Source organism: Parambassis ranga, unplaced genomic scaffold (genome assembly GCF_900634625.1).
Source record: "Parambassis ranga unplaced genomic scaffold, fParRan2.1 scaffold_24_arrow_ctg1, whole genome shotgun sequence".
In the NCBI taxonomy this organism is placed as follows: domain Eukaryota; kingdom Metazoa; phylum Chordata; class Actinopteri; family Ambassidae; genus Parambassis; species Parambassis ranga.
In genome coordinates, this window is record NW_021144797.1 from 984991 (window position 1) to 1057079 (window position 72089).

Below are 72089 nucleotides of genomic sequence, written 5' to 3' on the forward strand. Positions count from 1 at the left end.
CAATTTTAGAGGTTTGGCCATTCTGTGTCTGAATGGCACAGGCTTGAATGTGGAAAAGCCAAACCTGATTTACCGTATTTCCAGCAATTTCTCAGCAATACTTTGACACACAGGCACCAAATTCACAGGACTCAATCGCAGGAATATACATGTACATACAGTACAATATACATACAGCCTTATACATGTGTGCCAAGTTTGAAGGATTTTTTTAGGCCTGAATATCTATATATGTTGTGTGCTGGGGCAGCAGACTGAAAGCAGTGGACACAAACAGACTCAATAAACTGATCAGAAGGGCATGATGGTCTGCTGTGGGTCATGTCTTTGTTCTGCACATGTACAGCTAACATCTCCAGTGTTACACAAACACATCATGTGCTGCTTGACTTGTTCCATTCATGGTAGGAAAGCATGTGGAAGTCACACATGTCAAATCTGTGCTAGTCTCCCTTCATTCAGCCCATATGAAGACAAAGAGTCTGCAGGTCCAGGAAGTTATAATTAACTATCATTAAATAACAAGAACTTATGATGCAGCCAGCACATTTATACCATGAAGACCCCTTTAAAATAATAAACCTCAAAAACTGGTGTTTTCATCAAAAAGTGACTGTGGCCCCACAGTGAGTCCAGGGGCTTATTTCTGCCTCAAAAGGACTTGATTTCACTCTGGTCTGTGATATTAAACAGATTATTGTTGATCCAGGAACACTTCAAACAGACCGGTGCTGTAGGTGGACTGACTTGCAGCCACCCTTTGAAATATCTTAGAAATAAAGGTGAGGTTGAAGATCACAGCAGTTTAAAAGCCTGTGGTACTTAATCTGTTGCCAGAGACAGGTTGATCTGGCCACAGTTGTGTGAAATCAGCCTGTCTAGTGTAGGGTGAAAGAATTGATTCTGCAGTGTGTGTTCAGATATATAGGAGTGTGCCCCTAACATGAAGTATTCATGTTTAAATGTGTTTATCACTTAATAATGTGATTTTCATAAGTGTTTATGTGTTAGGAAGTTTTATAGAAAATCAAAGTAATTTGGGGATACTGAATGTATTAAGAAGTAATTTCATAGTGTGTCATATAACTTTGTTTTCTGCAGTTCAGGCTGTGGCAGATGAGATCAGTTGTTTTTCTGCTCTCTGGAGCTCCGGTTGGTACGAGATGGTCATAAATTCAGACTAAGGACAGCAGCACCTCTGACCTGATAAAAGCCAGATTCTAAAGGAATGTGTTTTTCTCCTGAGTACCCCATGTTATGGTCATCCCTAGATCGGACTCACAACCTATGAGATTTGAGGAATTGGAGCTTTACCTTATTAGGGAATAAACACTAATAGTCTATTCGCTGTATGACCCAGGGTCTGCAGGGGGGATAGTAGATGCCCCTGTGGGCCGGCAGGCAGGAACGCCCATGTGGTATATCAATGTGTGAATTCCATGTCCAGTTGTTGTTGCGTTGCTCGTTGTTGCTGTGTGGTTGTTTGTTTTTGTTGGTTGTCCTGTTCTTGTGTTGTTCTTCTTTGGTTCTTTGTGGTCAACAACCCAGAGCTCTGTGACTCAGAATCTGCCTCATTGTTCAATAAATTGTAATCTTGAGACCAGAATTTATCCGCTCCTTCCTCATAAACCAACTCGGGAGGGGATCAGAAGAAACAAGGGGAATTGACCGTTTTTGACCTCCCCATTTTTTCCAGAGTTTCTCACTAATATTGCTTTTTTTTTTTACAGACCAGACTGGAGCTCTGCCAAGCAATTACTGGGAGATTTCAATTTCCTTAGGCGTCTGACAGACTATGACAAGGATAATAGCAAACCTCAGATCCTGCTGAAGCTGCAAAAATGCATCAACAACTCTGAGTTCCTACCTGAGAAGGTCTGTTTGAATTTCATGTCCAACATTCGGACATGATCTATCGGATCTATCAACAGAACTTCTCTTATCGTTTCTTTTACTTAAAGTAAAAAAAGATTAGAGTTCAGACACTTGGGCAGTTTTGTAGTAAATGTCATAATGTCAGTATTGGAATGGCAATGTAATTTATATCCTTTATCCACTGTACTGTAGGCTATGTAGATTAATGATATATATTCTGAAAAAATAGATGGAATTTGACACAGTTTGTTTCAGTGTGCTGGGTGTAATACTTTATCATGTGCTGCTTTTAGGTGGAGAAGGCGTCCAAAGCTTACGGGTCGTTGTGCATGTGGGTCATAGCTATGGATCTTTACTCCAAAGAAAGAGAAAACGTGGTTAAAGCACAGGTCAGTCATAAAGAGTGCAGTTTATTATTACTGATACACATGCACATTTGCAATATTTCTTCACAGTCTTTCTGCTGTCTGTTCCTTTGTCACTTTGGCTATTCATCTGCCATGCACCGCTCTGTGTGACTGGTCTGCATACTCTTCTCCCGCTACCCTTACCTACGCAGGCAGAGCTGGATACAACCAAGAAAACACTAAGGGAAAAGCAACAACAACTTAAGGAGGTGGAGGATCAGATGAAGGACCTACAAAATGGCTCTGACACAGGCTCGACTGGACAGAGCAGGGAAACTGACTTCTGCTCTGGGGGACAGCAGATACGCTGGGAAAAAAATGTTGCAAATCTTGAGCAGGACATCAACAGTGTTGTGGGAAATGTATGCATTGCAGCTGCCTGCATTGCCTACTATGGAGCCTTCACTTCCCACCATAGACAGCTGGTAGGTACAGTGTGATGGGATGGTTTAAAACCTTTAGGGCCTCTGTGATAAAGTGTGCAGCTGGTATGGCCAATGTGAGCCTGGTCTAGAGTTTTTTTTTTTAGAAACATATTGTGAAAAAGCAGTAACAGCTAATACCATATACCCTGTTTACTCTTGTTCCCCAGTGGATTAAGCAGTATCAGAAGCTAAACATACCCATCAGTTCCCCCTTCAGCCTGATCGACTTTCTGAGTGATCCATATGACATCCTCCAGTGGAACACTGAAGGGTTGCCCTGTGACACTGTATCTACAGAGAATGGAATCCTGGTAACCAAAGACCGTCGCTGGCCTCTTATGATCGACCCACAGGATCAGGTGGTGTAAATTAATTCAGAGGACATATGTATTCTATGAAAATAGAACCTCCTTTCAGACACAGTCAGAGACAAAGTCACAGACTGGCCTCCGCCCCAGCATACCTAACGCAACAATACCAAGCTTCCCTTCATACAGTAGAAAGGACACCAACCAGCTCGTTCAGCATTGCAAATTTGCACTAAATTAAGATATTTTCACTGCTTCTTTATTGTGTTTCCATGTCTGATCATGTTTCCTTGAATGCTGTAGGTAATACACTTGGCATCAGCAAGTGTGCACCAGAGACAGTTAGGTCACTATGGAGTCTTGGAATTCACAAAATCCCAAACGGCTATCAACTATAATAGGTATTTATGTGCTTTCCAAGAAGCACATGTTTGGAATAAAAACAGTATCGCACACAAGAACCTTTGTGAATCCTTCTGCCATTGAAGCTACATATTGGGCAGTATAATGAACGCCTGGCATCAAACCATGTTTCTGCAGACATTAAATCACCTGCCAGCTACACCTGTGTGCAATGCCCTTTTGTTCAACACCAGCCAGGAGAGCAGAAGGACCCTGTGAATGCAAGGGTTTACTCCAGTGTTTATTCAACCAGGGGTTGCATGGTGACTGTAACGGCCGAATAAGTCTGAGGAGCGTTTTTGTTAGACAGAAAAAACAAAGGCACTGATGATGCAGAGTGACATGACAGTTAAATCTTCATAAATTAATGAGTGTTTCATTAGAATTGTAGTGTGTGTGATCCTGGCTTCGATTGATGTAAAATGTGTCTTTTGGCATGTACATTTTTTTCTGTTTTCCAGAAATGTATTTAAGTTACAATCATCAATTTCACTGTGACTGAGTCTGGCCTGGAGGACCAACTGCTCAGGTAGACACAAGACAGATATTGAATTCTGACCAAACTTTAAGACTCTCACAACCTTACCCAAGCAGCTTCATCAGAACTGATGAAGCTGCTTGGATGAGCAGCGAAACGTCTTCTAGAAAACTCTACAAGTCCAGACGCCTTGCTTCAACCTTCTCTATCGTTTTCCTAATTGTAATTGAAACTTTTTGTTGTTCTTGTTCTAGTTGTCATGCTCCTCTTTCACTTCTTTTGTCTGTTTTTTCTCCACTATCTCCAGGTGACATCAGAGGCCATAAAGCATCACCTGAAGGAGGCAGAGGGGGACTCCTTCCTTGTGTATCTTGGGGAGTCCATACAGGCGTGGAGTGGCTTCCCCAGGATACAGTCGGAAGTAGAGCTTGCGGTTGATGATTTGGTCTCAGTTCTACAATGATTGCTGCTGGGAGTTTGAGCAGACAGCTGTTTACAGGGTCTAAGTTGGAATAAAGATTAATCCTGTAAATGCAAACATCCAATCTACTGAAGTTCAAAGATGTGGGCTCGTCCGGGATTTGAAAACAGGACCTGTGAGGAACTGGAACCACTTCTTCATCTGAACCATGGGGATGCCAATTTATAACACCTGAAACCACCTCCACTGTCTGCACACACAGGAAGTTCACCCTGAATCAATGCTCTCTGTTTCAGTTAACCTGTCTGCACAGAATTATTCTCTGTAACAACATGTAGAGCCCGGATAGTTCAGGCTAATTTTCATATCTGTCCAATGAGAGACAATTATCAGAGGAGAGGTTCTGCTTCTCAGGAGGGTCACACCCTAATACAAGACCACTTCCTGTTATGCAACAAATAAACTTTATGATTCAATGTTGAGCTAATGCCACAGCCACAAAAAGACATTTCTCCCAGCTGCTAGACAGCAAGCCTTATCTAGACATGGAGGACAGTGATATGCAAAGTGTTCAGTCTTTGTTGACACAAAGAAATCTTTGCACGTATCTTTACCAATGTCAAACTGCTGACAGTCGGCCGGGTAGAGGAGGAGAAGAAGACCCATGAGAAGCAGGTTCCATGGTGTAATGGTTAGCTCTCTGGACTTTGACTCCAGCGATCTGAGTTCAAATCTCAGTGGAACCTTTAGTTTAGTTTGGACAGTAATACTGGTGTCCTTTCTACTTTCTCTAAAAATTCAGGGCTCATTTTGCAGATTTCCAGTCAGCATGTTGTAACTGAATAACAGAGTGTATCAGAAGGAGAAGTTACATAAAGATATAATTTAAATCTCTCTCCTAAATGACACCTTAATCTGGGATTAATAATGAGTATAAAAGTAGCTGAAGACATAATTTAGTATTATAACACATACCTCCTTTATAGGGCTGTCTTGATAACTGCCTCTCATTTCCACCTGTTGTCTGTTCCATTTGCACAACAGCAGCTGAAACTGATCCACAATCAGTGTTGATCCTAACTGGACAGGCTGGTTTCACACAAGTGTGACTGACTTTTTGGGGCAATATTATAACAAATACTTATGAGACAAGATATATAAAAAGAAAGGTCAGTGCATCATGACTTCAGCTCCATTCAAAGCTTTAGGAGGCTTCATGGCCTCCATCACTCCATAAGACTGTTCCATCTGTTCTGCATCTCTGATATGTGCTGGGAGGTGGTGGCTTGGATGTTTCACTGCAGCTCATCTAGTAATAATGTGTAACACATATACACTCAACAAAAATATAAACGCAACACTTTTGTTTTTGCTCCCATGTTTCATGAGATGGACTTGAAGATCTAAACTTCATTCCAGATACACAATATTACCATTCCTCTCAAACAGTGTTCACAAATCTGTCTAAATGTGTGATAGTGAGCACTTCTGCTTTGCTGAGATAATCCATCCCACCTCACAGGTGTGCCACATCAAGATGCTGATCTGACATCATGATTAGTGCACAGGTGTACCTCAAACTGCCCACAATAAAAGGCCACCCTGAGCTGTGACAGAAACAAGTTCTTCTTCAAAGATACACAACTCCAACATCTTTGTGAAGTTTGTGGACGACACAACTGTGGTGGGTCTCATCTCCGGTGGAGATGAAACAAACTACAGGAAGATGTTGATGAAGATTCTCAGTCATCCAGGTCATCATACGTAGAAGACGCAAGGCGTCTACAGGAATGAGGTGCACCTTCTGGCCGAGTGGTGCAGAGACCACAACCTCTCCCTGAATGTGGAGAAGACAAAGGAGATGGTTGTGGACTACAGGAGAGCACACAGTCAGCACACCCCTCTGACCATCGACGGGGTTCTTGGGTGTGCACATCACTGAGGACCTCTCCTGGACTAACAACACTGCATCCCTGACCAAGAAGGCACAGCAGCGCCTCTACTTCCTCCGCAAGCTCAAAAGAGCCAGAGCCCCTCCCTCCATCCTGTGCACCTTCTACAGAGGGGCTGTTGAGAGCATCCTGTCCAGCTGCATCACTGTGGTACGGAGCCTGCACCACCACCTGCAGGAAGACGCTTCATCGCATAGTGAGAGCAGCTGAGAGGATCATCAGCGTCCCTCTCCCCTCCCTCCAAGACCTCTACGACAGCCGTCTCATCCGAAAGGCCCTCCGCATCACAGGAGACCCCACCCACCCTTTACACCGCTTCTTTAGTCTGCTGCCATCAGGAAAGAGACTGCGCAGCCTCCGGGCCAGGACCAGCAGACTGAGGGACAGCTTCATCCACCAGGCTGTCAGGAAGCTGAACTCTCTCCCGGCTGTGCCCCACTTTCTCCCCCTTCCCTCTACAAAAGAACCCCCCCAAGTTAGGAACTCTGTGCACCAGCCACTTTACCCTGTGCATTCTCTTGCACCCTAGTCATGTCATCCAGTCTCATATAAGCTGCTTAAACCATTCCTGGACTGTTTACATTATGCCAACTGCACTGTCTTGCACTATACATCTTCTGCACTCTTACTGCATTGTGCCTTCATTTTGTGCCTTGTATTTTGTGTGTGCCTCATTGTAGGTACATTTTTTTACACTTACACAAGTTTTTAGTTATATGTTATATATGGAGTGAAGAGTAACACAATTTCGATTCTCTGTATGTCCAGCACATATAGCAGATTTGACAATAAAGCTGACTTTGAATTAAAACAAGTGAGTTGTAAAAAAAAATTCACCCCCCCCATACAATTGACACTAGAAGAGAACCTATCATTTGAGACCAGAATGTTTTTTTGTACCAGGCTGTAAACATGTTCATTTCTGCTGTGAAGTTGGACATTTTAACATGGGAGTCTATGGGAAATAACACACGTGAATTACAATTTTTCACACATGTCGTAAACATTCCAGACTAGTGGTTAAGACCTTCAAAACTCAGTGTGTAACATTGTTGGTAAAAACTGTTTGCTTTGGCATGTTTGTAGAGAAGATTGAAGCAAGGTGTCTGGACTTGTAGAGTTTTCCTGAAGAGGTTTCGCTGCTCATCCAAGCAGCTTCATCAGTTGTTGATCTGTTGGTGGGGAAACATGGTTTATATGTGGTTGCAGACCTCAGTGGGTGGTCTGGATAAAACTCACAAACAATAGCACTAAATGTTTCCATAGTTACCTGTGATGATCTGGCTGCCTGTGCCAGGTGTGTCTAATGACTGGCTAACGACTATGAGACTGCTGGTAGACAGCCCATTGTTCTTGCTGTTAGCATGTGACTTGGAGTGAAACTTCCTGGGAATGGATGAAATAACTGCTTTGTATGTGGTAAAAAGATGAGGCCACCACCTCGAGAAGGTTTTACCAGCTTAACATAGATGGCTTCCTTGACTTCCTCTCTGTCTAAAATGTGAACATTGTTGTCCTCAAAGGAGTGTCCTTTGTCTTTGAGGTGGAGGTGAACAGCTGAGTCTTGTCCTGAGGAGGTGGCTCTCCTGTGCTGAGCCATTCTTCTGTGGAGTGGTTGTTTAGTTTCTCCAATGTACAGATCAGAGCATTCCTCACTGCACTGGACTGCATATATGATATTGCTGTGTTTCTCCCTGGGAGTTTTATCCTTTGGGTGTACCAGTTTCTGTCTCAGGATTGTCCTCCAGTGGAGACTGCAACTTTAACACAGCGCCTTGGACGAAAAGCAGACTTGCAGAATGAAAGGCAGCATTTCGGAATGAAAAGCATTCCAGAATGAAATTCAAATTTCCGGAATGAAAGGCAGTAATCCAGAATAAGTGGCAGCATTCCAGAATAGACATCAGTATTCTGGAATGATAGGCAGAATTCCCGAATAACACTCTGGATAGTGGAACAGAAGTCAGCAAGACATCATTCTGGAATGAAAAGCATCCCAGAATGGAAGAAAGCATTCCCAAATGAAAGGCAGAAATCTAGAATGAGAGCATCCTGGAATAGACATCCATCCACCCACTCCAGAATGATAGGCAGGATTCTGGAATGGTAGACAAAATTCTGGGATTAAACCCCTAACCCAACAGCGGCCTGTGATGTCATGGAAGCGTGCGTTCCAAAATGGAAGGCAACATTCCAGGACAAAAGTCAGCATAACAGAATGAAAAGCAGATTTGCGGAATGAAAGACACCATTCCAGAATGAAAAGCAGTCCATAATGAAAGACAAAATTTTGGAATGAAATGCAGAAATCGAGAATAAACAGTAGCATTCCAGTATAGACATCAGTATTCCGGAATGATAGGCAGAATTCCCGAATAACATCATAACATCATTTAATCAATAGGGCTCGACCGATTAGCTCGATCCCCATACGGCCAATCTGTGTTTTCATTGTTGAAGCGTGGACATGCCTGTTTCACTTACTGTGTGCTGGTTGGTACATTGGACTCAAGGATTGGTTTTTGAAGACACTCCTCCAAGTGGTGTCTTCAGTTCTGCTACTATTCTGGTTGGGAATCTGAGTTTTATGTGTTCAGGATCTCTGTGGGTGGATCTTGCAGGAAATCAGACTTTTAATCTGAGGGCCCAGGGTTCAAGTCCCTCTTCAGGAGCAACACTATATATTCCTAACCAGAAATCTTTGTACATATCTTTACCAATGTCAAACTAAGAAAAACATGTGCTTTGTGTTGTTATTCCACCAACTGAAACATAAAAAGCAAGAAGTCACATGTGGCTCGTTGGTCTAGGGGTATGATTCTTGCTTTGGGTGCGAGAGGTCCCGGGTTCAAATCCCGGATGAGCCCTTCTCTTTGAAATTCAGTAGATTAGATACTGAAAATGTTTACATTTACAGGAATAATCTTCAACCCAAATAGGTTCATATTCCAATTTAGACCCTGTAAACAGCAGTCTGCTCAAACTCCTAGAAGCAATCATTCTAGAACTGATATTGTTTCTTCAATTCAATTCAATTCAATTCAGTTTTATTTATATAGCGCATATTACAATCAGACATTGTCTCAAAGCGCTTCACAGGAACCCCCCTAAGAGCACTGTGGCAAGGAAAAACTCCCTTTAAGAGGAAGAAACCTTGAGCAGGACCCGTCAACTTAAGGGGGAACCAGTCCTGCTGCTAGTCAGAGAGGATGAGGGAGAGAGAGAGAGAGAGAGAGAGAGAGAGGATGAAGGAGAAAGAGAGAGAGAGAGAGAGAGAGAGAGAGAGAGGAGCAAACATGATACAAACATGATACAGTACAGAGCAAACATGACAGCAAGATGAAACAGTGATTATATTGCAATAGATATCTATATATATCGTCGGTCCATAAGTAGGAATAGTAATTTGATAGTAAAGATGAGCAGCAGGGGCTAGTGAAGTCGATGAGCACAGGAGAGACTGCAGGTCAGTATGCAGGTCTTGAGACCTGCAAAGAGAGAGAGCGAGAGCGAGGCACAGAACTACAAGGAAGACAGTTAACACAGATTATGAGACGATATTACCCAGTATGATCCAGACTAAGGAGAGTGGAGGAGAGGTCAGAGGGTGTTCAGAGGATCGTGTTTGTGCCCCCCCGACAATGTAGAGCAAGAGAGACTTCACGGGCCGGACTGCAGGTCATCATCCAGGTCTTGAGACCAGTGTGAGCCCGACTAAGGAGAGAAAAGGAGAGGTTAGAGGGTGAGAGGGAAACTGCTCAGTGGATCATGTTTGTGCCCCCCGACAACGTAGGCCTAGAGCAGCATAGCTGTGCTACACACTAGGTCTAAGGCTAACTGTACGCCTTACTAAACAGAAAAGTTTTAAGTCTAGTCTTAAAGGTGGAGGCAGTGTCTGCCTCTCGGACCCAGATTGGTAACTGGTTCCATAATAGCGGTGCCTGATAGCTGAAAGCTCGTCCTCCCATTCTACTTCTATGAATCCTAGGAACTACTAGTAAACCTGCACTCAGAGATCTGAGTGTCCTATTAGGAACATATGGTACAATCAGGTCCTGCAGATACAATGGAGCAAGTCCATGAAGAGCCTTGTAGGTTAGAAGAAGGATCTTGAAGTGTATTCTTGAGTCCACTGGGAGCCAGTGAAGAGACGCTAGGACAGGAGAGATATGATCCCTTTGGCTGCTTCCTGTCAGAACTCTAGCTGCTGCGTTCTGGATCAGCTGCAGACTGTTGATGGAGTAATGTGGACATCCTGACAATAAAGAGTTGCAGTAGTCCAGTCTTGAAGTGACAAAAGCATGGATGAGCTTTTCAGCATCACTCTGAGAGAGGATGCTCCTGATCTTAGTAATATTACGCAGGTGAAAGAAAGCGGTCCTGGAGACCTGCTTAATATGAGAGACAAACGACATGTCTTGATCAAAGATAACTCCAAGGTTCCTCACAGTCGTACTGGAGGCCAGAGTAATTCCATCCAGGGAGAAAGTATTATCTGATAAACTAGTTCTGAGATGTTTCGGTCCAAAAACAATGACCTCAGTCTTGTCCGAGTTTAATAGTAAAAAGTTGGAGGACATCCAGTCCTTTATGTCCTTTAGACACGCCTGTAGTCTGACTAGCGGCTCCGTTTCTTCAGGCTTCATGGATAAATACAGCTGGGTATCATCAGCATAACAATGAAAGTTTATGCCGTGCTTCTGGATGATGTTTCCTAGAGGGAGCATGTAGAGGGTGAACAGGATCGGTCCGAGCACAGAACCCTGTGGAACACCGTGGTTAACCCTTGTACCTGTGGAAGACACATCGTTAGTGTGAACAAAATGAAATCTGTCAGCTAAATATGATTTAAACCAGCGCAGTGCTGTTCCTGTAATCCTGATCTCGTGTTCCAATCTGTGTAGCAGGATGCGATGGTCTACGGTGTCGAAGGCAGCACTGAGATCCAGTAAAACGAGTACAGAGACGAGACCCCGGTCCGATGCCATGAGGAGGTCATTGGTGACTTTAAGCAGTGCTGTTTCTGTGCTGTGATGGGCTCTGAAACCAGACTGGAAAGCATCAAACAGACTGTTACTACACAGGTGGTCGTTTAGCTGACTTACAACAGCTCTTTCGAGTAGTTTGGAGATAAAGGTGAGGTTGGAGATCGGTCTGTAGTTTCCTAGGACGTCCGGGTCCAGTGAAGGTTTTTTAAGTATCGGAATGATCACAGCAGTTTTAAAAGCCTGTGGTACATATCCTGTTCCCAGAGACAAGTTGATCTGTCCTAATATAGAGTCTCCGATCAGAGGAATAGCATCCTTGAGGAGCTGTGAAGGGATCGGATCCAGAAGACAGGTAGTAGGTTTAGACTTGCAGATGCTGGTGGTCAGCTCAGGGAGGCCGATGGGCGCGAAGCAGTCCAGAGTTAGATCAGGATCCGTTTCCAGAAGTGGCGGTGTATCCTCAGCGGTCACAGAGAGATTGTGGTTGATTTGTCCTCTAATAGTGGTGATTTTATCAGTGAAGAAGCTCATGAAGTCTTCACTACTAAGAGCTGCAGGAATGCGAGGCTCCACAGAGCTGTGGCTCTTTGTCAGCCTGGCCACGACGTTAAAGAGAAAGCGCGGGTTGTTCTTGTTTTCTTCTATTAGTGATGAATAGTAGGCTGTCCTGGCTTTACGAAGGGCCTTCTTATACGTCAGCAGACTGTCTCTCCAGGCCCTCCGGGAGTCATCTGATTTAGAGGACTGCCACATCCTCTCCATCCTACGTGTAATCCGTTTCAGTGATCGGATGTTTGAGTTGTACAACGGAGCTAGCCTCTTCTGGTTTGTAGTTTTCTTCTTCTTCAGTGGAGCAATCCTGTTTAAGACTGAGTGTAGTGTGTCTGCAGTGTTGTTGACAAAGCGGTCCAGCTCTGCAGGAGTAACATTTAAGTTGGTACCCCCATCAGTACTTGGGACTGTGGGGAGTACTGGTAGGATTGCTGTCCTAAACTGATTTATGGCGTCTTCAGACAGACATCTGCTGTAGTAGACCTTTTCCTTAGGTGCTGGTAGGTCTGAAAGAGAGAAGTCAAAAGTTATTAATGAGTGATCTGAAAGAACAGGATTTTGAGACCACACTAGCAGGTTCTCAGCTTCCAGGCCGTAGGTGAGAACCAGGTCGAGGGTGTGACTGTGACAGTGTGTGGGTTCATTTACTAACTGAGAGAACCCAACTGAATCCAAGAGTGAGTTGAAGGCAATCTTCAGACTGTCGGAGTCGACGTCCATATGAATGTTAAAGTCACCCACTATAATGACTTTATCTGTGCTAAGCACTAAACTTGATAAGAAGTCTGAAAACTCCAGCAGGAACTCTGAATAAGCAGCAGCAGGTGGACGATACACTACGACGAGTAAAACAAATTCTGACTTCTTCCAGCTTCCGTGAGACAGGCTGAGAGTGAGACTCTCAAAAGAAGTATGAGTAGACTTAGGTTTAGGATTCATCTGAAGACTGGAGCGGTAGATTGCTGCCACTCCTCCTCCGCGACCTGTAACTCTAGGAACATGACAGTTAATATAACAGGACGGAGTTGATTCATTTAAAGCAACATATTCTTCACCCTGTAACCAAGTCTCAGTGAGACAAAGTATATCAGTGTGATGATCAATAATTAGATCATTAACTAAGAGCGACTTAGAGTGTAGGGATCGTATGTTAAACAATCCACACCTGAGTGTTCTGTTACCTTGTTCTATGTGTTTGTGTGTGTTAGTGTGTATTTTTATGAGGTTATTATGATTAATATATCTTAACTTGTGTGCTTGATGAACTGTGGGAGGACGTGTGACCGTCACCACTTCTATAACATTATTAAGCATAGTGTTTCTATGTGTATTTGTGTTTAATGTGTTTCTAACTGAGGGCGGCAGTCCTCCAGAAGCAGCAGAGAGGTGTGTAGGACAGCAACTCTGCCTCCTGGCCTCGACCCTGGGTTGTCAGGTTGGTCTAATAAACTTGGCTATGTTGCTAGAAATCAGAGCTGCACCACCCTGGGTGGGATGGATGCCGTCTCTCCTAATAAGGCCAGGTTTCCCCCAGAAAGTTTCCCAGTTATCTATAAAGGCCACGTTATTTTCTGGACACCACCATGACAGCCAGCGACAGAGCGAGGACATGCGGCTAAACATGTCATCACTGGTCAGATTTGGGAGGGGACCAGAGAACGCTACGGAGTCCGACATGGTTTTAGCTAAATTACACACCGACTCAATATTAACTTTAGTGACCTCTGACTGGCGAAGCCGGGTGTCATTAACACCGACGTGAATTATAATCCTACTGTATTTATGCTTATCTCTCGCCAGCAGCTTCAGGCTACCCTCTATGTCGCCCGCTCTGGCCCCCGGGATGCACTTAACTATAGCCGCTGGTGTCGGCTTTACATGCCACAGAACAGAGTCGCCAATAACCAGGGTCGGCTTCTCAGCGGGTGTGTCGCCGAGTGGGGAAAAACGGTTCGATATATCAAGCGGCTGGTGGTGAACCACGGGCCTTTGTTTCGGGCTACGCTTCCTTCGAACCGCCACCCAACCTCTCTGACTTCCCGGCTGCTCAGGGGCTGCCGGGGTGCGGATAACATCAGCTAAGGCAGGCTGGTCCGCACAGGCTAACTGCTGCTGGCTAGCTGCTGTGGCTACAGGTCTATTATCTAACATGCGGAGCCGACCCTCTAACTCGCTTAGCCTCGCCTCCAAGACTGTGAATAAGCTACACTTTGTGCACACCTCACGCTCACTAAAGGAGGCAGAGGAGTAGCTGAATATGTCACACACCGTGCAGTGAGCAGGAGAGGGAGATGCAGAGCGAGTGGAAGAAGCCATGCTAAGCGCTAATGCTAACCGCTAAATTACGGTAAGCTTCGCTACAGTGGTAAACGAGAAGGGAACCCAGAAACTGGTGCACTTAACTCTAACACTACGGTGCTTGTGTATTACCACAATAAAAGCAAACACAATATGTCTAATGCAGAAAGTCCGTAGCACCAACAGCGCACACCAAGTGAACAAACAGGACAGTGTCGAAACAGGAAGTGACGCAATACGTTACCCACTGACGCAATACGTTACCACTCCACCAAGAGAAAAAGTCTTTGCACTGAGGACTAATGTCGGAAGTAAAGGCTGCAGGTAGACATTTTAAGCCAATGATCCCCTCGGCAATAATAAGGAATGTCAACTCACTACTGAATAAGATGGATGAGCTGTTTGCGCTGAACAATCAACAGAGTTACCGTGAGTGCAGCTTATACATCTTCACAGAGACGTGGCTCACTGATATGAGACTGGATGCTAACGTGGATCTACCAGGCTTTACTGCTGTGAGAGCCGACAGAGACATGAACGCTTGTGGGAAGAGCAGAGGTTCATCATATATGTGAATGAACGCCCAGGACATGTCTCAGTGAAAAAGGTACTGTGTTGTCAGGACTTGGAACTGTTAGCCTGCGGCCATATTACTTGCCGAGGGAGCTAAGTCACGTGATCGTGCTCTGTGTTTACGCCCCACCGAGCGCGGACGCATCAGCTGCCTATGAGAAGATACACACAGTAACAGCAAGACTGCAGACAAAGCACCCCGAGGCGTTTATGGTTCTGGTTCACCTGCAGCCACAGTACACCCCCTGGTCAAAAGGATGTCTAAAACCACACGTTCAATCAGGAAGTGGTCACCTGAGGCAGAGGATGGTCTGAGGGACTGCTTTGACACCACTGACTGGGATGTAATGCTAAAAACACATGTTGAGGACATAGGGGAGCAGACTCACTGCACTCAAAAAACTGATTCAAGCCCCTCTTAGAGGTGAAACATTATTATTTTGTTTGTCTTATGAAAATGTTATTAATTCCAACAATACCCAAATATGTTTAGCAGATGTAACATAAATATATATTTGCTTTGACTCCCGTGGCCCTCTCAAACCGAATGAGTTCAACTAGCAGAGCAAGAGCATGAGCAGGAGATCAGCCTCTGTCCTACCCGCCATCTGCCTCTGCTTGAAACTACTGTTGGTAAGTTTTCTGTCTTCTATTCAATAAGTTTATTATCTTTATGTGAAACAATGTGCATGCCTTAAGATAAATGGACCTTGAGTTTAGGAAGAAATGTCAGTCATTGTTCATGTGAGCTACCCAAGGTCCCCACTGTCTCATGTTTGTATATTTGACTCATTTTCACAGCACTTCATTAGTTTGTTATCATAATCAGCCACCATGTACAGGTGCACCATGTACAGGTGCAGGGAGCTTGGAAATTGGTTAAAACCGAGGGGTCTAGGCCTTTCTTTTTTTTAAAGAGGCTGCACCGTGGCATGTTTAAAAGAGGATGGAACAGATCCAGAGCTCAGACACAGATTTATAAATTGTAAGCTAAAAGTGTCAACTGTGCAGAAGACCTCTTTAAAAAGACGGGATGGAATGCTGTCAGATTGGCAAGTGGCAGGCCGTAAATTTTTAACAATCTCAGTGAGGTGAGATAGTGAGACAGGCTCAAATTTGTCAAAGACAGCAGAGCTGGGAGAAGAGCTGAGGGGTCCTGGGCAGACTGCGAGAGCGGGTGTCTAAATGCTAAAATTTTACCAATACAAAATTCATTAAAAGCCTTGCACAGAGTAGGAGACGGCTCAATACAGACAGTATCACATGGATTCACCAGAGAATCAAACACATTAAAAAGAACCTGAGGCTTATGAGCATTTGCAGGCACCAATGCGGAGAAATATTCTGTCTTTGCAGCTTTAACAGCCTGCTGGTATGATGTGAGATCGTTTTGGAGGAGATCCCACAAAATTTTAGGTTTGTCCTTTTTCCATCTCCTCTCTGCCTGCCTAGATGCGCGTCTGAGCGCACGAGTGGACTCGTTGAGCCAAGGCTCTTTCTGCAGCCTTACAGGCTTGAGAGTCATGGACGCGATTGAATCCAAAATCACGTCCCCACTGTCTCATGTTTGTATATTTTACTCTTTTTCACAGCACTTCATTCAGTTTGTTATCGTAATCAGCCACCATGTACAGGTGCATCTCCATAAATGAGAATATTGTGGAAAAGTTCAATATTATAAACTAATGATGTCACACTGTGATCAGATGATGAACTCAAAACACCTGCAAAGCAGACACAATCATGGGGAAGACTGCTGACTGGACAGATGTTGAATAAATAAAAAATAGTCAGCATGGTTATCCTTAGGAGCAATAATGGGAATATGACTCCCATCCATCCCCCCTGCACACTGAGGGAACCCATCAAGACAGACAGTTATCAGGACCGTTACCTGGATCAGAGCCTCAATCTCACAGGTGACTGTGCCAAAGAAAAGAGAAGGAGGAAGATGGTCTCAGGTTCTGAGGGCGACTCCAAACTGGCGTAGTAGTGTAGTAGTAGACCCACTAAAGGTTCTAGCAGTGGAAGTGAGTTGTAGATAAACTACAGATACAGGTTGGTGAAGAGGTTTCATACCTGTATAAAACCTCAACCACGAAAGGACTCGAACCCTTAATCTTCTGATCCGAAGTCAGACGCCTTATCCATTAGGCCACGTGGTCTAGCATGTCACATAAAATTTTCCTGTAGAAACCGTTGTCTCTTCAAATTAAATGTACTGAATGTCGATCTATAGGAGCCAACTACCAAAGTCTTTATGTGTGGAGACATTTACAGACAGCAAAGGATAAGTTAGGAAAGATATATTCATGATTGTGACGGCCACAGGGCCTAGTGCTTGTTGTGTTTGTTCCACTCTGGTTGCAGGGTTCCATCAGGGTGGAGCTGTGTTGATTGCAGAGGCAGAACCCCTGGCCAGTGTTCTGAATGAAGTATTTAGCTCCACCTGATCCTGCACTGCAGTCTCTTCTCTTCTCCTGCATTCACCACCTGCCTCCTGTGTGCTCGGCCGTCTCAGTGTTCGTTTTGGTTGTTTTGCTTTGGTCAAATAAATGAATTGCTTTATTTAATTTAATAGCATGTGTCCGACTATTATTGTGATCAGAACGAGCGGGTCATAACACTGATAAAATAAATTCAGCTTCGATTCAGCTCAGTGTCTGGATCTAGCCCAGATCCCCCCCCCCATTGCCTACACACGTTTGACTTCAATTATTTTTTGGGATTTTCCTTCCTGTTTGTTTCCTGTGCACCTAGCATCAGGGCCACCAGTGTGTTTACAAGCATGGACAATTGAAACAGTGTTTATTATTGAACTGCAGTATGATCATGATGGATATGAACGGCCATTTATAATAGTGGGGTTTTGTTAACTGTTTGTCTTTTGTCTGTGTCATTTAACCCTCCTGTTGTCCTCGGGTCAAAATGACCCGCTACTGTGTTTAAAAACCCCAAAAAATGACCTTAATGATAATTTTTGTACTTGAAATTTTATGACTTTTCCTAGATTGACCCAAACTTTAAAAAAAGTGAATTGATGCCTTTGTTCACACTATCATGTATGCTGTACAAAAAAAGGTACAAAGGTGGTCTTCGGGTCAAAATGACCCAACAGTGAAATTCAACTAAAATCACAGTCACAGAGTTATTTACACACAACAGAATGTGAGAATGTTTTAGTTCTGCCTCAGATCAATCAGTAGCAGACGTAAACAATCAGTAGCAGACGTAAATAAGACAAGAGTTCTCGTGGACAGTGCCTTTGATCTGTGGATTTCCAGAAGTTATAAAGGTGCTGCAGATGACATTACCCCCATATCTCTCTGTGCTGAAGCCATGAGTGCACGTTATAACGTCCAAAAGGCTCTGGAGCTGATTTTTTCAGATGTCCAGCAAGACAACTCTGATTCAGAGGAGGAAGTGGTATCAGAAGAAGAAGATGGGGAGGAATACAACCCAGAGCATGATGAATCATCTTCAGAAGAAGAAGAAAATGCTGAAGCTGAAAGAGAGACTTTCCTTTCAAAAAACAGCAAAATAACATGGTTCTCGGAAGCATATGACCAACATGGCAGGGAGGCAGAACAAAATGTCATAAAGATGACCCCAGGACCCACAAGATATGCTGTTTCTCATGCCCATGACATTGTCTCTACATTCTACCTGTTCATCACACCAGCAATAGAAAAAATAATCCTGGAGATGACAAATCTGGAGGGTTTTCGCAAAAATGGAGACAGCTGGAAAAAGATGGATGAGACTGATCTGCGGGCCTACTTAGGGCTGCTCATCTTAGCAGGTGTTTACAGGTCCCGAGGTGAGGCTGCAGCCAGTCTATGGGATGCAGAGAGTGGAAGGCCAATTTTCCGAGCTACAATGCCACTCAAACTCTTTCACACCTATTCAAGACTGCTACGTTTTGATAACCGCGAGTCAAGACCAGCGAGACGTGTGACAGACAAACTTGCAGCCATAAGAGAGGTCTGGGATAAGTGGGTGGAGCGGCTGCCCTACCTCTACAACCCAGGGCCTGATGTAACAGTGGATGAGCAACTGGTTCCATTTAGAGGTAATTTATTTTCATATTTCTAATAAAAGTGATTTTCACTATTGAATTATATGACTGTTTTCTGTGACTCAGATACAAATTATTGATGCTAATCTCTGTCCAAAGGTCGTTGTCCTTTCCGCCAGTATATGCCCAGCAAGCCAGCAAAATATGGGATCAAGTCATGGGTGGCTTGCGATGCCAAATCAAGCTACGCTTGGAAGATGCAAGTCTACACTGGGAAGCTGACCAGTGGAGGTCCAGAGAAGAACCAGGGGATGAGAGTAGTGCTTGATGTGACAGAGGGACTGAGGGGTCACAATGTGACATGTGACAATTTTTTCACCTCTTATGAACTCGGACAGCAGCTCCTGAAGAGGAAGATAACCATGGTTGGCACAGTTCGAAAGAACAAGCCTGAGCTCCCACCTGCACTGCTTGCAACAAAGGAGAGAGAGGTCTTCTCATCCAAGTTTGCCTTCACACCCACCACCACCCTAGTGTCCTACATCCCAAAGAAAAATAAGAATGTAGTACTTCTGAGCACACTACACACAGATGCTGGCATTAGTGATCGTGAGGACAGGAAGCCATCCATCATCCTAGACTACAACTGTAACAAAGGGGGTGTGGACAATCTAGATAAGGTGATTGGAACCTACAGCTGCAGAAGGATGACTGCCCGCTGGCCCCTGGTCATCTTCCACAACATCATTGATGTTTCCTCTTACAATGCCTTTGTGATTTGGAGAGAGATCAACCCAACCTGGATGCCTCGTAAGCAGAACAAGAGGAGGGTGTTCCTGGAGCAGTTAGGAAAGGCACTTGTAACACCACTTATTGAAAGGAGGAAGCATTTCCCCCGCACAGAAGCCTCTGCAGCAGTTGTCAAAGCTATACAGAGTGCAGGAACCCCTGATCAACCTGAGGATCCAGCTGCCACAGCCACTGCCCCAGCCGGGGCAAGTAAAAGAAAGAGATGTCAGTTCTGCCCGCCAAAGAAGGACTGTAAAACACATACTGTGTGCAGTAGGTGTAAGAAATATATCTGCAAGAGCTGTGCATTTGCATACTGCCCTACATGTGCTAATTAGTTGAATTATTGTTGTTTAGTTGGGTTATATTGTTTTTTGGATTGTATATTTTCTTACATTGTTCACTGGCAAAAAAAATCAGAAGAATCTAACTCATTGCGATGAATTAAGAGGCATTCGATATTCCTTTTTGAATATTTGTTTTGTTTCTAAAACTATAGAAATGCAGGTGAAAAGGGAAAACTCAAGTATTTACATGTTTTGTGGTTAATGTTTCTTCAAGCAAAATAAAATTTGGTGTTTAAAAATCGAATAAACTGCTTATATTATTGTGGATTTAGTGAAGACGGGTCATTTTGACCGGGAGGACACGGGGTGTATAGAGGATATGAGGACAACAGGAGGGTTAAATATATATGGTACTTCAGCAAATCTTCATCTCCCTGTCTCTATTTGACTCACTCCCAGAGCTGCTCCTACACTTCTGAGCCACTAGTCCAACTCAATACTTCCAGATTTGTAGAGATCATATACATGCTACACAACTCAATGTGTGAGTAATCCAAGTATTCATTTTTCCAGCCTCATAATGTGTTTTTTTAAGCACATTTTTGTTCAGGCTGTGGGTCATGTTTCCTGTTGATGAAGATTCTCAGTCATCCAGGTCATCATACGTAGAGAAGATTGAAGCAAGGACTTGTAGAGTTTTCGTTCAAAGTCCGCACTGCAAAGTCCACACTGCAGAGTCCGCACTGCAGAGTCCGCACTGCAAAGTCCGCACTGCGCACTGCAAAGTCCGCACTCAAAGTCCGCACTGCGCACTGCAAAGTCCGCACTGCAAAGTCCGCACTGCACACTGCAAAGGCTGCACTGGTCCGCACTGCGCAGTGCAAAGTCCGCACTGCGCACTGCAGAGGCCGTACTGCGCACTGCAAAGTCCGCACTGCACACTGCAAAGGCTGCACTGGTCCGCACTGAGCACTGCAAAGGCAGCACTGCGCACTGCAGAGGCCCCACCAGGGCACACAGTGCAGAGCTGGAGGAGGTGTGTGTAAGAAGGCCACCCCTTCACCCCGAACAAGGGTGTGTAAAAACTGCTCTGGATTGGGATGAGTCTGAATAGAACTTTGTTAGCTTTGTAAAGCTATGCAAAGTCCGCACTGCGCACTGCAAAGTCCGCACTGCGCACTGCAAAGTCCGCACTGCGCACTGCAAAGGGTGCACTGCAAAGGCCGCACTGCACACTGCAAAGGCTGCACTGCAAAGTTAGTGCAGCCTTTGCAGTGTGCAGTGAATTTTCCTCCTTAGTCTTTGAAGGAGATCTTGTTTCTGTCACAGCATTTGCCTTAAACATAAGCATCTTGTTTGAAGACAAACTTTGACAAACATTGAAGGCCAGTTTTTGGAGTAGTTGTTTGGTTTCTCCATTGTACAGAACAGAGCATGCCTCACTGCACTGGACTGCATATATCCAGGGGTGGCAGTAAAAAAAAAGCAGCTTCCCTGAGGGGAAACACAGTGATGCTGTAACCTCTGTTATGCTGACTTTAAGAAAAAAAAAAAAAAATACTTTAAAGCCACTGCTTTGTGGCTTTGGTGCACAATGGATAGCGCATTGGACTTCTAGTTAAACACAGGAGAAGTGATTCAAAGGTTGTCGGTTTTGAGTCCCACCAGAAGTGCTTTTTAACTTCCTGTGGCGCCGTCCTTCAGGGTGGATACCTGTTGAAGCAGCTCTCGTCCTGAGAGCTAGAAAAAAAATGAAATGTTCCTTTCAGTTGGATGAATCGACAGAGCAGAGCATCTCCAGTGCTGCTCAGTTTATAGTTTTGGTGTGCTATCCCTGGAAAGGCGATATTTTGGAAGACTTTCTGTTCTGCAAGTTATTGCGCAGATAAAGTCTGTCAATCCAGAGATTAAAGCTGCTCACTGTATGCTGCTGAACATGAGGCACTGCTGGATCACTCTGAGGTGCGATAGGTGTTGCAATGGCTGCAGCACAGCGCTCAATCAGAGGGGAAGAAGAAGGAGCAACATCACTGGAGAGCAGACTGGAGAAGAAGGCAGCGTGGTCAGAGCAGTCAGAAACAGGTGCTGCAGGGTTTCAGCCTTTCTCTGACACACAGGACACAACCTGGTTCAGACCATGTGCTTCATCCGGTGCAGAATGATACAGCTGTAAATCCCTCTGTGCCTCATCTTGAAATCTGTGTCAACACATGCTGTCTCAACAAGTCTTTAGACCGAGGTGACATTCATGATCAGTATTGAGTATTGTGGTGTATGAGATGAGGGTAATATGTTAAGCTAGTTGTGTAACGACTGTTTAGAAGCTGTGTTCAGCAGTGTCCTCAATCAGCTGTGGATCAGCCATGGTCACAGACATTCACATGTTGTCATCAACTAAATTAGCTGTCAGTGTTCCAGCAGCTCTTTGATGCTAAGTGAGTGCTCTACCATTTGAGCTAATCCCCCTTGCTGGCACGTGCCAATGCCAAACATTGCGCCTTGTCCTGCTGCAATATGGAGCCAAATCTGGGTCATACATTGTCAGCCATGCTGCTACAGTCCTTGTGTGGTGCACCCAAATATGTGCAACCACATTTGGTATTTTGAGAATCAAAAAGCAGGTAAAAACTTGATTTTGTTGATACTTTAACAGTGCTGTAATACTTTAATAAGTAATAAGATCATTATTTTGCATTTATAAAAGGTATGCCTGTGCGAATATGAGTGAATTAAGTGTTATAATGGTAAGTGGAACCTTTGGCATTGTCATTGTCACTCCTCAGTTGTCTACTGCGGACCAACTTCCTGTTTCCTGTTAGAAGCAACCCGGAGAACGAAGCGAGTGCTACAGTGTTTCTTTTGCTAACATTCTATTATTCTCAGGTCAGTGTTTGGTTAAAAATGGTCACGAATGAAAGCCTTAAGCTTCGTATTGATTCTGTATTCGCTGACAGTGATTTCATAATGATTTGGGTAACTTTGAGTAACTTTAAAAATAGTTTGTAGAAGCTAACGATGCAGCTAATTGGAAGGTAGTAGTGGTATAGCCGAGCTGTGGGTAATCTCGCGCTACTTCGAGTAATTATCGCGCTGAAATGCTCCGCTGTAATTTGTATCAAGTATATGTATATAGGACACTTACGTCGCTCCAATTGAATGTATAAGTCTCCTGATGTGTTGATGTGTGATTATAAGATAGAGCTGCATTATTTGTTCAGTGTTAAATGTAATGTTTGATGAAAGAATGAAATATTATTGGGTTTATTTTGGTGCAATGTCCAAGTCTGTATAAACTTGTATGTTTATTTAGTGAGAAATACTGTTATACTGTTTGGTGGGGAAACATGGTTTATATGTGGTTACAGACCTGCTGGAAAAACGGAGGTGGTGGCCTCAGACATCATCTTTCTACCACATACAATGCAGTGATTTCATCCATTCCAGGAAGTTTGCACATACTCACAGCAAGAACAAAGGGCTGTCACCAGTCCCCCTCCGGCAGTCTCACAGTCGTTAGCCAGTCGTTAGACACACCTGGCCCAGGCAGCCAGAACATCACAGGTAACTATGGAAACATTTAGTGCTATTGTTTTTTTTAAGTTTTACCCAGACCCACCCACTGAGGTCCTCCATCACATATAAACCATGTTTCCCACCAACAGGTAGAACTGATGAAGCTGCTTGGATGAGCAGCGAAACGTCTTCACGAAAACTCTACAAGTCCAGACGCCTTGCTTCAATCTTCTCTACGTATGATGACCTGGATGACTGAGAATCTTCATCAACAGGAAACATGACCCACAGCCTGAACAAAATGTGCTTAAAAATACACATTATGAGGCTGGAAAAAGAGAAAGACTTCATGAGGATGTTTTAATGGAGATGTATCTCACCCAGTCTCTCATGAAGGAATGTGATTTTAAGTTTCACAAGGTGCCTGGATATATACAGCATTACCAGGTTGATCCATTTGGAGTACATATGTACACAGAGACTGGAGTAAGCATCCTCATGCGGGAAAAAAATGTGGCTGTATATCTAGATGCTACAGGGAATGTGGTATCTAAGGTCCCTAATCAAAGTAAACGACTGCTATACTATGCCGTAACCCTTCCAGGATGTGGTCAAAATGCACCCCCCTCCCAGTCTGTGAAATGATGACCAATGAACACTCCGTCCTACTTTCTGGCTACAGTAGGATGGAGTGAAAAGTATCACAATACACTCAGAAAAGTATCACAATACACAACCCTGAACGTAAAACAGGTTGAAACAGATAACAGTTGGGCACTACTGCAGAGTGTGCTGTTATCATTCAATGGGGAGAGCATTGACAGCTATTTAGACAGAGCTTTTGCAATGTGTTCTGAATGGAAGACAGAGAAGGACATACAAACATTCACAGTCTTGTGCATATGCTCTGCACATGTGATTAAAGCTGTCAGTAAGGCAATTGGGAAAAAAAACTGCAGATAAGAACTTGAAAAGTTTTGCCACAATTGCATTTGCTAGGTTGCAAAACAGTACTTAAATGGCTGCAGCACTCACCATCTTCCGTTCTCTCTGCCGTGTGTTAAAAGCCAAACACAAGAGCAGTTGTGTCCAGAAACATCTTGAGACATTGCATGACTTGATTAAAACAAACATCATTCCAGACATGGAACAAACAGGAAATGCTGACACACCCCTAGCTCTGGAAGATGACAAACAAAGAAGAAATGTCAACACCATTGTTGGAGGATCTCCCTTTACACATGTGTTTAAGAGCATCTTGGAGGAAGTACAGACAGAAATGGAAGAGGATTCAGAGACCTCACTTCCTGAAGACATTCCCTACTTCTGTCCTGCCGTCCTTGATGTTCTCTTTGACAACTGCCTTGGCATATTTCCCCTTTGGAGTGGTCTCATGTTGAGACATGTGAAAAGGGATGCATGTGACCAAACAACAAATCACAACCAAAACCAGAGACACAAACTGCCACATGGAGAGATGGTTTGGAATAGTTAAACACTGTATTTTGAAAAAGCAGAGGTGCCTGAGGCCAGCAGCATTTGTTAGAATAATGTATGGGTCCTTACAGGGAAGATACAGAGAGCATATCATGTATCATAACTCTGAAAACCTGCTCATTGAAACTATGCTCAATTATGCTATGCTTATATATCATAGCATAAAACACAGGACAGGAGAAGAGCAAGCAGAGAGCAGAGCAGCAACAGAGAATTTGGGTGTAGCTGTTTTTCCTCTGTCCCCTTGGAGCTGTGACTTGTGCAATATGTCACACTAAATAAAGACATTTTTGTGACTGTATTTATGTATTTGTTTCTATTTGTTGTATAAATGTTGTACATTATATACATAAGCTGCATATACACAATACACCCAGTAGGCATATTATGTCAGATTTGGACAAACTTACGTTTGTATTTAAACATCTTTGTTTTCTAACCAGTCCAGTGTACATGAGCACCTCACCTATGGATACAGGGATAGGCTCCAGCCCCCAGTGACCCTGACGAAGCAGGTTCAGATGATGGATAGATGGATGTTGTCCACCAGGAATTAATCGTGGAAGGATGCTGGTGAAATTATTAATAGTCTGACACACTCACACCAATAATAATAATAATAATTGAAACCTTTATTAGTCCCACAATGGGGAAATTGCTCAAGGCAGCCCAGCAAAGAGCGCCATACACCAGTGAGTACACTGGAGGCTATGCAGGTAAGTGTCTTGCCCAAGGACACACAACAGTGACTAGGGAGGAGTTGGGATCGAACCACCAACCTTCTGGTTACAGGACAACCCTGCTATACCGCTGCGCCACTGCTGCCCACAATAATTCAGACTATTAGATATAAAACGAGTCCAGTGTTACCATATATTGCTTTGCAGCAATCAAACTAATAAGATAATGATGTCACGTTGATACAAAGTCAGGCACAAGATTCAAAGGTAAGTAAAGGATCCTATGGAGAGGCTCCCTCCATGCCAACTGTCAGCAGCCAAGCTAGTCGGCCTATAGGCTGCTTGTTTCTGAGTCTCTTCTGCCACCTGCTGGTCATATAGAATAACAGCATCATTTCTTTAGTTTAATCATCACAATTTAGTGCATGTATTTGTAAAATGTTTAAGACACTTCAGGTTATTACTTTGATGATTATAAAAAGAAGAAGCAAACATGGTGTGTCCGTTAGGACAGCATGTGTAAAGACTGACTTGATGTTTCTATAGTTTAGCCTAATTAAAGTTACAGTACACGGTATTATTTGGCTGATGATACATTGTTGTCAAATCTGCAGATCAGATCTGATGCCAGGTGTCACACAGGTGTCTTAATTAGGGCTTAATTAGGCAGCCAGGGCTGTTACCATGGTGACAAGCTGACACACAGAGGCATACAAACTATATACTACTAAACTACTACTACTACTTTTCCACATTCAAATCACACAGTCTGTGTTTTTTATAGTCTTATGGTTTTATTCCAGCCTCTGACCTTTCATATGGTGTATTCACAGACTATTCTTTAAGGTCATGACTTCATACTGCTCTTGTCATTCAGCTGTTTGTTTTTCATTAGTGGGCCAATGCACTAGAGCCGTGTCGCACTGTTCTAGTGCATTGTTCCACTATTGTTATTGCTCATACTTCTTTATTATTCTCCTTCTTCCAGACACAATTTGGCGCGTAACTAGCCCCACAGCTTTGACGTGAGCGACCTGAAACTTTTACAGGACGTCCGGCTATATCGGGACACCTGTGCTATTTTTCCCAATTCGACGTACGGTTTTCGCATAATTTGCAAAAAACACATGGGCGAATGACATAGACGGTGACTGGGAGAGAGAGAGAGAAATGCAAAAATCACAAAAAGCGCAGGTGGAGTCCTGCTCTCTGTGACTTATGACTTAAATGTAACGCGCGACAGGGTGGAATGTACCATATTCCAAGAGGGAGCGGGGAGGGGCACTAAGCCTAAATACGTTTAATTTGCATTTTTACAAACTATATTCACGTAAATAAGGTCATATTGCTTCATAATATATCGGCATATCTGGATAATTGATAAATAGTAAGTGGTTTCTGTTGTTATAAGACATGGAATTGTGGTACGTACCTTCATCATGACGTGTCAGCAGGTCGGCTTCATGCAGAGCAGGCAGCTAGCTGCTAGCTAAGGGTAAAAACAGGGAATGATTTGGCGCTGTGTTATCTGCTTTGTGTTTGTAGCTCTCACTCTCAAGTCTTCATTGAGTCATATAAATACTGCTCATAGTCGTAGTCCGGACTTTGTTTGTGGAATTGATGGATGCACCAAAGAATATGGAGTCTACAACTCACTATGGTCACATTCGAAGAAACCACCGCGAACACCTTGAACATGGCAGCAACCATTCACAGGGAGAGAAGACAACAGCAGCTTCATCAGGTGAACAGAACCGTGTGGGCATACAGTCCAGCTGAGCGACGGGGGAAACCAGTGAGCGAACGGATGAAGCAGTGCTGGAAACGGGGTCATGTCTTCCTGTAGACTCTCTGCATCAAGTCAGTCAGAGGTGAGTCCTGTCCAGTTTAATAACAGCATCATGTTTTGTGTGGAGGAACAGTGATTTTCTTTTTAAGGAGGACATCAGGTGTAACCGTCTGACCAGACAAGCTACTGCTGTTATGTTGACTGCAAGAGAAAGCACCATCTTTCACAGGTCTGTCTACATACAACATTATTACATCTGTTTTGATTTGTGGCTCTGTTGATTATCTGCATGTCAAGGACAAGCCTAACTCTCACTGAATGGTGCACATCTGGGCTGATGCCTGCAATTGAAAACATTGTGTTTCAAATATTGTGTATATATATTGAAAATAAAAAATACATTTACAGTGACCCTATTAGTCAATGAGCTGCAGCATATTTCTCTATGAGATGTGATGTTTAATAATTCCTTGTATTTGCTCTCTGCTATCTAATTAGGATTTGAATGTACTTTGAATGCCTTAATAATGAGTTAAATAGCATCATTGTTTGGATGTTAATATAATACACTTTGTAATAGAGATTGCATGCTAATAAATTAAAAACATGGACTGTTTGTATTTAATTTGCTCTTATTTCTTGTCTGTTCTGCAGAGGTGTGAATGATGTCTTGGCAGCAATGCAGCAATATCAAGCTCTGTTGGTGACTAGTCTGAGGAGTCAGCTACAAACTGTATTTCAACATCAGGGAAGTGAACTTGAAAAGGAAGCGTTGGCAGTATTGGACCGGATTGAGGATCCATTCACATCTGTTTGGACAGCATACAGGCAGGACAATGTGATTAAGAACAATGTCAAGTGTGTGGAGTCAGAGGAGCTTTCTGTTGGCTATACCGCCTGCTGCAGAAAAAAGGGACAAAAAGGGTTCTTGCCACAGTTCCTGAATGTTTTCATTACATACCTCTGATTACAAGTTCAGAACAGTTATTGTCCCATCCAAAAGTGTTACAACTGATAGATGAGCCACAAAAATACAGACGTGGCTCTCTCTATGACATCATAGATGGAGAGCTCATGAAATCACAGCCTTTATTTTCAGCCCCACCTTCTGCTTTACAGATCATTATTTGAAATCTGCAATGCACTTGGATCTCATGCTCCCCAGAATAAGTTGCTGATGTTTTATTACACATTAGGAAACATTCATCCAAAATATGGATCAAAACCTGCTGCAATCCGTCTACTGGCTGTTGCAAAGAAGAGTGAGTTGTCTGATTGTGGAGTGGATGGAATTTTGGGCAGGTTGTATGAGGACTTGAAAATGCTATATGATGGTGTTAATATTCAGACTGCAGCTGGTGAACGTGAAATATCTGGAGCATTAGTGTCGATATGTGGAGACACCTTAGCACAACATGAGCTTTGTGGATTTAAAGAGGCTGTTGGTTCAGCCTAGAGTAAGTGCCGGCAGTGTGAATGTTCATTTAAGGACACGCAAATGTATTTTGACCAAGACAACTTTGAACTAAGGACACTAGAAAGACATGTTCGGCAGTGCAGTGACATTGAGAAGCAAATACAGAGGATCTTAGGAACAGTTTAAAGACTACATTTGGCATCAACAGGAAGAGCAAGCTGGTAGAATTTCCAGCCTTTAACTTGATTGAACAAACACCTCAGGATATGATGCATGTAATTCTTGAAGGCATTGCTCCATTAGAAATAAAGTGTGTGTTAAACATTCAGTTCTTTTAGGTCAACTAGACTTGGATGCCCTCAATACTGCATTAACTGGATTTCCCTACTCTCCGCTTGATGTCAGAGACAAACCAAGCCCTATAGCTTACAGCACATTAGCTTCAAGTGACAGTAAACTGAAGCAATCCTCAGGCCAAATGACTGTTCATTTATTATTGATACAGCTAAAGATACTGAGTACTACAAATTCATCCTTGACCTCATAGAAAGTGTTCAGATGGTGTTTGCTCCTGTCATTGGTCTACAGACAATTAGCAGGTTAAAGAGACTGAACAGCATTTAAAACATCTGAAATGTCTTTTCCCTGATAACAATATTTATATCTGATTCATGCTCCATCGCAGATAGAACTCCTGGGACCGATGGTCCGTCACATGTGCATGAGGTTTGAATCAATACATTGTTTTTTCAAACAGTGGGCTGCAAAGGTCTTTAGTAAGGCATAATCAAATGTATGAGTGTTGTCAAAATGTAAGTCATCCTGAACACCCAATGTTTTTCAATGAGTGTGCATCGGGACCAACTTCAGAAATACGCAGCATGTCATATTTGAAAGAAAAACAAGGGCTTTCCTCGGAAATGATGACACAAACAATGCAGTGTCTGTTGAATGGATTCATCTAAATGGTAATAAATATGTACGGAGAAGACATTACTTGTAACTGCTGTTAATTCCAGTGATTTACCTGAGTTTGGACTCGTGAGCAACATCTATGTAATTAACTGGTCGTTATATTATATATTGTTTTGAGCTGCAGCAGCATAATACTGTCTGCTATGATAATAATAAAAAGTTCATTGTTCTTGTTCTTCTTTTTTCTTAAATTGAGGAGTTGTGTGAATGGTCTTACTCTTATAATAAGTCTTGTTGCTCCACTGGGATTTATTATAAAACATGTTTTCATCTGTTTCTGGTTCTTTTTACCTCAAAATTAGCTGAAATATCAAGAAAAACTTACCATACCTTCCTAAAATGAGATATAAAATCTAATGTAGAACAAGCTTGATGAGATTAATATTCTTTCTGGACAAACATTAAGACTCATTTCCTTGATACAAGGCTTTTTTTACTTTCCTGAAATTCCTTTTTTGCAGTGTAAGAAGGTATAGCTGTATATAGAACACAATGTGGCTGCATGAATATAAGATTGGGACGACATGTTGCCACACAAGTGGCTGGCATAGATGTAAGTATTTACCATAACTCAATAACACGCTTCATACCGATGAAGTGTGATGGGATCATTCCACACGGCACACCTGATGAAGGGTTCAGAGCTCCAGTGAACAGCTACCAAATGTAAATGTAGCACTCAGAACCACCTCCAGGACTTTGATCTGCTGGATTAGTCATGGAGGAACCAGGAACAGGACTCACCTGGACATGCAGCTGCTTGTCAGCCCTTTGTTCCATTATATATGAGCCAGCAGAAATGTGTGTGTATGAAAATGTCTACAGCTCCCGAATGGTTAATGCCACACTTTTGTCCAAACACTTGAATTAAAGCAGAAAGTCTGGACTTCACTCACATCTTGACTGTTTCATTTCAGCTTCAATCAGGAGGACTTCTCTGGCCTCCAGAGCTCAGCTCTGGTCCTCTGGTTCCAGCCTTGGTCCTCCACTCACTGTGATCCTTTGTTGTACCAGGTGTAGTTTTGGTGGCTACACATGTGTTCAGAAACTGTTCTGTTGTAGCAGCTGAGCTTTACTCCAATCCACTGTCACCACAAACACTTTCCCCTCTCTGTTCTTCTTCTTCCTCTGCCTCTTCTTCTTCTTCTGTGGTGTTTTCTGGCAGCTGACATCCACACAGTGACATTTCTGCCTCCTCCTGTCTTCAGTCAGACTGTTTCTCTCACAGTCTGTAGAGAGAAGCTGACATTGTTGCACTGATTAACCTCAACCACACACACCTGTGTGAGCCGCACCATCATTCTAACAGTTCCATTGTTACACTGAGTGACAGCAAAGCAGTGAGCCCCCTGCTGGTGATCAGCTGCATGTACCAGAAGCAGACAGAGATTTCTGATATGATGTTAAAGGTGTCACAGAGGAGGATCCGACTGTCTGACCTCTGATTCTTCTGTCAGCATCAGACACATCACAGTTTGATCAGTTTTCAGATCACACACAGCAGCATCAGTAACACTGAGCAGACATTACACACTCCATCAAACACACACACACACTGCTCACTTATAACAGGGATAATAAGTAAAGTTCTTTACAATAAATTCACATTCACATTTTATTATCACTTCACACATGGCACAGTATATATGGCAGAGAGTTAAAGGTGGAATATGTAGTCAGAGTTAATACCAAATATTGACACTAGGTGGCAGCACTTCAGCCTCCATCCACTGCTGCACTACCAGCACCACTCTCAGTGCTTTTTGTTTCCATTGACTGTACAACATGATTCAATCCATGTTATTTATATGACAAACTATGTGTAGTGTTTCTATGTGTGTGGCTGACATGTTGCTCAGCTTCCATTGGACACATATACTAGATGGAAGCTGCAGCAGGATTGGCTGATGACTGATCACAGGTGTGAACAATCAGCCGGTGACGAGTGGAGCAGGAGCAGCTGCCCATGCTGCAGAGACACAAACAGCAGCAGCACTCTGTGACCCATGTCCACTCTGTGTGTCCTCCAGACAGTCTGTAAACGAGAGGAGACAGAACATTATCATACATGTTGCATAAGTAAAGTCACATGGCACGACTGTAAATAAAGGAAATCATATATTTTTAAGACACTTAGAGCATAGAGCCCAAGAAATAATATAATCTAAAGCTCACAAGACACAAGACGAACAGAACAGAACAGAACAAATACTTTATTTATCCCAAACTGGGAAATGTTTTCTATTGCAGCAGCAATGTACAGGGTCAGTATCATCCTATCTGGTGGTAAAAGTCTTTCTCCCCGTCAGGGAATCGAACCCCGGTCTTCCGCGTGACAGGCGGAGATACTATCCACTATACTAACGAGGAATGCTGACAACCACCATCTGTCATAGCAGCAGCCACCTGGTGCGGTCATGTGTCAGCTGGGGTGTGACGGAGTGGCTACGTCAGTAACTGTGGGCAGACTGCAGGTGTGTGTGCACCCAGACACACACAGGTCCCAGCTGAGAGCAGAGGACCTTCCTGTCCTCCTGTCCATCGCTGTCCAAGGTGAACCGACACCACCAGACCACAGGGCCATTATTTATTTAGCAGGAAAGAAGAAGATGCTCTGCAGCATTCAGGTGTGTGTGTTCACAGTGCAGAGAGAGGAAGACATGAACAATGGTGTCAGAGCAGCAGCTGTTGCTGCATCAACCTGGAAATCAAACTGTTTATATATATGCACAAACTGTACGTTCATAAGTCACATGACATGTGTCGTGACCTTCCCTGGTCACCCCGGATTGTCAGATTCCGTCTCCTGTATTCAGAACATTGAGTGAAAGAAAATACCCTGGGTTTTGTAGTTTCACCTTTTGCAAAAGGGAGAACACCTAGTGAACACAGGCCTTTCAGTCTGCTTCACTCCCGTCCATAAGTGTTCTGCCCCTCCCCTGGACACAGGCTTGTTTTATTGAAAGTTGAGGTACATTTGCATAATAGATAAACAGTTCTTCAAGACCCTCGTAGGTATTCCCATATTGGGACATGTTGCCCCTTTATCTCCACCTACTAATTATCATAATTGGTCTAACATATTTATGACTATGAAATACTTTGCCCCTTCTATGTTGGATGAATTATGTTACATCCGTACCTCCTAGTGCTTCGGCCTTCACCGCATCAGAGAGTTCCTCCCTAACTCTCTATAAGAGTTATAGATGTGTTTTTCTCTAAGTGTAAGCTTATATAATCAAATACATACATGGTCTGTATCATGTCATTGCGTAAATAACCTTGTATACTTCACACATGCACACTGTAAATAAAGGAAACCACATATTTTTAAGACTCTTAGAACACAGACAGAAGTATGAATTATATATGGTTACAATCAAAAATAATTGAATGCAAATAAATGATTTTGTGGAATTTAAATCAAAACCTAAAAACACCAGAATCAGCAAATCACATGTTTGCATTACAGTGGTCCCTCCTATAACCAGTTCACCTCTCACCTTGTTTTTCTCTTACAGCTCATTGAGTTCTGGTCCGGATAGTCCGTAGACCAGTGTCAGTCCATCTCCAGAATGCAGAATGCTGCTGAAAACAGGTTTGATCTTTGGTTTCATTCTGTAATACTGGACTTATTTCCTACGAAGGTTTGAACTCTGACAGTGTTTAAACAGAGAGAACGGAGTTTAAAGTGTGCAGTGAGGGGTTCACAGCCTTAAAGCATCTAGAATAATCAAACATGGAGCTGACTACTTCCAGAGCTCCGCTGTCATGGCTCTGCAGGAGGCCAGCACCTGGTCGGCCTGTTCGAGGACACCAACCTGTGCGCCATCCACGCCATGAGGCTCACCATCACGCCCAAAGACATCCAGCTGGCCCGCTGCATCCACGGAGAGAGAGCTTGAAGTGTCCGCGGCTCCTCAAACCGTGGACCAGAGAAGTAATGAGCGTCAGTGCTGAGTTACAGCGAGACTCAACTGGTGAAAACACCGAATACGGCGCAATATGGCAGAGAAATTACCAGTGAGTCGGAAAAGCCACAACCAGAAAATGTCTTGATGCAGAAAGATGTGAGACAAGAGTGGTTATCGGTACGACTTCACCTGGCGACGACTGGCCGAGCAGAAGCGGCTACATGCTACGCTGCGGTGGCCACAGTACTTCCAGACAGGTAGGCTGATCATGTATGAGTTTTTTATTATTAGTATGTTTCATCACTGCGTAGCCAGTTTACTCAGCGTTCAGTTACTTGTTGAGCTGAATGTTTTGCCAGTAGGAGAAGACGCTGTCAGCTTTCACCAGGCTACGTTTGCTAACGTGATGCTAACGTGATGCTAACAGGCTCTGGTCGGCAGCTTTCTGCGTTTTATGCAGGTTTTATTCCATTTACCAGTTTTTCTGAGTGTCTGTTTAATTGGTAATCAAACGAACTTGACGTGGATACTCTTGTTGTTGTTGGTAAATATGAAAATAATTATTGAAATGAAACCTGATTGAACCTTATTCAAAAGAATTTCAAAGTTGATTCAAAAAGAATTTTGAACTGAAAAAAATCAACATCAAAACATAAATGTTCAGTTTCAAATTTTAGTGTTTGAATGAATTTTATTTTTTCAGGTGAACAAAACTTATGACCCCGATTTGGCGCCATAGGAGGCGGTCCTTGAACACACCATGAGAACCGCGGAGACTCAATCCAAGGCAGCTCCTCTGCAGGCTGAATGTTCCGCTCGTGTTTTCTGTGTGTGGATGAAAGAGTCCAGATGAGTGTGGGAGCAGCGCTGCAGGCCGACAGTGAAGGAGCTGCTAGCGGACTGTGTCTCTTCATGTTCAGCTCATGTGGAGCTCTGATGATCTCTGCACTTTGCTGCTGGAGAGAGTCCGCGCGCTGCGCAGCGGCTTCTCCCTCTTCTTCCTCTCAGAGATGAAGTCAGACTATCAGAGCTCCATCAGAAGCTGTTTTCCAGCTGAGCCGCATGTTGCTTCAGAGACTCAGAGGACAACCCGACATCTGCTGACGTCACTTTGTCCCAGAGTCCGGCTGTTGCAGCAGCATCAACAGACGCCTCGCTTCAGTCTTCTCCATGACTAAAGCAGGTTGGTATAACTCTACACTCTACTAGAATTCCAAGTGTAGCAGTATTTCAGGGCCTTTCTGATATGAAGTCTCATGTTTTGCCTCGTGGTGGCGTGTTTTATTTTTATTAGGAAGAGTTAACGGAACAGACGAAGAGAGATGACCTTCATCAAGTGTTGGCCCACAGATATGTCAAGGTAAGGGCTAGTTGTATTTGTATTCAATAATTGGGTGTTTTATTTATTATTATTATTTCAATATTTCCTGTGTGTTTTTCAAGATCACAGAGAAAAGAGCAAAACTGGAAACTGCTGCCCTCTGCAACATAAAGGCTGAACACAGTCTTGGTGAGGAGACCATACAGCAGTGGGTTTCCCATGTCAAGCAGCAGTTCTGGGTGAAACGTACAATACTTCACATCTATATGAAGTAAATGAGACTGTCATTGATTGTAGTTCTTGTCTAGTTGTTTTGTTTGACCCATTTAGAGAGAGTCTACTCTCCAGGGTGTATGAAGACCTGAGAGCTGACACTGAGAGCCTCACTGTAACCTGCTTAAAAAGCAAAGCCTACATGGCCACCATGGTGTGCTGGCATACCTAGTTATTTAAACAAAGAAAGAAATATGGCACATGTGTCTTTGTGTTTTCAGATAGCAGGCAGGCAAGACAAACCAAAAGAAAGACAATAACAGAGCTGAAGAAGAAGCTGCATGAAAAGGTCTTACAGTACAACACCCTACTGACCGTTGATCCAGTTGATGTGGACTTCGCTTGTAGTCTGACAGAAGGCTACATCCTGCCTTGGGAGAGACCAGGAGAAGGTATAACTGGTATACACCAACTCCCTATTTTATTTTTAATGTCTATAATGATAAAAATAAACATTTTTATTGTAAAGGCAACACCTTCAGGTTGGAGAGGTCCGTCTTTGACCAGGTAATGCTGCTGAAGCGTTGGAGGAGGAGCAAATGATCCTGGTGAAGGAGATGTCTCAGCAGCTCCAGTCCCTCCTCAAGGAAGTGCAACAAGTGGAGTGGCTCAAAGGACAGACTTTGGAAAGCATCACAACTATCAATGGGTCATAATGACTGTATTATGAATTGTGATTTGCAAACATTAGGTGTTTGTATTTAATGAATGAGTGAAATATATTCTAGATATAAAAATATAGTTCACTCATTTCTATTTATGAACACATTAGTTAACGTGCCCAAGCACTTTCATCTTGTGTGATGTATCACTATTTTGTTTTCCTAGGGATCTGGGGGACCTGACAGAGGATGCTGTTCGTGGATTCAATGGTGTCCTTAATCGGAGGTGGCATTCACTTAAGCATCGAGAGGAACAAGCAGCAAATGCACACAGAGGTGCAGCTGCTATTGATGGTGACTGCAGATGCGAGCCACCAGAGGACTTTGAGGACATGGATGACCGTGGGTTCAGTAGCCCGGAGTCTGATGAGGAGGACATGTAATGGACACTGCTAAACTAATGTCTGATGTAGATACACATATGAGCCATGACATTCTATCATTTGATTTCTGACACCTTTTCAGAGCAAGCAGGAACTATTTCTGCACGTTTAAATGATATTTGATGCAGTGCTTTCATTAATAAAGCACATTGATTTGCATGTGTTTGTGTGTTTCTTGTCAGATTCATATGACTAAAATAACATAAAGGTACTTTTCTTATTGGTATTAAATCATTATTATTCAAATATTCAGTACCTTATACTTGCACAGAATGTACCTAATCCATACATACAGTATACAGTACTTATAGATACAGGAAGTATATACAGTAATTACACATTATTCATTGACTTTACACTATTATTCTGGAGATGAAGCAGAGTGACACTGAAAAAGTGTTGTTGGAGGATGAACTAACTTTACCCCAAGAGACATGCAGCTCCCTGTTTCAGATGATGACCCTGACATGAAAATACCATCTCTGCCATTTTTGGGGGCACAGCCTAAACTGAGGCATCTACAAGGTCTTGATGAGCTGAGTAAATGTACATGTGAACCAACACTCTCCTCCTATTCTAAGCCAAGTTAGAGAGCCCCAAACTCACCTTGACCTTTTGACCTCTGGAATCTAAATGGCCATAACTCTGGAATACAGGTGGTCAGCAACAGTGTTCTTGACAGCTCTTGAAGGATTCTATTACATATGTCAGAACCAGATATGTGGCTCTTTCTTTTCGGGTCAAAAAGTGCATAGATGCTTACTGCCTGCATCATTCCCTGCTGTCCTTTGCTGTTATAATTATTATTTATTAACTGATGATATATGGGATTAGAATCCTGCCATAATCTGAACCTGAAAAAATTTTTGAAAGGCTGAAAAAAAGTTTAGAATCTCTGCAAATATAATTTTGTATTTGAATTTGTATTTTTCATAAGTGCAACATGCTTATTACAGAGTTTTATCATCACATCTGCAGAGATTCCAACAGCACTCACTGCACAAAACATCACATCCTCTCCCACTGACCAGGTATGTTCCCTGTCCCGAGCCAGCGTGAAGACATCTCTCAGCCAGATCAACGCACGCAAAGCTCCTGGTCCTGACAACATACCTGGCCGTGTGCTCAGAGACTGTGCTGAGGAGCTCGCTGAGGTGTTTACAGACATCTTCAACATCTCACTGAGCCAGGCTGTTGTCCCCACCTGCTTCAAAGCCACCACAATCATCCCTGTGCCGAAGAAGTCCACCCCCGCCTGCTTCAATGACTACCGTCCAGTAGCACTCACACCCATCATCATGAAGTGCTTTGAACGGTTAGTCATGAAACACATCAAGACAGCCCTTCCTCCCTCCCTGGACCCCTTCCAGTTTGCATATCGGCCCAACCGGTCAACCAGTGATGCTGTTTCCACAGCACTCCACACAGCTCTCACCCACCTGGAAAATAAAGACTCATACGTTCGAATGCTGTTCATAGACTTCAGCTCAGCATTCAACACCATCATCCCGCAGCAGCTCATCAACAAACTGGACCAGCTGGGGCTGAACTCCTTGCTGTGCAACTGGCTGCTGGACTTCCTCACCGGGAGACCTCAGACAGTGCGGGTCAGCAAAAACACATCCAGCACCATCACAATGAACACCGGGGCTCCCCAAGGATGTGTGCTGAGCCCCCTCCTCTTCACTCTGCTGACCCATGACTGCATGCCAACACACAACTCCAACATCTTTGTGAAGTTTGCGGACGACACAACTGTGGTGGGTCTCATCTCCGGTGGAGATGAAACAAACTACAGGAATGAGGTGAACCTTCTGGCCGAGTGGTGCAGAGACCACAACCTATCCCTGAATGTGGAGAAGACAAAGGAGATGGTTGTGGACTACAGGAGAGCACACAGTCAGCACACCCCTCTGACCATCGACGGTGCTGCTGTGGAGCAGGTGAGCAGCACCAAGTTCCTGGGTGTGCACATCACTGAGGACCTCTCCTGGACTAACAACACTGCATCCCTGACCAAGAAGGCACAGCAGCACCTCTACTTCCTCCGCAAGCTCAAAAGAGCCAGAGCCCCTCCCTCCATCCTGTGCACCTTCTACAGAGGGGCTGTTGAGAGCATCCTGTCCAGCTGCATCACTGTGGTACGGAGCCTGCACCGCCACCTGCAGGAAGACGCTTCATCGCATAGTGAGAGCAGCTGAGAGGATCATCGGCATCCCTCTCCCCTCCCTCCAAGACCTCTACGACAGCCGTCTCACCCGAAAGGCCCTCTGCATCACAGGAGACCCCACCCACCCTTTACACCGCTTCTTTAGTCTGCTGCCATCAGGAAAGATGAGGGACAGCTTCATCCACCAGGCTGTCAGGAAGCTGAACTCTCTCCCTGCTGTGCCCCACTCTCTCCCCCTTCCCTGACACCACTGCACTCTCACTGCATTGTGCCTTCATTTTGTGTGTGCCTTTTTACACTTTATATATATCTTTAGTTTTTAGTTATATGTTATATGTTTCAGAGTGAAGAGTACAATTTCGATTCTCTGTATGTCCAGCACATATAGCAGATTTGACAATAAAGCTGACTTTGACTTTGATTGCGTGTAACGTTCAAAGGCACCAAATGCACCACAATAATAATGTGCATATGCATGGTGTCTAGGGACATCTAGGGACCTCAAAGAATATATTTCCAGTATTAAAAATCCATGACAGATGTGATCCTGAGGCCGTCCCCCTTCTGTCCCCTCTGTTTGACCTTGGCTTCATCTTTACCTTGATAGACATAAAAATTCAATGTGTAGGCAGTTTTAGAGTCTGCCAATACAAATAATTTGTAGCCAAATTTTGTTGGTTTGTCCTTCATGTATTGTCTGAATCCAATTCTAGCCTTGCTTGCCACCATACTCTCGTCAATTGTTATGTTCTGCTGAGGCTGGAAAAGAGAATTACAGGCATTCAGTCAAACTGGGGTGTTCCTCTCTTTCTTTCATTCTCTTCATCTTCTGTGACATCAGAAAGATGAAGAGACCAAAAAATGGCCTCAGCATTATGAAGAGCTAACTAACTAACAAGCTAGAAACTCTGCTCTGACACTCAGTGCCACTTACTGTCACGCAAAGGTACTCACTGACACTCACAGGCACTCACAGGAACTAAATATCACTGAAACTCACCAAGTTTCATCAACCAACTACTACCTCCACAAAAGTCGACACCCACCCACGTTAGCTAGCTAGCGTTGGCGTCATCACTCTGTTTGTGTCATCACAGGGCAGCTTTCCAACTAGAAATGAACTGAACTGGCTTTCCATACAACACTGTCATGAGGTCCACATTGTCCTGTAATGGAATCCAGAGTCTGAGAGTGTATGACTGGCAACAAATAACAATTTCACTTTGTAGATTAAAGCAACATGTGCTTACACCAGAATCGGTCCTGTCAGCTGATAATAACAGGACTTCCTCCTCCTCCTCAGGTTCAGACAATATGTAGAAGTCCTCTATAAAAACACATAAATTCATTAAGTATGCATGTATCTGTATAGGACCACTGTCCCCTATGGACTGAGCATATGAGGAACTGGAACCACTTCTTCATCTGAACCATGGGGATGCCAATTTATAACACCTGAACCCCCTCCACTGTCTGCACACACAGGAAGTTCACCCTGAATCAATGCTCTCTGTTTCAGTTAACCTGTCCGCACAGAATTAGTCTCTGAAACAACATGTAGAGCCCAGATAGCTCAGTCGGAAGAGCATCAGACTTTTAATCTGAGGGTCCAGGGTTCAAGTCCCTGTTCGGGTGGAAAGCCTTGTACTACTAGGATGGCCATGTAGCAGCTCAACTTTACAAGTAGGAGACAGAGTTGGATGTACCCTCTATGTATGTATGTATGTATGTACTTTACAAGTAGGAGACAGAGTTAGATGTACCCTCTATGTAGATGATTTTTTTAGCAAGCACATAACAAACATCAATAAATGTACCCACATGCTGGGAACCACAGGCAGCATGTGGTCCTGACAGCACACAACAGAAAAACCACCATACATACAAAATGGCCGCCTTAAATAGCTGCTGCCACACCTGGAGTCCTCTCCCATCCCCAGATAGGTGATCTCCTTCTCCCTCCATTTTACACTTACCCCACCATACACCTCACACCAAATACAACACATATGTACAATAAATACATGGAATTCCTTCTTATTAAAGGCTAAAAGCTGGTTTAAAACTCATAACTATAATTGCCCTTCAATAAAACGATACCCTCCCCCCCTGCACCTATTTCCTGAGTGGACTGGTCCGGAACTATAAATGCCTGCTTGTTCCAAGAGGGACTCTTTTGACTGTCACCCCTGGCCACAACACAAGGTAAGAGCTCACACACCATCACACATTAGCCCTTAAACATTCAATTCACATTAACCAACCCACAATCCTCATCCTGATCATTGTATAGTTAATTCAGCATCTGTTTCTTGTGTCTTACAGATAATACCTACAGCTAGTGATGGGTTTTCAAGGCTTTGTTGAAGCTTCGACACCTGATTCAAGAAAAAGGTTCATTACTCGAGGCTTCAATGACACAGTGCTGGAGTAGGACATCTAGTGGTGAATAAAATGAATTGCGGTGTGTGTTATTGGTTCATGGATTGTTTGGGATTTGAATCTCTGTGCACATGCACACTAGTGTAGTCTCGTTCGACCACACTACATGGTTGATGTGCATCCTTTCTTCCCTCCCTCCCTCCCTATCCCTAGCCCAGTAAAACCAGCGCCTAACTGCTGCTGTGATGTCTGCATCCGTGGCAGCAGTGCAGGTGGGGTTTCTTCTCACAGCATCTGAAAGTGACAACACACAAAGACAAAACAAACTGAATGACTCAATTTGTTATATAAGTAGCTACAACACCATCCCGAATTAGCGGCACACTTGTTTAAAAAATATATAAAGTGGAAGTAAACGTAAGGGTGTACTAAATGCCTGAAACACTGGTGATCTTGAGGTGCACTACTGATAAAGTGTCCTAGAAATGTTCACAGACCAACTAGGACAATGGACCTAGGGTTCAGTAATAATACAGTAATGAACCTACATTGTGTGTTAAATATCCTCCCAGATACTAGCAAAATATCTTCTGAGTTTATCTTAGTCCCACAATTTAAATATAATTATATCATTCAAGGTAAGCAAATTAATTTGGGGAGAAAAATGCACTGTAAGGGAAAAATATTTTAACAAAATATGCCATAACTATTGGGACCCCTAAAATATTAGGAATAAAAGGTAATCAAATCTTTTTTTAATTCATATTTTTTATGCAACAGTGACTATAGTCTTTGAAGAAGTATTTTACAACTCCATGCTTCTTTGAGCTATAAACAGTATGTGGCAGTAACAGTATGTCATTTTTCAGCATTTGAAAGACGAGACAAGTGTATTCTGGAAAACGACTTGACCACAACAACTAGGACTAGGAATACCTGGAATCAGATTTCAGTCAGAAAGAGAATTTGGTGTAAGGGGGCTTCAAAAAAGAAAGAGCATCAGAGTGCAGGGCAGCAGTGAAACTATTACAGTGATGAAACGTACCAATGATAACAGCTTTCAGCTGAAGTTTTTCAAATGCAGTCTTGCCATTAGCCCCCCTCCAGCTGACCATTTTGGCAAGGTCATTTTTCATGGCCCCTTTTTAAAATTTGAAAAACTGTGTCTTTGAGGCTGGCACCCCCAACCAACCCAAGGGTTGTAGCCTAAGGAGAGCAATGGAAAATTACTATAATTATTTTGAAATCACACATTATTGCATTACTTCACCTTAAAGAGCTCAAGCCTAACTCACCAATTCGGTCTGTATTTGTGGACAGGTGTCCACAAATACAGACAGTGTCCATTTTCCTCTCCAGGGCCATTAAGGCCTCCACATTCTGCAGAGGGAAATGGGCACTATGTTTTTCTGCTGCTCCATTATGATCTCCTGCTTCACTAGTATGTCATGCAGAACAGCTGAAACATATCAGACAGAAACAAACAAAACACACAAGCCACGAGTCATAGGTTTGTTCATGTATGTGTGTGTATTTATTTATATATTTATTGACTGATCCATTGAGTGAAACCTCCTATGTATTTCAATAATTCTTACATCCACACATTCCACTACACACGGTGGAAGTTTGGAGGCGCTCCGCACATGAGATGGATGGTGCATCTACCTCTGTGACAGACTGGCCCTGCTGCTGTAGTGGCCCTGACAGCTCTCTCACATTTCCCTGGCCTATCTGCCTCAATCGCCCTGCCATCAGCTCCCTGTCAATGTGTGCTTCTGGGAAATGTGGCGTATTGAAGATCCCAGGGAACTGCCATGCTAAGAGTCAAATATACAAGTCATGATATAAATCCTTTTATCTGATTGGTTTTAAACTCTGACAACTGATATTCCTTTTCATATAAAATCATGTTTTGGCTGCTTACAAGTGACCATAAACACTAAGTTGCTTTATTATGTTATTTTTAATCACATTACAATTTAACTAAAACTGGAATAATAAAAACATTTAGCGAAAGTATCAATTATTTGTTACAAAGTAATAAATATGGATCAAAGTTTAAGAATGACATGAGTCTAAGAATTGTGGAATTTAAACTTTACCTGGTATTCAGGTAGGATTTGGTAGGATCGTACACCCTCCTCCACTCACCCGGTACTGCTGAAGGGGCTTCTGAATAGTGGGAGGTTTGGGAAGAGGTCTCCTTTTAGGAGTAACCATTTCCCCTTCACTATCTTCTTCAATTATTTGTCTGCTTGGTCTTTGGATACAAAAAATGAAACAAAGACAAAGTTTACATAATCATGTTTAATGAAAAGCAGCTGTGACATTGATTTAGCAGAGTAATTGATTGTATGTGTCCCTCAGGTTTGGAAGGCTTCAATTCATACATTTTGAGGAATCCAAAAAATGTAGATGTATTTAAAGAAATGAATAAGTTATTAATTTAACCAAAGGAAACTGTTGCTCATAAAATATGCACAACAAATTTTAACAAAACAAATTCTCAAAATTCCTACTGGATCTTTCATTTCACTGGCCTGCCAGAGACGTCTTCTGCCTCTGACTGCAGATCAGATTCATGGTAATCATCTGTTTAGAATGGAGTTCAACTTCAGTATTATGTTGCTGATTTATAACCGTTGGTTTATTATTACGAGTTATACATACTTGCTGTGTAAAACACTCCGGCATTATATGTATCCAAGGTGTTATGGGGCTCCATGTTTTTGACAGCTTTGTTGATACCGTCTGCCCTGTATGGAGGCCTGCCAACAGACCCCATCCTTAATCCATGAACTGGGCACCACCTCTACCTCTGCCGTGTTGTCAAAACGACAATGTGGTACATTTTCTGCAATGACAAAACAATGCCCCATTTACTTTGTTTAATCTTAATAGCAAAAAATGGTCTTTACACTGAAAGAAATGACTTGTAAGATTTACTAAAAAAAATCTGCAAGTACATTTTAATGCTGCAATAATAAGTAAGACTTACTTTGTAGATTTAAGGACAGTTTACTCAATACTGGTAAGTTTAGAACCTACTTTTGTGAAGATATTAAGTAAATGTTACGTAATTGCATTTAAGTTGATATGTTATTTTTATTCAAAAAATTGAGTATTATTTATTTGATTAATCTAATCAAAACCGTAAGTAAATTTTACCTTCTAGTTATGAAAGAACTAAGTAGAATTTATTTCTTTCTCTCTTATTTTATTAATTACAAATTCTACTCACTGTAATTAAAAAATGATGCAGGAATTTGATAAATGTAAATGACAAATCACAACACACAAACACGGCCAAACTTTTGTGTTGAACAATTAGATCTAAGCATCCATAATTGTAACAGTGGCCACAGTGGCATGACTTATATCAATTTATAAAACATTTACCCACTGATTTAGACTGGTCATAGAAAAAGGACAATGGTACTGAAGGCTGCTGATGTTTCAGTTTCCTTGTAATAACATAAAGTTACCAAAAATAATTAGATATCACTGGTTTTGACCTCAGCATAAAGTATGAAATGGTGTGTATGACATGAGACATATCTGATTGACAACAGTAACAATACATAAGTCTATTAGTACCTTGCTTAAAGACAGTTCTGCAAGACTTCAAATGTGTAGGGGAGTGGTTGAGCGTAGGCAACCTTAAGTGCTTAAATACTGTAAGTCCCAATGAGGAGCACACATGCACGCCACTACACCCCTGCCTTCAAGAAGGATGGAGGCCTCCACTGGATCCTCTCCTTCCGCTTCATGGTACATGAAGATCTTCAGGATGTGTTCCATGTCTTCCACCCAGCAGCCCACCTGCATACAATGTACAACACAAATTAAAATGCATACATTTAAAAATAGAACTTATTGTTCTTCAGACAGGAACCATCCATGCATCATTGAATAAAGATTAGATCACACTAAACAAAGTCAAAATTATTTTCCAATGAGCTGGCCCTATAAAAACAGAACATCTTGATACACAACACCATTGGAGGGTGTTTGGATCAAGGATGCAGATCTCTTGCACATTACAAAAGATACGTGTGGAAAAATGTTAATACAGCTATTACAAAGAGTTGGGGAAAAATTGCAAACAGCTGGACATTGATGAGATTAGAAGATTTCTATGTAACTAAGATTGTACTTGCACCCAAAATAAAACAGCTTTTGAAAATCATGTCTGACAGTTTGGGAACATTAAACACTTTACTTACCAGGCAATCTTTAAAAAGTTCCTCTTCTTTTACACCAGGGTACAGTCTGAGGTCCCAGAGAGCAGAGTCATGTCTCATCTCAATCCTCTGGGGCTGTGAACAGACGTTTGTGTCAATACTAAACCATTATTTATATGCCATGAACTGTCAAATGTGAAGAGACGAGCATACATTTGCAAAGATCAGTAAGACCACTGCAGACACCAGAAACCAGTCAGCCTGTCCTCCCAAGACCTCAGCTGTCCACTGCCTGGGCTTGTGTTAGAAAAGACATCATCTTGTAAATGAACAAACACCACATGTGTGTTTTAACAATATTACAAACACAAGCCGATTTCCACCTACCTGAATGACAATGTTTTACAAAAGGGTGCTATTCAGCTCTCTGTTGACACAAACACAGATTACAGATTAAATTAGTGCTGTCAATAGATTAAAGAAAATCTCAAATTAATTACAAGTTTAAAAATTAATTAATATTTTTTTAAATACTATTCATAAGACCAAATTCTTTTGGCTAGCAGCTAGCTTGTGCTAACATTCAAGTGATACTTAATCACGTCAACAGAGCTGGTGCGCATGGGGTGGGGTGGCACGTTATTGTCAGAGGCAATAACGTAACGTAGTAGTTTTTAACACGTTGGCTCCTTCGTTTTAATCTGCAGTACTAATCTTTATGCTTCTCACTGACATGTTTTACTGTGCAGTCTCAGTGTGGACGGGGCTAGTCATACCTTGGGCGCCTTCCAGTGACCGCACATAACGTCCACAACACGGGCTGTACCACACTCGCTGTCGCAGCGGTGCGACGTGGCTCAGTTGCCACACTACGTAATGATACTTGATTATGTGCAAACTAGCTTTAACATATTGCTCGCTGCGCAATATTAAAAAGAAATATTAAGGACTCAGTGTGTTTCAAGCTCACCGTGTGCACCTAGCTAGTTGTCAACCTAGGCTGCATATGTTTTAAACTCATGAGAACTGTCGCTGCCAAAATGCCTCTGGTTGATCTGACCAGAAGATTATTTTCCACAATGAGCATGCTCGGATTCAAACTACACTTCTGGATTAAAGATTGCTCAATATTTATGGTATATGTGCAGTCATTCTATGCACAAATACACAATAAAACGTACTCTTTTCATACAGTTCGATTGTTACATGATAAAAATGAGTCAATATTTATGTTTTTACTTAGGAAATTCTAGTATTCTCTTGATTTTAATATTATTAAGTAGAAAATGTTACAGGTAATTTAGTAAATTTTAGAGTTCGTTTTTTCAGTGTATAAAGGGTCAATCGCAAGTCAATCAGGACTCACTGCACTACATGAAGTGTACTAGTGAAGTATTAGAAGCATCAGACTTTTAATCTGAGGGTCCAGGTTCAAGTCCCTGTTGTCCACTTTGTACGCCCTATTGCTTGTACACCCACTCCACCACCTCCATGCCTCATCAACGGGCATCCAGCCCAACACTGTTCGCCGACTTCTGGATGGCAGGGGGCTCCAGGGCACGTGATCGTGCTCTGTGTTTAAAAACTGATTCAAGCCCCTCTTAGAGGTGAAACATTATTATTTTGTTTGTCTTATGAAAATGTTATTCATTCCAACAATACCCAAATATGTTTAGCAGATGTAACATAAATATATATTTGCTTTGACTCCCGTGGCCCTCTCAAACCGAATGAGTTCAACTAGCAGAGCAAGAGCATGCGCAGGAGATCAGCCTCTGTCCTACCTGCCATCCGCCTCTGCTTGAAACTACTGTTGGTAAGTTTTCTGTCTTCTATTTAAAGTTTATTATCTTTATGTGAAACAATGTGCATGCCTTAAGATAAATGGACCTTGAGTTTAAGAAGAAGTGTCAGTCATTGTTCACATTGGGGTAGACAGGCTACAAGCACCACATAATGAATCATTCTATTGTGATGCCTTGAGATGAGGTCCAGTATTCTGGAATGGAAGTTACCATTCCAGAATGGAAGGCAACATTCCGGGACAAACATCGGCATAACAGAATGAAGAGCACATTTGCAGAATGAAAGACAGCATTCCGGAATGAAAGTCAAAATTCCGCAATGAAAGGCAGAAATCTAGAATAAGTGGCAGCATACCAGAATAGACATCAGTATTCCGGAAGGATAGGCAGAATTCCCGAATAACAGTCAGTATTCTGGAACAGAGGTCAGTATTCCGTAACAGAAGTCAGCAAGACAGCATTCTGGAATGAAAAGCATTCCAGAATAAAAGAAAGTATTCCCAAATGAAAGGCAGAAATCTAGAATGAGTGGCAGCATACCATAATAGACATCCACCCACTCCAGAATAATAGGCAGGATTCCGGAATGGTAGACAAAATTCCGGAATTAAACCCCTAACCCAACAGCGGCCTGTGACGTCATGGAAGTCAGCATTCCGACATTGAAGGCAACATTCCGGGACAAAAGTCAGCAAGACAGCATTCTGGAATGAAAAGCATTCCAGATTGAAAGGCAGAAATCTAGAACGAGCGGCAGCATACCAGAATAGACATCCATCCATGCCAGAATGGTAGACAGGATTCCAGAATGGTAGACAAAATTCCGGTCTTAAATCCCTAACCTGACAGCAGCCTGTGACGTCATCCAATCAGAGCCAGAGACTGAACCTCCTTAAGGGCAACAGTGGCAAGAAAAAACAGGAAGAACCCCTGTAGGTTTGGTGTATTGTCTCATCATATCAGATGAAATCATCCAATTGGCTTCTGTGGTCTGGGTTAGAATCTAAGTCAGTCAATGTCTTAAATGATTATTTATTTCCCCTCCAGAGGAAATAAACAGAACTGTCAGGAGTGGGATTTGAACCCACGCCTCCAGTGGAGACTGCGACCTGAACGCAGCGCCTTGGACCGCTCGGCCATCCTGACATGAAAAGTGTGCTGTCCACAACAAGTTTGGAAAAGCTCAAGGATGAACACTTAATAAACGATCTGAAATCTTCACTGACACTGATGTGGACAGACTCAGAGTGTGTCTGTCTATGCTATCTCAACAAGTCTTGAGCCAGAGATGAGATTTTTCATCTGGTCACCACATGATGAATCATTCTGACTATTGTAGTACCTTGAGATCTGCCTTTCCCAGGTGTTTTGTCCTTAAGGTGAAGCAGTCTCTGCCTCAGGGTGAAACTGGGTTTGAAATGTGCTGGGACGTTTTATCCTTTGCCTCCTCATTGCACACCAGTTGCTCTCGGTCCAGCGTTTTTAAAATGATAGTTTTTGGAAGTGTCAGATGGACTGTGCCAGGGTTTGGTCCTCAGACAGTCAATATAAATGGCAGCACTCTGACTGGTCAAGATGACCTTTTTCATAGAGCTCGTTGTTAACACATCAGACTTGTTAAGTGTAAACGATGGAGGGGCATAAAGTGATCTTGGAGATGAAAAGAACCGTTGTTGGCAGGATTTGAACCTGTGCTGGGAAACCCCAATGGATTTCTAGTCCATCGCCTTAACCACTCAGCCACAACAACCGGCAAAAGGTAATGATGAAGAGTCTGCGACCCAGGTTGGTTCTGTCCATGAGTGCATGGTCTTGTCCAGTTTGTCCTGTCCAGTTTGGTGTTGGTGCTCCTTTACTTGTTTTCCATTTCATTCGCAGGTTTGATTGTTCACACCTGTGATCAGTCATCAGCCAATCCTGCTGCAGCTTCCATCTAGTATATGTGTCCAATGGAAGCTGAGCAACATGTCAGCTACACACATAGAAACACTACACATAGTTTGTCATATAAATAACATGGATTGAATCATGTTGTACAGTCAATGGAAACAAAAAGCACTGAGAGTGGTGCTGGTAGTGCAGCAGTGGATGGAGGCTGAAGTGCTGCCACCTAGTGTCAATATTTGGTATTAACTCTGACTACATATTCCACCTTTAACTCTCTGCCATATATACTGTGCCATGTGTGAAGTGATAATAAAATGTGAATGTGAATTTATTGTAAAGAACTTTACTTATTATCCCTGTTATAAGTGAGCAGTGTGTGTGTGTGTTTGATGGAGTGTGTAATGTCTGCTCAGTGTTACTGATGCTGCTGTGTGTGATCTGAAAACTGATCAAACTGTGATGTGTCTGATGCTGACAGAAGAATCAGAGGTCAGACAGTCGGATCCTCCTCTGTGACACCTTTAACATCATATCAGAAATCTCTGTCTGCTTCTGGTACATGCAGCTGATCACCAGCAGGGGGCTCCCTGCTTTGCTGTCACTCAGTGTAACAATGGAACTGTTAGAATGATGGTGCGGCTCACACAGGTGTGTGTGGTTGAGGTTAATCAGTGCAACAATGTCAGCTTCTCTCTACAGACTGTGAGAGAAACAAGCTGTGTCCCAATTCAGGGTCTGCATCCTTCGGAGGACGCAGCCTACGCGGTCTCAGGAGGCCGCGTCCTCCTGAGGATCCTCCGGAGGATCCTCCACCGTTGGTAAATGGGACAGTCTGGCCTTCAAATCACTTCCTGATTGTGGCGCGACGTCATAAATTTTGCCCCGGGAAAAACAAAAGCAGCGACAGCGACACAACACGGACTACACAACAAGCGGGACAACAGTGTGGATTTAGACATTTGGAATTTTTTAATATATTTATTTGTTGTTGGAGGAAGAGGAGAGGCGGCTCCAGCGGCAGCAAAACCGGTGGCGGCTCATTTTCTTCAGGCTGGGAGAGCGCAGTGGGGAGGTGACGGTAAGCTGCTGTTTAACCATATTATTGATCATAATTAATATACCAGCTACTGAGCAAACGCTAGATATATAACCAGTAGATAGACAAATATGATTAAATGTAATTTATATTTGATTCAATTGTAAGACTTGATATAGGGTTCTGTATTAAACCACTGCTTTAATGTGTCATTAAGCATCAGGTCTGTCACTGCACCAGAGAATTACTGCTGGGTGGAGGAGAGTGGGGCTCCCTGCAGGACCAGCTGTCTGTCCTGGAGGAGGTGTACTGACCATCATCACCTTTGGAGGGTGAGGATACATATTTTATAGCTTTTCATATTTTAAGCTGCTTTGGAAGCCGCTCTGTTGAAGTTATTATTTTTATTTTTGCCCTTTTTAAAAACATCTTTAGTAACATGGCAGCCGCCGATCGTCAGCTCTGCAAACCCTGATGGACGATGTGGTGGACAGAGGAGACAGGCACCCCCCTCCCCCAGATGATGTCCCACTCACAGCCAGAGGACTCCAAGGTCTTCACCGTGGCATCATCCAGTCCAGCAGCACCAAGGACTCCTGCTCAGCCAAACATTTATATATATGTTCTTTGTGAATAGTATTTTCTGCTGATTTTTATAAATAATAAACTGCACATTTTCATAATGCCCACTGGTAAACAGTTAGAAATGTTCTGTGTCTTTGTAAATATTGTACATAACAGAACAATAAATGATTTACTGTGGCCACTGAGAAGTTGTTCAAAAGTTTACTTCAATTATAAATAGGTAATGAAACACATGATGTAACAAGGTTAGAAGAGTTTAAGAACACAGAGACAAGAACGATTTAATATACAATTTAATAAGTAACATTTAAATAACAGAACATAAAATCACTGCTGTCCACCATCCTCTGTATGAGCTGAGGTCTGTCCGCTCTTTCTCTGCTCTCCCTCTCCCTCTCTCTCTCTCTCTCTCTCTCTCCCTCTCTCCTCTCCCTCTCCCTCTCTCTCTCTCCCTCTCTCTCTCTCGCCCTCCCTCTCCAGTCTCATCTCCTCCGTTATCAATTGTCAGGTTTCTTCTGTTTCTCTCTGCTCCTCCTACAACAAAATGCCAACAGGCAGAATGACCGTTTGATATAATAACGATAATATTGCTCCTCACGTGAACTATACTCTATACTATACTACAGTAAACAACAAGAAACAACATTCAATCAAAGCGTTTAGTTTACAGCGCCTCGTATCAACAGGACGTCATGTTTGTAAATATAAAACTCATTTTTTTAATGCCGCTGTCACTACTAGCATTTTAAAACTCTCGAACTACTGCTCTGTACTTACATTTAAATGTGAATTCGGCACTCCTGCCGCTGCCGCTCGCTTGGTCCGTCGTTGTACTATTGGACAAAAAGTAGGCCCGCAAAGCATTGTGGGATATTTAAGGCCACGAAGGATTGTAGCGATGCGTCCTCCAAATTCAGGCAAAAGGAGGACGCATTTGGAGGACGCATTTGAAGGACCCTTCGACTTTTGGCGAATTGGGACAGCCTTCGCGCAGCTTTGTGACGTAAGCGGCCTTAAAATGCGCACTCCGAAGGATGCAGACCCTGAATTGGGACACAGCTACAGTCTGACTGAAGACAGGAGGAGGCAGAAATGTCACTGTGTGGATGTCAGCTGCCAGAAAACACCACAGAAGAAGAAGAAGAGGCAGAGGAAGAAGAAGAACAGAGAGGGGGAAGTGTTTGTGGTGACGGTGGATTGGAGTAAAGCTCAGCTGCTACAACAGAACAGTTTCTGAACACATGTGTAGCCACCAAAACTACACCTGGTACAACAAAGGATCACAGTGAGTGGAGGACCAGAGCTGAGCTCTGGAGGCCAGAGAAGTCCTCCTGCAGCCTCTGCTGAGTTTGTTCCTTTTGACCCCCTGTTCTTTGTTGTTGATGATCTTTTTGCAGTGTTTTGCTGATTTATCTATGTAATTATATCATGTGAGGATGTTTTGACATAGCAGATCATCATTTCACTGTGATTCAGATAAAATTCAGATCACAGAAAGGCCTTCCTGTTCTCACTTCAGTGAATGAATTATGGTTTTGTATATTCATTGGTCAACAGTGGTGGAATTTTAAATGGGATTCTGTTTGGTTACCATAGAAACCACTGAGGAGGCACTGATGGCTGTGGGGCTGTTGGGGTTGCTGCTGCTGAGTGGAGTCGTTCTGGTGGTCATTATGATGGAGATGCTGCAGAGTGGGTTCGTTGTGTTGGTGGTTGTGATGGGATGGTGGTCCCTGATAGGGGTGCTGCAGAGTGGGATCATTGTGGTACAGGTTAGGGGTGTGAAGTGGTCCCTCTCAAACCTGCAGTAGAAAGTCTTGAGGTCGCCAGCAGTGGGGGAGGTCGTCTCCTGTGGTTTGTGATCTCCACACTGATGCATGGTCGTTAGCAGAAAAGCTGTTTTTCAACTCTTCTGAGTATTCCCCTTTTTGCCACCTTGATTTCCTTGGTGAGAGGGTTTCTCTCCTGCCTCTACAGGACTCTGCCCCCACTCCTGTAGACTGTTGCATAACAGGAAGTGGTCTTGTATTAGGGTGTGACCCTCCTGAGAAGCAGAACCTCTCCTTTATAGGGGCTGTCTTGATAACTGCCTCTCATTTCCACCTGTTGTCTGTTCCATTTGCACAACAGCAGCTGAAACTGATCCACAGTCAGTGTTGAACTGGACAGGCTGGTTTCACACAAGTGCTGCTATTTTCTGAAACAACTTTGTGAGTTTCTGTAGTATAGTGGTTATTATATATCAACAGATATTAAATTGATGTTTTATTGTATTAGCTCAACATTGGATGAAAACTGTTTAGATAAGCAAAGATGGTAGCAGGCTGCAGGGGTTAACATCTGAAAGCAGTGTGACAGGAGTGCAAAGCATTCCTCCCAAATACAATGGGAACTTTTACAGACAGAAGCACGGCTGTGCGATGGGATCACCTGTGTCTCCTATTGTGGCCAACCTCTACATGGAAGAAGTGGAGAGAAGAGCCCTGAGTTCCTTTTCTGGAACCACCCCCACTGGTTTAGATATGTGGATGACACCTGGGTCAAAATCAAGACCAACGAAGTGGAACGGTTCACAGAACACATCAACGCAGTGGATGACAACATCAAGTTCACTCGGGAGGACACCAAGGACAACAATCTGGCCTTCTTGGACTGCACAGTACATATTGAGGAGGACAGGAGCCTCAATGTGGTAAAAAGTGTACAGGAAACCCACACACACGGACCAGTACCTGTTGTTTGATTCACACCACCCACTGGAACACAAACTGGGAGTCATCAGGACCCTGCAGCACAGAGCACAAACTGTACCAACCAGCTCAGAGGGGAAGAAGAAGGAGCAACACCACATCAGGAAGGCCCTGCAAACCTGTGGCTACCCGAAGTGGGCACTCATCAAAGCCACAAAAACAAGACCCCCCAACAAGAAGAAGGACAACAACCGGCAGAGAAAGAACATCTCCATTCCATATGTGTCAGGAGTATCAGAGAAACTCCGCAGGATCTTCAACAACCATGACATCCCGGTCCATTTCAAACTGATGACAACACTGAGACAGAAACGGGTTCACCCGAAGGACAAGATTCCCAGGGAGAAACACAGCAATGTGATATATGCAGTCCAGTGCAGTGAGGAATGCTCTGATCTGTACATTGGAGAAACTAAACAACCACTCCACAGAAGAATGGCTCAGCACAGGAGAGCCACCTCCTCAGGACAAGACTCAGCTGTTCACCTCCACCTCAAAGACAAAGGACACTCCTTTGAGGACAACAATGTTCACATTTTGGACAGAGAGGAAAGGTGGTATGAAAGAGGAGTCAAGGAAGCCATCTATGTTAAGCTGGAAAAACCTTCCCTTAACAGAGGTGGTGGCCTCAGACATCATCTTTCTACCACATACAATGCAGTGATTCCATCCATTCCCAGGAAGTTTGCACATACTCACAGTAAGAACAAAGGGCTGTCAACCAGTCCACCTCCGGCAGTTTCATAGTTGTTAGCCAGTCGTTAGACACACCTGGCCCAGTCAGCCAGAACATCACAGGTAAGTATGGAAACATTTAGTGCTATTGTTTTTTCAGTTTTTAAGTTTTTACCCAGACCCACCCACATAGGTCTGTAACCACATATAAACCATGTTTCCCCACCAAACAGTTTAGAACTGATGAAGCTGCTTGGATGAGCAGCGAAACGTCTTCTAGACTCTACAAGTCCAGACGTCTTGCTTCAATCTTCTCTACGTACGATGACCTGGATGACTGAGAATCTTCATCAACATATTCCTCCCAAACAAGGACTTGAACCCTGGACCCACCTCACCTCCGTCATGTGTTGAAGTCCTGTCCTCTGTGTGTCTCCCTGTCAGTCACCCATTCAGGTGTCAGTTTGTTGATCCAAACTGTTTAACTGATACTTTCACATGAAAATATCAGATTTTCTTTATATGACTGGTAACAGCCCTGCCTGCCTAATTAAGCCCTAATTAAGACACTGTGTGATTCTGCTTTTACTCCTCTCAGGGCAGGTCTTATGTATTTTACTAGGGGTGCAGCCTTCAAACAACGGCTGTTTTTTCCAAACAAAAGCATTCAGACTAAAAAAAAACACAACCAGGGGCACTAGCAAGGTTTACTCTACAAATGTGTGGGATTTCCAGTCTAATATGTGGAAATCGTGGCGAGTTAGAAAATAGGTTTGCTCTTTTCCATTCGCCTCACCGTTTATATGGGCTGTGAATGAGAAAAAGTCCGGGACTCTTCCCGAACAGCTGGCTCTACAGGCAAAACGGTTTGGTGTTGAGTTTTTAGAGTGACACCGTCAGAACCCAAACCATTTTTCCTTCCAACTGGTGGCATAATTATCTCAGCGAGATGGAAGGTGCAGACATTGTAGCAGGATAGAGACACAGGATCTGGTTTAGTTTTTTTCCCTCCCGCACTCTGAGTGATGACATCATCCACTCTGAGCCACGCAATACACACTGTTAAACTCAGTAACGGACTGAAAACCACTCCAACTTTGAGAGACTAGCGTGCGCAAAAAATTCGGAATTAGAAAATTCTGAATACAAGTTTGATAGAGCAGCATCTAATGAGCATTTTAAGACTAAAATGGAGTCTGTAGCTTGAAATTTGTAGGAGGAGATACATTTGGCAGATGACCCTCGTTGAAGGTCTCTCTTATAGACTTCAATGTTAAATGGCTTTTGAATTTTTATTAATATTTTGAAAACGAAACATATTTGAACAAATCTGAATACAAGTTTAACAGCCCTTGAAGAGCTGAACAGAATGTTTGAACGGTTTCTGTAGCTGAAAGCATGTGGAACTACATACATTGCTTAATATTTGAAAAATTATAATTTTGTGAAAAAACTTGAATGTCCTCTGTGAGATGAACATTTTCATAGTTGAATGGCTGAAATTGGTGATTGTATGCTGAAGATACGCTGCCCCAGAAAACGTACGGAAGAATAAAAAGAAGAAAGAGGGTGAAGAACAATAGTTTGATTGTTGCCTAGCAACAGCAATCAAACTAATCAACTAAAAACACAAATGCAATGCATGATAGGTAGTTTTTAAATGTAAACATGTTTACATATCTCCATGGTGATGTGAAGTGCTTTGATGACAAGAGTTCCATTCACAGTGTGTCTTTGAACTTCTGTTACATACTGAGAGGAGACAGGCAACAAACACAGAGAAAATATAAAGTCTGCAAAGTCAACATGAATGTGTACACAGATCTCCGTGAGCAGGGGCTGCTCTGCGATGCTGTCATCAGAGTGGAGGATCATGACTTTCCCATCCACAAAGTCATCTTGGCGAAGTACACTTACTTCAGGTGAACTGATTATCTCAATTTTAAATGAATGTGTTAGTAACCTTTACATAGGGAGACAAAAACAAGGATTTGTTGTAGTTTATGATGTGAGTGTTGGAGATTATTCACTGCAATCTTGTTTTTATAGCTCACAGTGTTTCAGTGTGTTTGCTGATATTGTTGTGATGACTAGTCGACTGCTGGGGAAAATGTTGTCAGCTTGACCTCATAAAGAAAGCAGCAGCAGTCCTTAATGTTTGAACATGACAAAAACAACCGACGACTAAATGTGTGTTAATCTGCTGGCCCCAGGTGGGACTTGGATGATAGGACATGTTTGACATGTTGACATTAAAGCATCTAATAGTGATTTCTCCCTCTATAGGCTCAAACTTATTTGATCTTAAACTTAAACTTGATGTATAGTTTAGAAGTCATAAGTGAATTAGATCATGTTACAGCAAGCAGATTTAGACCTTTAACTAGACTGTTGAATAAAGTTACCCATAAATCCACCAGTGACTTAGTGACTCATTTTAGTATCTGTTTTAAAAACTGAAATGCATCAAAGTGGTGTATAATGTTGTGGAACTTTTTCTGTGTCTTTCAGAGCTCTCTTCACACGCTGGTGTGAACCTGACAAGAAAGTCTACATTATCCCTGACCTATCCTCAGACATGATGGTGCTCATCATTGAGTTTGCATACACCGGCTCTGTTAACGTGACAGAGTCCAATGCACGGAGGCTTTTCATGGCAGCTGATTACCTCAATATAGTGGAGCTGGTGCAAATATGCTACTTTTATATATTATTTATATATATATTTTTATATATACAACTTTTTTGAAAAGACGCTCTGCCCAGACAACTGCATCGGCATCTGGCAGTTCACAAAAAACTACCACGCCCCTGAACTGCACCTCAAGGCTTTCCAGTATGTCCTCAGTCACTTTGAGGAAGTGGCTTTCGGTGAAGAGTTCCTGCAGCTCTTGGCCCAGGATGTCAGTGACATCATCAGCTGTGACAACCTCAATGTGAGACAGGAGGCAGCTGTGTTTGAGGCCATTATTCGGTGGATCACACATGAACCTCAGGAACGAGAAGGATGCGCAGATCTTCTCTTGCCAAAGGTACTTTATATTATACATTATAATTTTCACTTTATAGGTTAATCTATTTCAAGACAGTGACTGAAACCAACCTCAGCCCAATAGAGGGTTATCAGTTATTAGATGTGCTCCATGTCATGATGATGGCCAGTACATCCATCCTTTACCATTTTATAGGCTAGAAGGTGCAATATCATCTATTCTCATGAGTGATAATAGAAAGCAACACAAACTACCTGAGTGACGCATTGTGCTCATGTGCATGCTGGTCTTCTGGGTGACTCTGAAAATGGAGGAGAATTTATGCAAATCATCATCTTTTCCAAAACCTTACCAAGCATTTGTGGGTTCGGTTCGTTTCATGGTTCTGAGGTCATGTTTTTCGGTTCGGTTCACATTGTTGAAGTTTTTTCTACTTTTAACACTCTGGAAATACCAGATGAGCACAAAATACAGCCTATTTATCCAACATTCAAAATATTTAAGAATCAGTTCAGTGTTTTCCCATCATTATATTAGGTCAATTTTAGTCAATTTTATTTCTTTTTAATTTCTATATAGCAGCAGATCATAACAGAAGTCATTTAAAAGAACTTTCCTATAGAACAGGTCTACACCTTGTTCCTTTATTAAACAAACTGAACATGTTATGTCATGTTATTTGTCTTATTTGCACGGCAGCATGTCATTTCTCTCTGCGCCGCTGTCTGCGCACAGAGGTCCGATGTGTGACAGACGCATGCACCATTGCTGATTACATGCTAGTAGGATAGACTGAACTCTATGACTACGCTAGGTTAAGCTAAAGTTACTGATGTCCGTGTTTTTATTTTATTTTTGCTATTGAAATATGCTATTTACATCCCGCTCTGTGAGCATGGGACCTTCCCAGTTTTGCACACGGTCGGACCCAGAGTGCTGTGGGTCTCTCTGCTCTGCCTGCAGCTGAACCTGCTGCGTGAAGCTACAGAGAGACTGACCGGCTGTGAGTGCATTGAGGATCAGATACTCAAAATCAAATGACTCAGACTTGGACTCGAGGGCCAAAAAACCTGATCGGGACATCCCTAGTAAAAACACCTCCCTGCATTACTTGATGCGCATGTCCAGAACCAAACAGAACACGCGCCCCGAACCGAAACACGTGTACCGAAAGGTTTGGAATTTTTTTCTTAACCGTCCCACCCCTACAACCTACCCATGAAAGAGCAAGAAATGAAAATATAAGACAACCAACCAAAAGTTACTAAACCTCCTGTTAAAGCTGGGCGCTGGCACAAGCATTTATAATCATTTATTATTATCAGTACAAGTACATAAACTAATAAGGAACATATACATGTAATGCTGGCTATTTGCATAAGCTTTGTGTGCAGGTTAATGCAACTCACACAATCAATAAGCTGATAATGATACTATGACAGATGAAGGGAGGAGAGTAATGAGAGGAATGAAAAAATATATTAAAGATAATCAAAGAGGGCTCAGTCCATCTGACTGACTGCCACGATGTAGAACAAAGAGAATGAAGACCTCCTTTGTTCCGGTTGCTAATAGCATTTCAAATAACTGACCATTATTTTATTGTTTTACTTGTTGTATTTATTGTGATGTTCTTTATTAGGAACCATGATTTTTTTATGTGTTTTTATTTATTCTGACACAGACTTTTAAGTTATATCCTCTTTATTCTCTGTATTGTTGTAGGTCAGGCTGAGCATGATGCCTACAGAGTACATACAGAGTCATGTGCTGTCCAATAAGCTGGTGACGGACAACTTGAGGTGCCAGGCCATGGTCTCTGAGGTCATCGAATGCAAAGACAGAATCCTCAGTCAGGCTCGTCTGCCTTCTGCCATCCTATTGGCCATTGGAGGCTGGAGCAGCAGCAGCAGACGTATAACTAATGTAATCGAGGCATTTGACGTCCGTGCAAATCACTGGATGAACATTACAAACCTTTCTGAGCCTCTTCGTGCCTGTCATGGTGCAGCCTACCTCGGTGGGTATGTCTACCGCGGTTATGTGAGCGTGACTGTGCTGAACGGGTGCATCTACGCCATGGGAGGCTGTGATGGGCCCACACATCTCAGCAGTGCTGAGTTCTACCAGCCAGAAACCAACCAGTGGCTTCAATTTGCACCCATGCATGAGCAGAGGATCTACGCCAGCTGCACAGCACTCAACGGCAGGGTGGGTGGAACACAATGGAACATACCAGAGAACAGAAAGATCTGTTTACTAAACACTGCTGCCAGTTTGAGCCAACAAAAATGACCATTTCTTATTGCCCCCCCCCCCCCCCCACCCCCCTTTTTGTATTCAGATGTACATATGTGGTGGATCTGACGGGAATGAGTACCTGCAAACAGCAGAGTGTTACAACCCAGAGACCAACCAGTGGACCCTGATCTCTCCCATGAGCAGCCGGCGCAGTGGAGTAGGAGTCATTGCATACAACAACCATGTTTATGCAGTAAGTGCATGAAAGAAATGTGTGACCAGCTTTCATCAGCGGTTTAAAGCCGCTAGTTTTTTATGTGACAATTGAATTGATAAGTGATGCATCTTCTTCTCATCTTTGACTCCAAAGGTTGGTGGCTCTGATGGAACAGCCTGTCTGCAGACCGCTGAGGTCTACAACCCTCACACCAACACCTGGCGCAACGTGTCCTCCATGATGACCCCCCGCTGCAACTTTGGCATCGAAGTAGTTGAGGACCGGCTCTATGTTGTCGGGGGCTCAAGGAGCCTCTTCACCATCACCTCTAAGGTTGAGTACTATGACAGTGAGACGAATGAGTGGTCTCAGGCCTGCGACATGGACATCGACCGCAGTGATCTTAGCTGCTGTGTGCTTTCTGGTCTTCCCAACATGGCTGATTACACCATCCCTCGTGATTCGTAATGTCTGTAAATCTTGTATAAATATGAATGAATGAATTAATGTATAAAGTGATGTAACAATACTGTCACAGTACCTGGCTGTAAATGTATATCATCTGTTTATTCCACTCTTATGTAGTCTGCATGTATGTTTTAGGCCCGCAGTTATGATGTACACATCTGGATTACTAGACCTGTCCCATCTACCATACAGTATGGTACTGTTTGGGACCATGAGCTCTCTCTCACTTAGTGTCAATTACCTTTGAATTATAAAATGAAGCACTTTCTCCTTGGTAAAAGGAGTGTACCATTAAAACACTACTATTTATGTGCGGATCAGTTATCTGATTGAACATCATGAAACAATTTTCAGAGTTTGACAGGCTAAGTTTATTTTTTTTTTGCCCAAAACAAGGAAAACAAAACCATAAATAAACACCAGGTCGTGACAGAACCCCCCCTTCAAGGAACGGCTCCCAGACGTTCCTAAAAAACACAAAACAAGGGTTCAAACAAAATGACAGGGAGCCAGATTTCAAAGTCTCAGAAACCAAACACTCAAGGTCTAGAGTTCAAGAAGGCCCCGTCCATGGGCCAACAGGGGCAACGGAGACAGAGGTCCCATAAAACAAAGTCTGGGGTGCTTGGGGGGCAGAGTCAGAAACGGAGGGGACAGGGACCCTCCAGGGTCCGGGCGAAAGCCCAGCATGGACAGGGGTGAGGGCCCACCGGGGTCCGGGCAGAAGCCCAGCATGGCCATGGCTGAGGACCCACCAGGGTCTGGGCGGAAGCCCGTCAGCATGGACAGAGCTGAGGACCCTCTGGGGTCCGGGCGGAAGCCCAGCATGGACATGGCTGAGGACCCTCCGGGGTCCGGGCGGAAGCCCACCAGCGAAGACGAGGCTGCGGACCCTCCAGGGGTCAGGTGAGGCAGGTCGAGGCAGGTGGCGTCGTCTGGAGCCCGCCCTCTGGCCGAGACGGGAGGAGCGACGCCGTCTGGAGCCCGCCGTCTGGAGCCCGCCCCTGGGCGGCACCGGAAGGGATGACGACATCTGGAGCACGCCCCTGGGCGGCACCGGAAGGGATGACGACATCTGGAGCCCGCTCCTGGGCGGCACCGGAAGGGATGACGACATCTGGTGCCCGCCCCTGGGCGGCACCGGAAGGGATGACGTCATCTGACTCCCGCCCTCAGGAGTTGGGGCTGAGTCGAGGACTGGGCGGGGAAACCAGGAGGGCAGCATGAGGGCCACAGGCGCTGGGAACTCCTCCATGTCCCTAAATGACCTCAGGTACAGGAGGTACAGCCAGGGTTCAGCGTTCAACGCCCTTTCCATCTTGGCTTTAAGTTCCTCCTTGGCCTTCCATAACGCTCCCCAGTATCTGGAGCACAGTTATCTGGTGGTTAGTCCACTGCCACGCCTCCTCCCTGTCCGTGGGAGGTGATGGCAGGTTATCCACCAGGGCCAGCTCTACCTGGAGCTTCCTCCTGAGCCAGTTCATCAGGCTCCAGATTATCACATACTCGGAAGGGGTCACCTCCCGGCTCCGGCTAGAAATATCCGAAAGTTCCTGCTCTGCGCCTGCTGTGTCCATTGTTGGCTAGTTCGTACTGTCAGGGTTTGTGAGTGAGAGCGGAGCGGACACAGTTGCAGGACGCAGAGCGGCTTAAATGTTCAAAAGCAGTCTTTTATTTAAAGGCCAGGAGGGCAAAACAATACAAAACTAAAAATCACACTAGCGTGGTCAAAAAGGAGAGTCCAAAAGGGAGGGGGAGGGGGAGGGTGGTCAGGGAGTGGACTATCAAACCTGTTGAAAAACAGGTTCAGCTGGTTGGCCTCCTGCAGATCTCCATCCATCAGCTGGTCAGAGATCCTATTGTGGCCGGTGATGGTTCGCATGCCACTCCATACCTCCCTCAAGTTGTTCCGGGCAAGTTGGCTCTCCAGCTTCCTCCTGTAGCTCTCCTTGCCCTCTCCAATCTTCTCCTTCACCTCTGCCTGGGCCCTCCTCATCTCCTCTCTGTCTCCACTCAAGAAGGCTGTTTTCTTTCTGTTCAGTGATGCCTTGATGTCCTTTGTCACCCATGGTTTATTGTTTGGATACAAGGATACAAGGAGTGAAAACACAGGAAGCAAAACTCAAGACAATACACAGGGAGGACAGGACTACCAAAGTAAAACAGGAAACACAAGACAAGACAACTAAACACAAACCCAGGAAAACAAAACACCACAACTACAGGAAAACAACAATAACTAAGCACAGATTAAACTAAAAACCCAAAACAAGGAAAACAAAACCATAAATAAACACCAGGTCGTGACATTTTTTACCTAATGGTCGCTCACATCAAGCAGCTATTGAAGACATTTTTTAAAATAACAGTGTATGACCTTACAGTTTTGATTTACTCTTGCTGATTTCACCGTGTTATGTTGAACCACAGGAGGCGGCTGCTTTCAGAGACTTGGCTCTGAACTCCCTCCTTTACCTACTCAGCAGCAAACAGCAGGAGCTGACAGACAACATTGGCAACTGCCGGGTGAACATATGGAACATTTGGCAGCTAGAGAGGCAGATGTAGAAACCAAAAAAAAAAACATAGAACCAAAGGAGAGTGAATATTGGGCTTACGTTCACCAGGTGGACAGAGACACAGCTCCAAATGAATGATGTTCCAAAACAGCTGACTGTGTAAATAAACAACTGTTTGCTATCAAGTTAGAAAAGATGATAATGACATTGTTGTGCTGACAAAAAGGGCTTAATTTAAGAGAATCTGACTCCTTCAAAGCTGCTTCACATACCATCATATTTTTCATTGGAGGCCTTTATGTACAGCATCAACATATTTTTCATATCAATGGTTATTAAGATTAAGAACCCTTTATTAGTCCCACAATGGGGAAATTGCATAATAGTGATAAGAGACAGTCTGCTGTCCTTGACAAATAAATGCCATTAAATTCCATGAAGTTCTGCTGTGTTTGGGACAATATTAGTGCTTCATCACAGCTTTTAACCTGGGACTGTTGTGGATGTCACTTCTGTTCTCTGTTTGTGGTTTTTCTTGCCTGCCTTTTGTTATTCTTATTTCCTGATTGTATTACTATCCTTCCTGCCCTGACCTCTTTTGTATGTGTCTCTTCCTTACCTTCCTTCTGTTTCCCGCCTCTGTGATTACCTGCTCCTCCCTAATTTTTTCCACCTGTGTCTTGTTTTCCCTCCTCTTCTTAAGTCCTGTGCTCCCTTTGTCCTCTTTGGATCATTGTTCTTTGTACCTGTGTGTTGTGTTTGCCTGCCGTCATGTCCTCCCTGTCAGTTCGTCCTCCTGTTCCTCTTTTGGATTTATTTTGGTTTGGTTAGTGTTTTTCCTTGGTTTCATTTTGTACATTTGGGTTTTTTACTTTGGAGTTCATTCTGAGGTTTTGTTCCCAGCCTCTTATGTCAATAGCTGTGTCTCAATTCAGGGTCTGCATCCTTCGGAGTGCGCATTTTAAGGCCGCTTACGTCACAACGCTGCGCGAAGACTGTCCCAATTCGCCAACATTCGAAGGGTCCTTCAAATGCGTCCTCCTTTTGCCTGAATTCGGAGGATGCATCGCTACCATCCTTCGTGGCCTTACATATCCCAAGATGCTTTGCGGGCCCATTTTTTTCAACAGTAAAATGACGGACCAAGCGAGCGGCACCGGCAGGAGTGCCGAATTCACATTTAAATGTAAGTAAAGGGCAGTAGTTCGAGGGATTTTTAAAATGCTATAAAAAAAAAAGAGTTTTATATTTACAAACATGACGTCCTGTTGATACGAGGCGCTGTAAACTAAACGTTTTGATTGAATGTTGTTTCTGGACTGTTTACTGTGGTATAGTATAAAACGTGAGGAGCAATAACCTGACGAGAGAGAGAGAGTTTCTAACTATTTACCAGGGGGCATTATGAAAATGTACAGTTTATTATTTATAAAGATCAGCAAAATACTATTCACAAAGAACATATATATAAATGTTTGGCTGAGCAGGAGTCCTTGGTGCTTGCTGGACTGGATGATGCCACGGTGAAGACCTTGGAGTCCTCTGGGCTGTGAGTGGGACATCATCTGGGGGAGGGGGGTGCCTGTCTCTCTGTCCACCACATCGTCCATCAGGGTTTGCAGAGCTGACGATCGGCGGCTGCCATGTTCCTAAAGATGTTTTTAAAAAGGGCAAAATAAAAATAATAATTCACAGAGCGGCTTCCAAAGCAGCTTAAAATATGGAAAAGCCTATAAAATATGTATCCTCACCCTCCAAAGGTGATGATGGTCAGTACACCTCCTCCAGGACGACAGCTGGTCCTGCAGGGAGCCCCACTCTCCTCCACCCAGCAGTAATTCTATGGTGCAGTGACAGACCTGATGCTTAATGACATTAAAGCAGTTTCAGTTTATTTGCAGGGTTCTTACACATGTAGCTCTTTAATGTAAAGTATTAAAATTACAAACAGACCCTGTATCAAGTCTTACAACTTGAAATAAAATATAAATTCATTTAATCACTTTGTATACAACTTCGTGCAGTGAAACTGAAAGTTTATGTATTTATTGTGTCAGCCTGAAACCATTCAACCATGTAGTGTGGTTTTTTTTACAACTCACGTGACCGGGGGTTAGATTCCCCGATGGGGAGAAAGACTTTACCACCAGATAGGATGATACTGACCCTGTACATTGCTGCTGCAATAGAAAACATTCCCAGTTTGGGATAAATAAAGTATTTGTTCTGTTCTGTTCTGTTTCGTCTGTGTCTTGTGAGCTTTAGATTATATTATTTCTTGGGCTCTGTGGTTCTAAGTGATTTCTTTATTTACAGTGGGTGCAATGTCATGTGACTTACTTATGCAACATGTATGATAATGTTCTGTCTCCTCTCGTTTCCAGACTGTCTGGAGGACACACAGAGTGGACAATGGTCACAGAGTGCTGCTGCTGTTGTGTCTCTGAGCATGGGCAGCTGCTCCTGCTGCCACTCGGCACCGGCTGATTGTTCACACCTGTGATCAGTCATCAGCCAATCCTGCTGCAGCTTCCATCTAGTATAAATGTGTCCAATGGAAGCTGAGCAACTGTCAGGCTACACCATAGAAACACTACACATAGTGTGTCATATAAATAACATAGGATTGAATCATGTTGTACAGTCAATGGAAACAAAAAAGCCTGAGAGTGGTGCTGGTAGTTGCAGCAGTGGATGGGAGGCTGAAGTGCTGCCACCTAGTGTCAATATTTGGTATTAACTCTGACTACATAGTCCACCTTTAAACTCTCTGCCATATATACTGTGCCATGAAAAAAAAGATTTGAACCTGAAGAAACAAGATGTGAGACTTTAAAAATTAGATTTGAATCTGAAAACAAAAAATCTGAAAACTGAAAAAATAAAGGTAAATATGAAAATAATTATTGAAATGAAAAATGAAATGACAATTTATTCAAAAGAATTCAAACTTGATTCAAAAAAAAGTTTGAACCTGAAAAAAATCAAGCATCAAAACATAAAAAGTATTCTCAGTTTCAAAATTTGGGTGTTTGAATGATCTTTATTTTTTCAGGTGAACAAAACTTATGACCCCCGATTTGGCTCCAAGAGAGGTTAATTCAGTTGCCAACATGTCGCTTCGCTCTACAGACTGTAAGAGAAACAGAAGTCGGACTGAAGACAGGAGAGGCAGAAATGTCACTGTTGTTGATGTCAGCTGCCAGAAAACACCACAGAAGAAGAAAAGAAGAGGCAGAGAAGAAGAAGAACAGAGGAGCGGGAAAGTGTTTGTGGTGACGGTGGATTGGAGTAAAGCTCAGCTGCTACAACAGAACAGTTTCTGAACACATGTGTAGCCACCAAAACTACACCTGGTACAACAAAGGATCACAGTGAGTGGAGGACCAAGGCTGGAACCAGAGGACCAGAGCTGAGCTCTGGAGGCCAGAGAAGTCCTCCTGCAGCCTCTGCTGAGTTTGTTCCTTTTGACCCCCTGTTCTTTGTTCTTGCTGATCTTTTGCAGTGTTTTGCTGAACATATCATGTGAGAATGTTTTTGACATAGCAGCCTGTATTTGGGTTATTATGTTGGACTTTCTCTGGACACTTTATTTGGCTGTTTGTTTAGTTTCCAGGATCATCATTTCACCGTGATTCAGATAAAATTCAGATCACAGAAAGGCCTTCCTGTTCTCACTTCAGTGAATGAATTATGGTTTTGTATTTTCATTGGTCACCGAAGAAACAGTGGTGGAATTGTAACCTTTTAAATGGGATTCTGTTTGGTTACCATAGAAACCACTGAGGAGGCACTGATGGCTGTGGGGCTGTTGGGGTTGCTGCTGCTGAGTGGAGTCGTTCTGGTGGTCATTATGATGGAGATGCTGCAGGGTTCATTGTGTTGGTGGTTGTGATGGGATGGTGGTCCCTGATAGGGGTGCTGCCGAGTGGGTCATTGTGGTACAGGTTAGGGGTGTGAAGTGGGTCCCTCTCAAACCTGCAGTAGAAAGTCTTGAGGTCGCAGCAGTGGGCCACCGTTATGTTGTATTGTGACTGGCAAACTCTTTAATCTCAACGTTATTTAGCTAATATATATATGCTCCACATTTTGATGACCCACAGTTTTTCTCACTGCATCATTAAATTGATCCCGTGTTTAAATTCACACCTGCTCATTATGGGGGGGAGATTTGAAATCTGTGTCTGGACCCAGGGATGGATCGGTCATTCGGTTAGGCCTGGTTATCAAAATCTGCCTCTTGTCTAGAGACATTTCTTTCAAACTATGGTATCTCAGACGTTTTACTTCCTCCAAGTAGAGTGGAACCTGGCTCACAGAGTGCTGCTGCTGTCTCTGTCTCTCTGTGAAGCAGCATGTTAAACAGCAGGCTCTGAATAGTGACGTCATGATGTCACAGTCACATCAGTCTACATCTCCCAATCTGAGAGATACTGTCATCAAAAGCAGGAAGTGCAGGAAGCCTCATGGTGTGCAGGCCTCTGATGTTTGGAGCTTGTAGCAGCCAACACGAAGGGAGTTTGTAAAAGTTCTCTGTAACTTTAGATGTGAGGATTCAGAAAGAACTTAGATTACAGATATTTGGCAGCACTTGTGCAACAGATCCTCCAACATGACGAGGCTCAGTTCTGAAGAAAGGCTGAGTAGCTGAGACCTGGAGAGAACACTGATACAGGCTTTGCTGCTGCTGAAGGAAGGATGAAGGCTGACCACACACCACAAACACACAGCTACAGGAACCCACACACACACCAAACACACAATCATACACAGCACTCTTACAGACATGCAAAACACATTTAATTGTCAGAACAGCACCGGCGGCTCAGAAAGTGTGACACATTGGGGAGGACAAAAACACAACTTTAACCGTTTGACCATTTTATTGAAGAAAGAACAGTATTGTATACCAACAATTGACAAACAAGGAATGTGCAAACAAATACACCGCCATGCCTGCAGCAGGCTGGAGAGAGAGCAGCCCTCCTAGTAGGCCAGACGGGGAGAGAGAGAGTGAAGCAAACAGACTGGGAACTCTTAAACCGTCTCCAGCTCGTCAGCACAGGAGAGCTGCATAAGCTCAGGATCAGCTCCACCCAGCAACCTCCTGCACACACAGGGAGAGACAGCAGCAACAACACAACACTCCCTGAGAGGCCAACACAGGGCCACAATATAGACACTGACACACACTAACACACAGACCACACACACAATACACTGCTTCAGACACACACACTGCCTGCTTCAACTGTGGAATGGCTTCCTGTGCATCAGTACAACAGGCTGTTGGGCCTTTGCAGGATCCTGCAGGGTCGACCCCAAAGTTCAGACTCACAGCTTCATAGCAGGACTGAGCTGGATGCAGTCACAGCTCCTCACTGTGTGCAGCAGCTGGACTGAGCTGAACACTGGACTCAGACAGATTCAACATCCACACGTCAGTCACTGGAAGCCTTCAGAATGCTTCTCTCCTCACTCAGCTTCCAGTCCAGATCCAATACCTTACTGCAGGTGAGTGACGGACCTGTCAGCTGTGTGTTAGAAATGCATGAATAAACAGCAGCTTCATGTTGATGCAGGACGTATGAGGGCGGAACACTGATGAGATGAAAAGATTCAGAGGAAAAGGCAGAAGAGCAGAGCTGATAAGTCACATGACAGATGCACTGACACGCTCTCTAGTCAGCTCCTCCACCAATCAGGCGCTGCCTCGCCTGCTCATTGCAGCCAATCAGGTTGTAGCAGTACATTTAAAGCTCTCCTCTCTTCACTGTCGGCTCACATATGGCTCGTTGGTCTAGGGGTATGATTCTCGCTTCGTGTGCGAGAGGTCCCGGGTTCCAATCCCTGGACGAGCCCTGATGTTTAACTGTATTCCATTGGAGACCAACTCCTTGTTGTTGACTCTTTTCAGTTCCTCTCCTAACTACCACACAGCTTTACAAAGCTAACAAAGTTCTATTCAGACTCATCCCAATCCAGAGCAGTTGTTCCACAGTAACACCTGCAGGAGGACGTCATCACCCAGTATGTGCCCTGCACTGTGAGCTGTAAGGTCTTATACAGACAGGTGTGGTGTCTGTCCTCATCAAGTCCCAATCAGTATCATCAAAGACAGCTGACTCAGATGAAGGTGTAGAACCATCTGAAGGACGATCAGAAGAAATGGACGCACCTGAGTTCAATATATGAGAGTCACAGCAAAGGCTCTGATACTTAGGACCATGTCATATTTCACTTTGTCCTTTTAATACATCTGCAAACATGTCAACAGCTCTGTGTGTTTCTGTCAGTATGGGGAGCTGTGTGGGACATTAATGAGGAAAAATGACTTCAATGATTTTAGCAAATGGCTGCAATATAACAAAGTGGAAACATTTAAGGGGGTCTGAATACTTCCTGCACCCACTGTACACATTAAAAGACATTGATGATCTGTTCTTATTGTCTAAACAGGAACAGTTGAAGCTCAGCTTGCAGCCCCTGTATCTCAGGCTTCTCAGCTTCTCTTCAGATGTTTGGACGTTTCTACTGGAACCTCTCATTTAATGACTCACATTTATAACTTTTGACTTTATGTGGAGGAGGGATTGATTTTGGAATGAGGAGGCTGCAGCCTGCGATTCCACCACTAGATGTCAGCATTGCACAGCATTGGTGGTTCAGTTCAGATTGAGAGAATGCAAAGAGTGTGCAAAGCTGTCTTCAAAGCAAAAGCTGGCTGCTTGGAAGAATGTCAAACATCAAACATATTCTGCTTGGTTTAACACTTTGTGTTCACTGCATCATTCCACATGTGTTCCTTCATAGCTCTGATGTCTTCAGGATGAATCTACAATGTAGAAAGTCATAAAAACAAGACAAACCACTGAGTGACTTTTGACTGGTACATTTAAAATGTCATCATATATCCTAACCAGCAGGGGGAGCACTGATCATAAACTCTCTGTCTCACATGTTATTGTCATGTTATGGAAGATGATGCTGACTGTTGTTTTCTTGCTTCTCTCTGTAAACAGCTTGTAAACAGCAGCTTCCCTGAGGGAAACTCAGCTAATAAATGATGCTGTAACCTCTGGGACTTGATCTGCTGGGTGGGAGTCCACTACATTATCCATCCATCCTCACCCATCCCTCCTAAAATGCAGGCTGGAGGATGCGGGCATCGATCCCGCTACCTCTCGCATGCTAAGCGAGCGCTCTACCATTTGAGCTAATCCCCCTTGTATAAAGGGTCAATCGCAAGTCAATCAGGACTCACTGCACTACATGAAGTGTACTAGTGACGAATTGGAAGCATCAGACTTTTAATCTGAGGGTCCAGGGTTTGAGTCCCTGTTCAACACTTTGTACTCCCTCTTGCTTGTACTCCCCTTCCCTCTCTGTTAATGTGCTTGGACAGAGCTCTGTGAACAGCCAGCCTCAACCTCTCTGATAATCATCAGAATTAAAAGAAATACATCAGTCTGTGTGGAATGAATGTTTGCATTCCGCACAGACTGATGTATTTCTTTTAATAAAAGAAAAGAAATACATCAGCACCTAAGAAATTCTTTTAATTTCTTAGGTGCTGGTGCACTTAAGAAAAAAGTTAGGCGCACCAGTGCAACAAGTTAGTCTAGAGCCCTGTGTGTGTTAACATGTTAGCACAGTGGGAGCTGTACTTGTTGGTCTGTTTGGCTGCACTGTGTGAAAGATGTGATTATGGTGCGATTGTCTTTGTAGTGTGATAGAAGCATCTGTTGGAGCCTGGTGCTGCTGTGTTTTATCATCATGACAACAGTGGCAGTTCATTGAAGTATTTTACTGTAGAGTTCCTATGATCCTGGACTTCTGTCAATCACACTGTGGTGCCCTCCATTTTCTCTTGTCGTTCCATGTCAGCCATTTTGTCTCTGTTAAAATAGTGGGTGCTAATTAGCTGCCCTTTGGAATGGAAATATTGACACTTTTTCTGCTAATTGCTATATGTAGTTGTTAATCACAATGAGAGGTTAACAGGAGTACAGGATTAGTAATGGATTTTGACTTCATTTAAATGAATATAAATGATATTATATTTTAATGTTGCAGACATGTCATATGGCAACATTTGCTTTGATTATATGCTGTTTTTTATGTCAAAAGTTTTGCTTATCAGGTGGCCTTTCAGTAGTTGTAAAGTATGCCTAAAATGCTCTGCTCTCAGACGGCCCTGACACCTCCACCACCAACACAGTTGCAGAGAATGGATGCTGCACCTCCTGCTCCCATTCTCCAACTGCAGGTGTATGTATTTTGCATCTTCCACTCAATTACAGTCATGAAATTCTCCTCAGTTTAATACATCTTTTAAATTTCCTTTATATTGAGTCATAATACAGTATACATGTATCACAAAGAATAAGTGCACTGGAAAACAGACCTAAAACAACGAGAAAGATGTGAACTTTTTTTCATACATTATTCATTCATTTATACATTGTTCTGTTAGTGGTCCTCTCAACTTAGGTTTAATGTTGTGTTTTGAATCAAGCTGTTAACTTGCCTACAGTAGTAGTAATGAGAGTTCCTCCTCACATTTTTTCCAAAAGCTGCATGAGGAATTACACACACCACCACAGACTGTGACAGGTCCTGGTAAACAGATTTGTTCTGTGAGAGTGACTCACAGCCAGGGCGATTACAGGTACAGTCCATTTTCCCGAAATCATCATTGTGCCTGTAATGCTCTGTTGTTCCTGGCCTACCACAGTGAAGGTTTGTGCTTCAACAGCGCAGTGACTCTGTCTATGTTGAAGTCAAAACAAACCTTCTGACATAAGGTAAGTTTCGGAGCGATCACCTCACCGTAGAGGAGTTGCCCCAGCAGGTTCAGACGGACACAAATCAGTACAACGTCCACATGGCTGAGATCAGTGTAGGAAACCTGGAGGGAGACCCCCACAGCACTCGAAGGGAAGCTTGGTATTTGCCTCTTGCCTCGGGTCTTCAGTGTCTGTCGGTAGATGTCAGCCATGCTTTGCTCGTCGTGTCCCCCCAGTTCGTCGCGGTATTTCGAGACAGATCGGGACGTTATGGAGTGTTCGATCCACACTCCAGAAGTGCAGCAGGCTTGCCCCAACCAGGAGGAATGGCGGTAATGCTTACTTTCGCTCACTTAACTGACTTGATCAAACACTTAGACAAGCTGTTTGAAGGCCGTGGTCCTCATGCTGGGTCTGAGTTTGTGCCTGTTTCTTTTGAAAGCGTCGACTCTACCCAAAAAAGCTTCAAGTACAGCATCACCGGAACAAACTCCTGAACGACCACACTGACATCTGTGAGCAGACATCACAAATGACTATACATGTCAAAAAACCACAGAGCAGCACTCATGAAGGACTAAAAAATGTAACTAATAAAAAGACAGAGCAGAAAGCAATATAAGACCAATGCATTATTATTATTCATTTACACATAGCTTTTTGGCACCACTGCGCACTTTTTCTGCTGTTGGGCACTCAAAGCGCTTACATTGAGGTGCATTATTCATTCACACCACATTCATACAGTGGCAGTGGTGAGCTACCAGTGGTCTCCCCTGGGGGAGACTGACAGAGATGTGGCTGGCAAGGTGCGCCTATGGCCTCCGACCACTGCCGATTCATACGCATCCATACACCAGTGAGTGCACTGGAGGCAATGCGGGTAAGGACACACAGGTAGAAGCTGGGGTCAAACCACCGACCTTCAGGTTATTGGACAACCCTGCTCTACCACTGAGCCACTGCTGCCCCCAAATTGTGTGGTAGAGGCTTGCTTGACTGGAACATATGTTCATGTATGTGGCGGTGAGTGTTTGGCCTCTTGTAGCACTCCACAACATAGAATGTTGGAGTGGATCTGCCACACTTGACCAGCACCTCTACCGAGGAAATATGCCGTCTGTCACAGTGGCAAATCATTTAGACGTAGCCCCCCGAACTGTGCGATTTAAATGTACTTGAAAGGCA

The 72089-nt window shown here is 43.4% G+C and overlaps 1 protein-coding gene and 5 non-coding genes across 6 annotated transcripts; 3 read left to right on the plus strand and 3 right to left on the minus strand.

Moving 5' to 3' along the window:
• Positions 1–9063: 9063 nt before the first annotated feature.
• Positions 9064–9135, plus strand: trnap-ugg (transfer RNA proline (anticodon UGG)). Its single transcript has one exon. It is a non-coding gene; the product is annotated as a tRNA-Pro (tRNA).
• A 7636-nt stretch (positions 9136–16771) lies between these two features.
• trnar-ucg (transfer RNA arginine (anticodon UCG)) lies at positions 16772–16844 on the minus strand. The gene has a single exon. It is a non-coding gene; the product is annotated as a tRNA-Arg (tRNA).
• Positions 16845–17729: 885 nt separating this feature from the next.
• LOC114430576 (piggyBac transposable element-derived protein 4-like) lies at positions 17730–19887 on the plus strand. The gene is made up of 2 exons (XM_028398655.1): positions 17730–18751; positions 18857–19887. Exons 1-2 carry the CDS (start codon positions 18019–18021, stop codon positions 19822–19824), a joined length of 1701 nt encoding a protein of 566 aa, XP_028254456.1. The 5' UTR covers positions 17730–18018; the 3' UTR covers positions 19825–19887.
• A 27917-nt stretch (positions 19888–47804) lies between these two features.
• On the minus strand, positions 47805–47887 carry trnal-cag (transfer RNA leucine (anticodon CAG)). Its single transcript has one exon. It is a non-coding gene; the product is annotated as a tRNA-Leu (tRNA).
• A 20014-nt stretch (positions 47888–67901) lies between these two features.
• Positions 67902–67974, plus strand: trnat-cgu (transfer RNA threonine (anticodon CGU)). Its single transcript has one exon. It is a non-coding gene; the product is annotated as a tRNA-Thr (tRNA).
• A 1291-nt stretch (positions 67975–69265) lies between these two features.
• On the minus strand, positions 69266–69338 carry trnaa-agc (transfer RNA alanine (anticodon AGC)). The gene has a single exon. It is a non-coding gene; the product is annotated as a tRNA-Ala (tRNA).
• Between the last annotated feature and the right edge of the window lie 2751 nt (positions 69339–72089).

What these genes read in the sequence shown, in the direction of transcription:
- LOC114430576 (XM_028398655.1), top strand. Translation starts at nt 18,019, where the DNA reads ATGAGTGCACGTTATAACGTCCAAAAGGCTCTGGAGCTGATTTTTTCA. An exon ending in GCAACTGGTTCCATTTAGAG is followed by an intron (nt 18,752 to 18,856) that starts GTAATTTATTTT and finishes CTCTGTCCAAAG; the next exon opens with GTCGTTGTCCTTTCCGCCAG.